The sequence below is a fragment of the Rousettus aegyptiacus genome, unplaced genomic scaffold (genome assembly GCF_014176215.1).
Source record: "Rousettus aegyptiacus isolate mRouAeg1 unplaced genomic scaffold, mRouAeg1.p scaffold_m13_p_5, whole genome shotgun sequence".
In the NCBI taxonomy this organism is placed as follows: Eukaryota; Metazoa; Chordata; class Mammalia; order Chiroptera; family Pteropodidae; genus Rousettus; species Rousettus aegyptiacus.
Window position 1 is genome coordinate 105,682,522 of NW_023416308.1, and position 72,089 is coordinate 105,754,610.

At 39.6% G+C, this 72,089-nt stretch overlaps 1 pseudogene; it reads left to right on the top strand.

Annotated features, from left to right (window-relative positions):
• The first annotated feature begins 10,646 nt into the window (after positions 1–10,646).
• Positions 10,647–10,765, top strand: LOC118603663 (annotated as a pseudogene).
• The last annotated feature ends 61,324 nt before the right edge of the window (positions 10,766–72,089 follow it).

Below are 72,089 nucleotides of genomic sequence, written 5' to 3' on the forward strand. Positions count from 1 at the left end.
AAATGAAAAGAACAAACTAATCAAAAACAGACTCACAAATATAGAGGACAATCTGGTGACAGCCAGAGGGGAGGGGGGTTGGAGGTCTGCGAGGATGGAGTGAAGGTTAAAGAAATGCAAATTAGTTGTTGATAGATGGTCATGGGATAGAGAGCATGGCATAGGGAATACAGTTAGCATTTATGTAATGGCTAGGTGGAGAGCCAGAGGAGAGAAGGTTCAATTGGGGGGATCATTTTATAAACTATATAAATGTCTAATGTACTGTATACTTAAAACTAATAATGAAATAAAATAAAATATTATTTAGCCAAAACACTAAGCTTGAAGCATTCACATTTTCTAAAATGCTCCAACTTTGCTTTTTGCATTTTTCATAAATCTAAATCCTAAATGTTTATTCAATAACTAGAAAATACAAAAACTGTACTGGCAAAAAGTGAAAAGATATTAAGTTTATCCAGAATACTCCCAAGGAAAACTGGATGAAAAACAGGTGGTACAGGAAGAAGGTATAGTTCACTGGAAGATGTAGAAGCCTGAAGAATCTGGAGAAATTCTCTGTCACAGGATATTTCCAAATACACGCTGGAGGACCATTTATTCAGCTGGAAATGTTCAGCAGATAGCTGCATAGATTGATCCAACACATAGAAGAGAAAGGTCTTAGCTCTTAACTACACATAGCATTTTGGAGCCATTTACCAATATCTATCCAAGGACAGGTCGCTCAAGAAAAGTACATAAAGTTAGGCAAAAAGATATTGGATCAAATACTATAAATGCCAATATTTAAGGACAAAGTGAAAAAAAATAGACAATGAAAGAGACAGAAAGAAAATGTTTCAGTGGAAAGGAGTAAGGGCTACTCAGTATTCACTGGCCACAACATTAGATCATTCATTCATTCATTCAATATTTATATCGTGCTTACTATAAAAGCCAGGCATTATGCTAGGTAGGGATATGGTAAACAAGACAACTCAGATCTACCAGCATGGAGCTTACTATCTAGGAAATAATTCAGATATAAACAAGTAGTTGAATAAGGCCACTAAAAGACCTTTCAAAGAATTAGTGGGGATAAAAACCAGATTTAAAGGTATAAGAAAAAACTGAAGGCAGTAGAAGTACTCTTTTAATAAGCTTACCTTTAAGAAGAGAGGGGATACAGGGTCCAGGCTGTGAAAAGATTTCAAGCATCACATGGAGATAAGGGACTTCTAAACTTAAGGTTTAATTATTTTCTCATCAATTCCTAGACTTCTCAAAATCCAAATAATAGCACAAGTCATGTCTACACTGACTATGACAGAAGCAGCTGTGTGAGCAGATTGATTGTCCTTTTGTGTCTTCAGAGACTATCAGCCCAGGCTTTCTCCCCACGGTCCCCACACAGCATATGTTCTCCTCTGCAGCATGAGGATATCTGCATTAGCCAAAGTACATACGGCAGGCCCTTTAATTAATGTTCAATACACTTCACACATTAGCAAATATCACTGTGCCCCCTATGGAACTCTAAGGCATCTGGTAGACTTGTCTCCCTCAAGGTCCTACTTTTTTCTCTTATAGTTAAAAGGCACAAGTCACACACTCTTAACTTTGCCCCCAAATCATGGCAAACCCTATCTCCAAACACTCTTTGGTCTTCAACCTCTCTCTTCGTTGACTGATTTAACTCAAAGGTGTTAAACCATAAAATTCATGATTCTCAGCCCTAGGGGCTTCATGACTTTCATGACCAAATATACTAGGATTTGGGGGAGCACACTCAAAGGGATTAAAATGTAAATGCTAGCTTTTAAAACGTATATATCCAAAAATCAAATAAAAATGTATTTTCACTACTCTATTTAGTTGGTTAGCCCTTAGGCATTGCATTATGACTTAAACATTTCTTTACACTAATCTTCATATACCTACCCCCTCTAGGGCAAGATCCTCCCCTGTGTCAGTACACAAGCAGTGTACCCTACTCTGCAATCTTTCTTCTCAGTAATTCATCTCCCAGGTATCACTGTAACAATATATTCCAACTGGGTAAGCCACCTGTAAAAGTTTGTTGGAACTCCAGTCTACCATGATGCACAGCTTAAATTTGCAAACTATTTCTATTGCTCTGTTTCAAGCAAAAAAAAAAAAAAAAATTGAAGGCTTGAAACTAAGAAAGAATTTTCCAAATAATGAGTTTATTGTATATATTTTAGATGAAAGGCAGAGGCAAATGACTGAGAAAAATTTCTTAGCTTTCCATAGAACATACGTATCTATGGATGCCAATACAACTTCCAAGCATGTAGAGGGACCCCTTCAGTTACTCAAAGGAAGTTGACCACATAGTATGATAGCTGACATGTTAGTTTCCCCAGGACGATGTCAGTTTATGCCTATTGTCCAGCCATCTCAGTGTTCCAAAGATAGCATCTCTTTTCATTCTTATGTGTCCTAATTTGAATAATAAATGATTTGGTCATCTCAGGCATAGAACATCACAAATCTTCCAACCAGCTAAATGCATAATTCTCTTCCAATTTTTTTAGTCAGCTTTAAAATCACATAACTATGGTTGCAAAGAAACAATTCTCTAAAACATGAGTTAACAAATGTCAGCACCTTTGAGAAAGAAATGTAAAATTTTCTAGTATAATAGTGCATCTGGGAACAAACAAGTAAAAAGAAGTCAACTGTCATTTGATGCTGAGACTGGGAAGCATTATAAATAAGAGCTGAAAGAAGTATTCAGATCTTTAGGTCCACATTGCCAAAGTAAATCAAGGCTGCAAAGATTTTTATGAAATTCTAAAGAACACATTAAGCTCTAGTGAATTAAACTCTAGCATTTTTTAAAAAATCATTACTATTGGTTTCGATTTTTTAGAAAAAGTCCTGAAATTACCAGAGGCACTGGAACATATTTTATGAGTGAGATGAAACAAATGCATCTGACTTTAACCATTTTGTAGGTTCTGATCTGCCTAAACCAGACTGTAATAGTCACACTTATACTTCTCGTTGAATAGATACTCCATTAAACTAAATGCAAACCAGAGTGGCAAATGCTGAATCCTGGCATTCAGTAAAATCTTAAGTCAGTTAGGATTGTCATTTTGTGCATTTGAATGAACGGCTATCTACTTTTATGAAGTCTTACTGGCATCCTTTCTGTTCCACTTCAGTCTTTGTTCATGCTTGCAGCTATGAACTTTTAAAGAGCCGTTATCCCATGCCTTTATTTATGTCTTTACTTCCATTCATTCTTCCAAACATTCACAGAACAGTGCATAGGACCTTTTCTACCCTCTCTCAAATTCTACTCAGTGGTTTCTGGATACTGCCCTAATCCAGAATCCCTACTATTTCTCATATACTTTGATAACAGCCTCCTAAATGATTTTTTGAAACAATGGGATTCTGTTTTTAGCCAAGCTGATTTTATTCAAATTTGCAAGTAAAATTTCATGGGAGGCTATAATAAAATGCTTTCTTAATTGCCAAATATACATTTTAGGCTCTACAGTAATTTCATGCCCTTCTTTCAGTACTAGAGAATTTATTTTTCCAAGTCTTTGTAAAATATTTTCTCTTATCTTTTCACCTCTCTCTGTTTTCTGATTATAATAGATCATGCCATTTGATATGACCACAAAGCTGTGCTCTGCTTTTCTATTTAAAGAATTCAAACGAAAGTGACCAGAATGTTATAAAAATCATCTTGAGGTCAACTGAAGGAGATAGAAACTCTTGGCCTGTCCAAAAAGTGCTTAAGTAAAAATATCTGCCTACAGGTATCTGAAGGATTATCAAATTGTAGCATTCAGAAGAAGAACCAGGGCCAAGAAATAAGAATTATATTGGCGGAATATGCCTTAACAGATTTCATTCATTATTTCAGCAAACAGTTATTGACAGCCTTCTAAATATGAAGCATTATTTTGGACCTGTAAAGGATGCAAAGAAGCATTAATTAAAGTCCCTGCTCTCAGTCTTTTACAACCTATTATGGTCACATAATGCATGAGAATAATTTCAATTCTGGGATGGACTGAGCCTTAGAGTAAGGAACAGTTGTTCCCTCGGGAGATATAGGTTAAATCTGAATGACCACCTGTCAGGTATATTGTAGAAAAAATTCCTTTATTGAGTAGGTATTTACTTACTTATTCTCTGACTTCTTTCAGAAAGGCCTCCAAATCTTTTTTTTTTCCCCTGCTCCTAAGCTATTTCTTGAGTATCAGAGATATTAGTTTAGAGTCTTCCCTTATCATGTTCCAGCATCTCCTCCAGTATCAATTTGCCATCGAGGAATTAGGCAAAGAGGTAAAAGGAAAATATAAAATAGATGTCTTTGTCCAACAGAAGGAAGAGGAAAAATAATCTTCATTGGTCCTGTGGCATCTGGGAAGAGATAAGGTTGAAATGTGAAGAAGTCACATGCACAGGTCTTCAAATTCCCCTCACTGGAATGGAACCATAGGAACAAAGGCTAGGTCTATTGCAGTACTTGTGGGAGATTCTCAGTACTGAAGGGTCAATGGCAAGATTTATCAGTTCAGCTTGGGGGAGGCTGTAAGTCTCTAGGAAAAGTCCCAGCGATGTCCAGTATGCTGCAAGATATAGTTTATCAGAATCAGACATATTATACTTGGTATATGAGTTCAAGGCAGCACCCTTGGAGAAATCCAGCTTGTGCATAAAATGCAGTTGAGTCAGAAATGGCTATGTATCTCATTGCGGGAACACACAAGTGCTGAACAGGCAGGAAAAATACAAAAGCCTATGGCTGGAACAAAAAGTCCACAGTGAGCAGTCATTATAAATGGAGGCAAATGGCCACAACCATGGACTCCATTCGTAAGTACCACCACAATATCTAAAGGGATCAGACAGTATCAGAACAACCACTATACCAAGATTGCTAAGAATCCAGATATCTATCTGATCACTTTTTCCTCTAATACCTTAGAATAATATAAGCCTCCTTTTAATTTCCAGATATCAACTTAGAGAAAGCAGAGAAAGACAAAGGAAATCTGAAACAGTGAATGTAGCCAACATAATCAGAAATCAAAAAAGGATTGTTTCAAGTGGAAGAGACTGAAATACTATCACTAATTGGTAGATTCAGATTCCAAGCCCCTTCAACTATCTAATAAATATACAGCCCTCTAAACTCCTACACACAAACATATATATGTACCCTGCTACCCAGTGAAATAGTATTCATAAGAAATATTTTACTCATTTTAGAAAAGCAAGAAAATTAAATGTTCTCTTAAATCTAAACAGTAATGCATACAGATTCTCAATCCCAACACAAAGTCACAAGCATACATTTGAAGGCAAACAGTTAATTCATCAAGAAAAGCTTTCTAGAAGAGAAAGAGAGGTTCTCTTTTAGTGGGGACATCAAAAGGCCCTCTCATAGGTTTACATTGTTTATTTCTGTCTTTCATAATGATTACTTTCTCAAACAGCATTATTAGACTATTTTAATGCTGTATTTTAATCTCCTTCGTGTTCTGAGTTTTAATGTTTTCTCCATACTCTGCATTGTTATTAATTTGCATTCTTGAAGAAGTCTATTACACTTATATTGCTATACTCATCGAACCCAAGAAACTATTTTACATAAATGTGAATTGCAGCAACACAATCACTGAAAGAAAATTTGCCTCCTCTTTCCACCGAATACCTTCCTCCCTGTCCTGATAGTATGTACTTCTTTCCAAACCACAATGCAGGTTTCCCTTCATTTTAAAATATTCTTGTGATTTGCTGCAGAAATCAGAAACTACAGCCTCCTGTACCATGTATATCAGCTTGATGTTCCTGGGATACCATATGGAATTATCACCTACAAAGAATGTTGCTAAACATATATTGTAGGTTCATATATTACTCAATATATATGTAGCTATATGGATTTGTCCAATCAGGTGTATTAGAACAAACCATGAAATCTCAATATCTATATTGAATAGGTAAGGGCATATAAAAGACTTTCACCAAAATCTGTCCTAGGTGATGTTTTATTTCCCAAGAAAAAGAAAAACTTAGCTAGGTTCTCTCGATTTATCATTTGGCATTTCCAGTGATTAAGATTGGGGAGAAATGTAGACAGAGCCATTAAAAAGGAAAACTATCATATCCATGAGGGCTGGAGAGATGGCCAATTATTAATGTGACCTAAATCGAGAACCCTGGAACTGGGCAAGAGATGAAATTACGGCACCGAGATGGTGGTTCTGTCTTAATTTTCCACACTGTGATTTCCAATTCTTCTGAAATTCCCAGCTTTCTCCAAATATCAAAATTCAGAGAGAAATGTAACAATGGTCACAATGGGCTATAGACAGAAACAAAAACAAAACAAAAAGGCAAAAAAAAAAAAAAACAATTAAACAGCCATCCCCCTTTATCTTTAATAGGGCAGGAAGCCGGTAACATGTTAGTTTGATTTTCAACGGTAGATCATGGCATTTTCATTACAAATGTGAAAATGATAAGCGAGACAGAAGGTTTCATATGCCTTTGAGTCCAGCCAACACACACAGTCAATTCTGTCCATGTTCTTTTTATTACACCGGTTACTGAAAAGGTATAAGGTCTTGGCAAAGCTATATCAAATACTAAACAAAATCCTGAAAGATACAAAATTGAAGGGAACACTGAAAACAGCCAGTCAATGTTTGAAGCCCAAAGTTTTTATCTGTACTGTTGCTTTTTTCCCCATCATCTCTCAGTTCATAAGTTCTTTATGGGCTGTGAAAGGAGTCAGGAAGATAGCCTGCTTCAAAAGTTGGCCAAAGTCTAGGACATCAGAGTGCTTACTCTTACTCAAACCTATTTAGGGGAGTTTTTAAAACACACACCCCTACACACACACACACACACACACACACACACACACACACACACACACACACACACACACACACACCCCTAATACACAATTATTCACAGAGATCTAAAACAATGTCTGAAAGATGTCTTCTCTCCAGGTCAAAGTGAAAATTAAAAAAAATAAAAATTCATATTTTTCTTCTATCTTCTCCAATCTGCCATAAAAGGATCATACTGAAGGCCTTATTTTTGACTGTTTAACTTTTGCTTAAAAACAACTTGATAAATGCAATATTGCTTTTCCATTATCAGAGGGAAAAAAAGGGGTAGAGATAATTTTAAGTTTCAGAAAATGCTACAGTCATTATTGTTTGGCCTGGGAATGTATTATGTTATCATTAAGATTACAGCTAACCAGGACTTGTTTTCTGATATAACTCTGGTCCATAGGATTCAATAAGAAACAAAATGAATCTATTTGTCAAATGTTAAGAGAATGTATTGACTTCATGATATCCACTATGCCATGGGTGTTAAATGATATGTTGAACCAAGAGTGACTTAGAAAGACTTTCAAAAGATTTTCTGAGTGAAATAACTTCTAAAATAACTTATCGCCAATTTTACTTTCCTCCCAATTCAAGAGCACTACTCTATCTACACTCATAATGGAGGAGGGGCACATTCTAGTCTGAGAAAAACCTTATTGAAATTGACAGCAATCTTTAATATTTATCTTGGAAAGCTGTTTTACTTTCCAAGTAAAATTTCTCAATAGATCCCTTGGTGTCCCAAGAAACTTAAAAAATCTTCAATTTCCATATCAAATAGAAGGAAGAATAAATTTTATTCAAGAATAATATTTTAATTCAATCAGCCAATATTAAAAAAAGAGAAAGCTTTATGCCATTCAAATCAATAAAAATTAAGGAAGAGATTGAGAGAAAAGCATCAGATCTGAAGGTTTCTAACTTCTTAGATCTCTTCATAATTAATATCAGGTTTCTGCATACTAGAGTTCAACACAAGTTTTTATTACAATAAATTTGGATTTGCTCAATGAAATCTAATTAGAATAGACTTCTACTTCCATTCATGAAGGAATAACAGGAACGGATTTATCTTCCTACATAAACAATTTAAAAAACATAGACAAAATATATGAAACAACAGTTTTCACACATTGGACAACAGGTAAGGTGGCCAATAATCCCAAAAATAAGGAAAATAAATAAGGTAAACTCAACTGTATTAGTTAGTAGGGGCTGTCATAACAAAAATAAAATCACAGATTGAGTAGGTTAAACAATAGAAATTTATTCTTCACAATTCTGGAGGCTGGAAGTCCAAGATCAGGATGCCAGCATAGTCAAGTTCTATTAAGAATCCTCTTCCTAACTTTTAGATAGTCACCTTTTTGTGTGCCCCCATGAGCAAAGGATGGGGGAGCCAGGAGGGAGGGAAAGAGGGAAAGAGCATGCAAGAGTGAGAACAAGCCCTCTCTGGTCTTTATTTTTTTACTTATAAAGACATTAATTCCAGCAAGAGAGTCTCACCTTTGTGACCTCATCAAAGACCCCATCTCCAAATACTGTCACATTAGAGGTTAGAACTTCAACATATGAATTTTGGGGGAACACAAATTGTCCCAGTTAACTAAATGGCATTAATAAAGGCTGGCAAGCTTCTGAGTTGAGGAGACAGGGATAATTTAAAAGGTATATAATAATTAGAATTTACAGGATAATCAGGAGAGAGATGAAAGAGAGATGAGAGGTGGGGAGGGAGAGGAAAAGAGGGAGAGAGAGAGATAAAGAGAAGGGAGAGAGATAGATACCTAAAGAGAACTCCAGGGATATGCAAAGGGTACCTAATGAGTCTTCATCCAAATATCAATCAGCAACTACATGTGATAGAACTATGCAAGGTATGGGAATCATCAGAAAGATGAGATGATACAGTTTTTGGAGATCACATAGGACCAAAAATAGTTTGTAATTCCCACTTCTTAACGCATGGAGTATCAAGTAGAGCCCTCATGAGAGTACTACCTTAAGAAGGGGCCAAATGATGCATGGAGGAACTGCCTAACAGCTTAAAAGCAAGTCCCAAAAGAATCACATTATTTCCAAGTAACTTAACTGCCGCATTCTACAACAAACCTCCCAAAATACTTAATATAAAAACTCCATTAACCTACAAAGTAAAATTCACAATGCCTGGCATCTAATCAAAAATTACCAAGCATGCAATGAAGTAGGAAAACATAAATCATAATGAGAAGAAAAATCAATCAATAAAAACAGACCCAGAAATGGCATAGATGGTAGAATTAGTAGACAATGACAACAAAGTAGCTCTTATAAATATATCTCGAATGGTCAAAAAGGTTCATATGGCATATATAAAAAATCCAGCTTTTAGAGATGAAAATGGAAATATCTTAGATGATAAATTCACTTGATGTGATTAATAACATTGAAACGATGTAGAAGGATTAGTGCTCTTGCAGACATAGCAAGTGAAACTCTATGAACTAAAACACAGAGGAGAAAAGACCACAAATAAATGAACACAGTGTCAGTGAGCTGTGGGAAAACAGAAACAGACTAAAATGCACGTAATCAGAATCTAGAGGAAAAGGAAAAATGTAAAATAAAGATTCAAAGAAAAAAAGCTGAAAATTATCACAATTCAATGAAAATGACCAACCCACAGGTGCGAAAAATTCAATGAACCTCAAGCCCAAGAAACATAAAGAAATTTACACCCAACATCTAGAATATCATTTAGTCCTGCTTCTTTAGCATGACCTTTCCAGGTTCTCTACTGAGTGTCTAGCAAGATCTTTTTCTCTGGATAGAATGTGAATGTCTCCCCGTACTGTATAAGCTCACACCTCCCCAACAGTCATTCTTTCTCCAGTAGTTGTTCTTTGCTGGGCCATATGGAATCTTCCTTCCCTATATAACTCTCATTTCCCCAGTTCTCTTTCTACCCCACAAATTTCAATTTTCTCATGAGGCTCAAAATCCGAACTCCAAATGCTCAGCTCAGTGATACCACTAGGCTCTGTTTGGGCTCCTTCTGCACTGCAGTCTAGAGAGTGGTTCCAGGCAAAAACTCACTGCCTTGTAGTAGTACAGATGACCCATTTATGGCATTTAGAGTGCTTCTAGAATATTATTCACTCTAGGGCTAAATTAGTCCTACTTCTGGAGCATGACCTTTTTAGGTTCTCTACTGAATGTGGCTGCCACATTCTTTGTGATTTTAGATAAAATTTCTAAGACCAGCCTAACATAACTCATTTGCCTTTCCAAGTGCTACTGAAAAAGGTCTAGACAGATGTTCTTTATCAAATTGTCTCGCAAGCACTTTATATTGTAGAAAAGGCCATTTTATCTTTTAACATTTAGAATTCTCACTATGTTCTTCAGACTGCAGTTGGCTTGGGGATAAGAAGATGAGCTGGAGACAAGCCTCCAGTAGATACTTAATCATCGTAATCAGCACTTATAGCCATTCACAGAAGGCAAGGATGTCAAGTGGAGAAGAAGTGACTTCACTATGTTTTCAGGGTTATTACAAATCCTGCTAAGGTTCCACTCATTAAAAGTGCTATTAACTTTTCTTCCTCCATCAGGATAGTTAATTAATTCTTCTTCATATTTTAAGATTAAGACAACTGAAAGGGTAGGGGAAAATAAGAGTTCACACATCCATACACGGGGCAAACTGATTCCTTTAGAAAATTGTTAGAAGAGCTTTTAAAAAAGGCATATAAAAATGAGAATTTTGTCTATGGCCATGCCACCCTGAACAAGCTTGATCCCATCTGATCTCAGAAGCTAAGCCGGGTCGAGCGGGCTGAGTACTTGGATGGGAGACCACCTAGGAAGACCAGGTACTGTAGGCGTAAAAAATAAAAAATAAAAAAATAAGGAGTTGTAAGGTGACAAGGTCCTTGCAATCTGTGAGGTCAACCAAGGGTTGCCTTGCCTAAAAAAATTAAAATAAAAATAAAATAAACAATAAGTGGGAATTTTGTTAAGTTACTCTGAACCTCAGCTCAAAAAGCAAAAGTCAGTAATCAATGATAATTTTATATATCTATCTCACCAATTTGGACTGAATTCCCCTTCTGTTTTATCTTCCTGAATAGTGTTTTTCATTTTGATTTAGTAGATCCAGGTATTACAAATCCTAAAATTTACATAATTTAAGACAAACTCTTTAAGAAGAAGAATGAAAAATTATAAATGTAAAATTGCTGTGACCTTCTTAGGACCTAGCTAGGGGTCAGTGAATGTGGAAAATCTGCTCTTGTTGATATCCTTTAGCAAACTGCATTTTTTAAGTCTTCTTTTAGGCATACAATGACATTTTGAACTTCATTTTATCTTCGGTGATTTTATTTTATCTGTGATTAGTTTATTCTTTATTCTCCCCATACTTTTCTATAACATCTGTATAACCCTCGTGAATGCCTAATCTTTGAGAGTAAAATAGTCGATATTCTAAAAGCATTTACAATGCACTGAAAAATTTTATAAATTACTCATGTATGTTAACTCATTTAATCCTGCAAACACTTTAGGAAGTAGATACATTCTTATTTTCTTACATGTGAGAGATTAGAACACTAAGGTACAGAGAAGCACACAGCTCATTGAAACGACAGAACTTACCTCCACACCCAGGACCAGGCTCCAGGACCTGAGCTCTTAAACACCATGTTCTTCTGCTTCTCTTTGATGTATGGATACTGAGTGTTGGAAGGATATACATATGATTTTGAGCAGTATCCTCGGTACCAAGATATCAGGAGCATCTGGGTCCAAGTACACTTACTCAAATGTTGATTGGCAGATGCTATACATTAGGAACCCATGAGATTGAAGATGAGACTCCAGAGGACAAAACTGAATATTATGCCTTTCCCTTTTCAGGTCAGGCTTCATCCTACTGCTATTATCAGATATGAGTTTGTATGGTGATGGGAAGGGGCAGAACTAGAATGAACAGTTTAAGATGTTGCACTGAGGCTGCTTTGCTGAGCTGTTGTGAATATTTACTTTTGTGAACCTCATTTGAGATGTCCCATTATTTACTTCCAGGACCCATCTAAAAATAAAAGCACGAAGAAAGACTGAAAAGAAACATATCGATCAAATATTAGCCAAAATTAAGCCAGTATGGTTTTATTATTATACAAACCATACTCTTAAGTCAAAAACATCCTAAGGAATTCTATGTGAGCCTCATAGTATAATTTCAAAATACTTAAAGTAAAAGGTACATGAATCATAAGAAATTTACAAATCTACCATTAATATGAGAAAACTTCAAACTACTTCTCTCAATAATTTTTGAAGGAAACATAAATCAATGGAGAGAGAGAGAATAATGTATCCAATTATAAAATGCACATTTTTATAAAGAACACTTAAAGACTTTTTTAGATCACTATGTATTAGGCCACAAAGCAAGACCAAACTACTACCAAAAGACGGACAGAACCTAGACTAAATTTTATAAATTTATTTTAATTAAGTGAAAAGTTAATGTCAAAATGATAAATTCATAAAATAGAGTAAAATTATTAAATATAAAATAATACGCGAGAAATAACAGGGTCAAAAATGAAAATTAGAACATATTTAGAATGAAATAATAATGAAAATACTCTCTATCAGAACCTGAAGAATACTGTTACATGCATTTAGAGAGAGATTCATAGCTTTTCATCCTTGTATTAGAAAAAAACCCACTAAAATTAATGAACTTAAAATATTAGAAAAAGGGAACAGAACTTATACATTAAGAAAATTGAAAACAGGAAACAATAAAAATGGGTATCAACTAATTAAATGAAAAACAAATATATAAAAGAAAAATCAAGAAAAAAGGCTTAAGTGAGATACATTGTGAATTAAAAACGGATTTAATTATTATAATTATGATATGGCTAAAAAAATTTAAAAGAAACTATTATGAAAAATATTATGCCAGCAAATTTGAAAATGTAGAAAAATGGTCTAAAACTGATTCAAAAGAAATTAAAAACATGTATTAATGATTGCATTAAATATATGAAAGTAGTATCTATACACAAACACACACTCACACACACACACACACACATGCACACACACTTGACCAATGTGCATTTAGGGGTAAATTCTATCAGAATTCAAGGAACAGATAAGTTTGATCTATATGAACTTTTCTAGAGAATAAAGAAAAAAGGAGAATATTCCTCAACTTATTTTCTGAGCTTGGTATATAAAATATTGATACCAAAGTCTGATAAGGTCAATATGAAAAGGGAAAAATGTGAGTAAGAAAAAAATCTTACTTATGATGTAATTTTAAACATTATTAGCAAATCAAATCAGCATTGCGTTTTTAAAACTCATGTCTAAGCTGAATTTAAACCAGGATGCTAAGAAATAGAACATCTACTAACTTAATGCTGTAGATTTACAAATATTAAAGATGAAAATTCATATAATAGTGTTAATAGATGCAGCAAGGGCATTTGCCAAAAACCAACCCTCACTCATGATTATTCAAAAACTGAAATAAATAAAATTTCTTCTCAAATTTGGAATAGAAGGCAATTTCTCCTGTCCGATAAAAGACATTTTCCAAAACACACAGGAAAGATCATAATGGTAAAATTTTAGGAGATTTCTTTTTAACATGAAGAAGCAACAAGGATGCCTACTGTCGCTGCTTCTATTATTCACTGCACTCGATGTCCTCGCCAGTACAATATAAAAAGAAATGTATCTCACTTCAGTTACTGACTCACTTTTCTGCTCAGCTTTATAGCAAAACTCATTAAAAGAATTGTCTGTATTCTTATATTTTTTTTCTACATGGAAATAAACAAAATCCACCCAAATGAGAACAAGCAAAGGCTATTTATTCATAACCTGCTATAACAAAGGAGTCAACCACTATCATTTACGTTCCGTAGAGACTCAAAGGCAGGCAGAGAAAGGTAAAAGTTTTACAGAAAAAAAATGAAAGGCTTCAGGTATGCCACGATTAGAGGCTAATTCCATGTGGAAGCTGCAGGCAGGCTATTAGAAGCAGGACATTCTGTATGACCGGTCAGGGGTCTATATCTGTCTTTCTGTTTGGTCCTAAGTTGGAAGCAGGGACAAAAATTAGGGAAGCTATCAAGACCAAGCTATTGGGGCCAACTGTTCGCAGGTGTTTAGTTTCTTGGATTGTCTGCTAGAGATAGTGTGATCTGACTTTCTACACCTGTGACTTGTAGATAGTAGGCTGACTTCCTGGCCTAGTTAGTGTAGATGATGGCTTGGTTTCCTGAACTGGTTGCTGCAGATTGTGGGTCAGAAATCTATGTGTATATATTTTCTGGCAAATGTCTATTTATATATTTAGTCTCTCACCTAGAATTATTCCAATCATACCTTCATTCTCATCAGTTTCCTGAAATGGCTCTTGTCAAGGCTATTAATAACTAACTTTATTAAATGCAGTGGTCAGATCCTACCCTCATTTCGTCTAAATCTATCACCTACATTTGGCAGTTGATTCCCCCGTTCCTGGAAGCATTTTCTTCACTTGGCTTCCAGAACATCTCACCTTCAGTTTTCCTCCTACCTTACTACCTATTTTGTTCACATCTGCATCCCTCGTTCCTTGAACAATTTAAGCTTATAAGAGGTGCTCAATACATATTTGCTTGATTTTTTTTTTAATTTATTGAGAATCTTAGAGAACCCTCCAGCTAGTCCTCAATTCAGTGTTTGGAAATGAGGAATATAAATCCTAAAGAGTACACTCTCTTGCTTTAATTAATATAATGGCTTAATAAAAGAAAAAGAATGTAACCCAGGTCTCCTGACTTCCAAAATTCAATGTTTTTTCTATAACAGACTATATCGGATGTTTTGACTTCAATTATTCTCATTTTAGGATCTGTTGAAATATACCTTACTAAGGCGGTAACTTTAAAAAATAATATGAGTAACCTTGCAAATCAATCCTTCATTGTAGAAAAATAAATGCATTATCAATAACAAAAAGATAACACCTGGGTTTCTGAGTCTAAGCATCTTATTAATCAGCATTTCACAGCTGGGAAATACATATCTCAGTTCGTCATGCTCATTTAAATTCATCTGTGTAAATATATAAATTCTTTAAGAGACTGATTTACTCATCCTTGTATTCTTAGCACATAAACCTATACCTGGAACATAGTAGGTGCATGATAAATTTCTGATAAGTGAATAACGACATAATGAATGAGTGATCTCTGTTAGATTGAAAGCTATTGTAAAAATTAAATTTGCCTAATTAGAATTTAAAGTTTAACAGTGGGAACCAACTATTTCTAAATTTAGGAAATGAGAAGTTAAGAATCGGGTCTATTCACTTGGTCTGCTTCCTCAGGCAACTTTACACAAACCCTTGTCCTGCTCCTGATCTTTGCTTTTACATTTAGAATACTGGTCAAATGTGCTTCTCAGGCATCATAATTCTATTCAAGTAGTATTTTTCAAATCCTTGCAAATCCTTAAGTGAGAGGGGACGCGGTCACCAAGAATTATTATTTTATAATGGCAAAGAAGAGAAGAATTCTTCAAATCAGTTTGCAAAAACAGCCACTTCAGCGGCTTCCTATCGCTGCCCCAGTTTTCTAAATCAGCCAATAATAATTATTCCCTATAAATCAGACCTCCCTGAAGTCTTTTTCTTCTTTACAGTTGCAGCAAGCTGGCTGCTTTCCCACATTACATTTTATGTCTTTGTTTTCTCTGCAGAGCCCCCTTTTTTCCTACCATTGTAATTCTCACTATGTCACCAGATGTTAATTTATGGGTGGAAAATGTTGGTTTCTAGCAGCTCTTAATAAAAAATGTACCCTAATTAACAAAAAAAAAAAAAAAAGAAGAAGAAGAAGAAGAAGAAGAAGAAGAAGAAGAAGAAGAAGAATTAAAAATAAAAACACTCCACTCTTTGCAAGGACTGATCTACTTGCACATTCTGACAAACAACCTGTGTAGTGGCAAATTACCCTGAAGGAAACCCATTTCCCTCCCACTCAGAGATCTACATGCAGAAATGCTCAGTATGAGAACCTTCTCTATATGAGAGAGAGTTATTTGATAGATATGGTTAGCACCCACTAGGAAAAAAAATAAACATGATAGAGAAAGCAAAGCCAAGCCCAGCTTCTCCAATATGAATGATCTCTCTAGACCCAAGCCCTAAGATACAGCCCTCTAACCTTAAGAGAAAGACTTAGGAGTCAAAGGAAGAAAACTAGCAACTGATCACCCAAATGCATTATTCAAGTAGAGGGACAGCTATATAAATAGTTCTCTAAGGGGTTAAATATCAATGGGCTCCACCCAACTGGCAGATTAGAACATGCTTGGAAGATATTTAATGGGTTGTATTTGACCTTACTAAAAAGATCATATTTGGGGTTCTGAAACCATTAACATCTAATATATGATATTGTATTTTGTAATGTTTATTTAACATAACTAAACAGATTATTTTTAAGTGCTTTTACTGAACTTCCATGAAATCTGAAAAGGATAATCTGAGACTAAAATGACAGTATATTAATACCAAACAACTGTTTGAAGTGACTAAAATTATATTATAGAGAAAGACTCACTAGCGAAAGTTCCCTTAATAATGAACAAAGATATGGAACTGACCAGCAATAACTAAATTATTAAATTCCAGGACCATCTGCTTCAATTTCACATGTCAAAAATCAAAATTGCATAAACTGGTGAATAGTCAATCTTCACGAACACCAGAGTCAAATTAAGGAAATTACCAACACACCAAATGCAGCTCAGCACATCATCAAACCATTAAAACAGTAATCTTATACCAAAAAAATAACCATATGCATCAGAATTTTGTGCAAATGGAATAATAATAATAACCAGATGGAACAATATAAACTCGGATGGTAGGCAGCGTGATCCTTGGAGCAGTGAATATATGTCATGTGGAAAGTCAATAGGGGTTCATCATAGAATCATCCAAATGAGGCTCAGGAAATTCATCCTGAACAAAGAGAAGAAGAAAGGCCTTAGCTTTTAAGAAGTCAAGATGACCAGACGATATGGGTATAATAGAAACAGCAGGGATACTAAAGTGGGACAAAGTCAGATATTAACAATAAATCTACCATCTAGTTGTGGCATTAAATTGTTAGCTCTTTCGTTTCTTCTAGAAAGTGAGAGTCATAGCACCCACATCATAGAGTTGCCAGGATTAAATATTAGCTTCTAATCCTAGGCAATCAGAGCACACTTTCCCAGACATCCAAGCTATAAAACATTGTTGGTGGGTTGAGAAAACACAGCGAGAACCCCCGAATAGTGTCTGTCACATCACAAGTTTTCAGTTAACATTGTTACTACAAAACCATTAGATTCCTGTCTTCTAAGTTGTGTAATGTTCTGGATTTCAAAGTGGCTGCCTGTGACAGCGATGATGCTAACATGTTCAAATCATTCTTCCTGGACACACAGGTGGAGCTTTCCAGGTCTCAGGAACAAGACTGAGGTCATGGGCCTGGACCCTGGCCAATTAGGCGCCAGCAGAAAGGGTCCGCCACTTCTGGGCCTGCTCTTCAAATTCCTTGTGGAAATGGTTTTATATCTTTCAGTCACTGATTTTTCCATCCTATGTTAAATACTTTTTCTACCCCTTACCAATTTTTTTTTCATATTTTATGATTTTCTGATTATTTTTGATTGTTAAAATATAGTCTAATCATGTTTAAATTTTCAGCATTCAAAACATTCCCCACTCTGTTCCCCAGCACAAGCTACAGTGGCTCTGGCTTCTCAGAGTGAAGAAAGATTGTGGGAATGGCCTGCACGTACCCCAACCTCTCCTCACTCTTCTGCATAGAGACCCTGATGTTGGGGTCAGGGAGGAAAGGTAGGGATATGGGGTCTTCTTCAATGACTGTCTATCTGTCACTTATACAATGAGTCCCTGGCCTCAGTCTGATTCATTTCCATTTTGTCTGATGTTCGTAGCCTCCTTGGATGTGTCGGTCTTCACATCAGCACAATATTTTCTTGGCAATAGCACTTATCTTCTCTTTGGCTCTCCTCACCTGTTCAATGGAGCAACTAGTTCTCTCATAAATCCTGCCTGCTAGACAAGCCCCCTTTCTCTTCTTTAGGCGAGGTGTCTCCTGGCTAGGCCTAGTGGCCACCTGGGCAGTCAATCCTCAGATGCTGGTCTTTTCTAGCATCTGAAGCATCTGGGGAGTCCCAGGGACTGTTAGGCTGACCGCTCTGAGGGCAAAAATTAATGGAATGTGGTAAAGGTTGCCCCATATTCTTCTCAACAGACCTCACTGTAGTCCTCTGAAGCCCATGGATCTGTGCTATACCAATGGTCTCACCTTCAGACCTCCACAGCAAAATCAGATATCAGTCCTTACCTTTACTGACACCCATACCCACACTCCTGACAACTCACCCAGTGTTTTTGAATCTGCACCAGAAGAAGCCAGCTGAATTTTCAAATTCGACAGCTCTCTTTTTAAGGACTCCTGATTCTTATGGAAATTGCTTCATTTGGTCCTTTGCACTCCAAAAGAATAGGGAAAAAAGCTTCTAGGAACACAAGTCTCACCACAAAGCCAACCACTCAGTGGCTTTAGCCTTCACTCCAATCCCTTTCTCATTCAGATTCAAGTAGAGGTGTGGGGAGGCAGTGGAATTAAAAAACAAACAAACAAACAAACAAACAAAAAACAAAAAACAAAAAACACACTTCCTCCAATTTTCAAAAAACATTCAGGGAGGTGTCTGGTCCTGTAACAGACAGTTCTCTATGGCTCTCCTTAGAAGGTGGGGTACTTGAACTCTTGCTCTCAGCTTTGGCCTTTATCTAATTCTGGTACAACGAGAAACTGACTAAAGATCCCATTAGTTTGGGGACTCGGCACTAAGTCCTATGCAGCATTCTTTAAGTCAAATTTTCAAGACAAGAACATTTTATCTCAACGATTTCACCATAAAGATCTTTTCTCCTAATTGTGGAGTGCTTTATCTGATCTCATGGCTGTCTCTCTAAATTAGACTGTAAGTTATTTAAAGGCAGGAATCAAGTTTTACCCATCATTATGTCCTCAGAAACTAGAAATGCCCAACACTCAGGATCCACTCAATAAACCCTGAATGAATGAGTGAATGAACAAATGAACTTCCTGATTTTTTTTTTCTGCTTCAGTCCGAGTCATCTACAAAAGCAGAACATGAGACATGGACTAAAGAGCCAGTACTTGACCAGAGACGTCTAAGACCAGAATGGTACAGATCAGGAAACGGGGGGCGGCGGGGGGGGGGCGAGGCAAGAAAGGATGTATCACAGTGAGAAGCAGCGTGCTGTGTCCTGCCATGCCGGCCACTCTTCCCAGTGAACCAGAAAGGGACCCAGCACGTCTCTCTGCAGGAATGTTCCCTCGGCATACAGACCTTCTCCAGAAGGCTGGAAAGGAGAAACTGTACCTCGAAATAGTCCGCCTCAGAGGGGACTTCACTGAGGAGCTGACTTCCTTCCATCAGCCAGAGACAAATGAGAAAATCACCCAGGCTCTACATGTTTTCAATATTACTCTTTCTCCTATCCAGACCAGCTTTGGTTTATGTATCCTGCTGCCTTCCCCCTGAACATGGTGCAGAAGACACCTGGTATCACTCAGACCTTGGATGATATGTGAAACGTGGACAAGAGGACCTCCTCAAAGGACTCGGCAGATTGCGGGGTAATGAAAAAAGCGGGGTACTTTATCTTCCCAGCTGCCATTCCCACTGGGGAAAGTTTTCTCTATGGAAGCTGGCTCTCCCACACTTCTTTGTTCTGTCATCTGAGCCTTGACAGGCGCCCAGGCAGTCTGGCTCTGTGCTCCGTGTGAGGCATTTATTTGTCCAGATGTGAAGGGGTGACTCAGTGTATATCTTAGAGGCTCAGGACTTCTGGTCATATTGCCACCTGCATAAGGTATTTAGCAAGGATGCTAGGAGAGGCAGGAGCTGCAACATCGCCTGGGAGGCAGTCGGCAGCTTCAGAAAGAATATCAGCAAAAAGTACAAGGTTTACATTCAACACATGTACTTATTACTCTTCTCTTTGAATCCACTGAAAGAAAACAAGTGATATATTCGGTGACTTAGAGATATTAAGAGATTATACTTCCCTGCAATTTGAAGATGGACAACTTTGAATTTGACTTAGGGCCACATAACTGTATATACCATTTCATGTTGCCTCTGAAATAAGCATACATTTCACCTTCTCCCAGCATGAAATTAAACTCTGCTAGTTGCCCATTCTGATTCTTGGAAGATGTTCTATTCACTCCATGCTCAGAAATGGGAATGGAATTGCTTTTGATAAATTAAAGCAGCATGAACTTCTGCCTGTCCCCGAAAGCAGCAAGCCTGTCATTCTTTGATTACTGCAGAGATTCGCAATCTGCTGAGTCCTTTGAGGAGGTCCTCTTGTCCACGTTTCACATATCATCCAAGGTCTGGGTGATACCAGGTGCCTTCTGCACCATAGTTCAGGGGGAAGGCAGCAGAATACATAAACCAAAGCTGGTCTGGATAGGAGAGAGGGTAATATTGAAAACATGTAGAGCTTGGATGATTTTCTCATTTGTCTTTGGCTGATGGAAGGAGGTCTGCTCCTCAGTGAAGGATGCCTCCACACTAATGAAGCTGTCTGCAGCAACGAGAGCTGCTTGGCCATGGCACATAGCTCAGAATTACTGCAACTGCCTGTGTGTCAGAAGCCATCAATTGTCCCAGACTCACCTGCCGAGCTCAGAGCCATGGACCATGGGGCTAAAACATCATCATTCTCCCAGACGAGACCCACACTTACCTCTTCATCACTGGTTTCCCTTCCTCCCTCCCAAAACATCCCCATTGATCAAGTCCCGTTATTTCTCCAAGTACAGAGTCATGGAACATAGAGTAGCATCATCATTCTTACTCACAGTTCACAGCCACCAAGGAGTTATTTCCTTCTTCTTCACATGAATTACTGTCCGACAGCCCAGATCTTGGCCCTTATGTGGTCTGAATACAAAGTGAGGGGTAAAGGAAATCCAAGAAGGTCTATTCTAAGCTATTCAGCTCTCTCCATCATTTCTGCCACTTGGTCAAAAGGTCCTTCCTGTCCATCAACAACCACAGAGTACTGTCCAACTAAGCAATGAAGAATACATGGAAAAAGCACCCTGTCTTTGAATCAGAGACCACCTCAGAGCTCTGAATTCAATCATCTATGCATATCAGGGATTACGTGTGATGACAGCCATCCTGTTCTCAGGTTAAACTCTTCCAGTGAGGTGGGCAAAGACTATCCCAAAGCTGTCACTTCATCGATGGAAATACCTAATTGCTACAAATTTCCTATGAATAGTGACCCAGCATCTGTTTCCTTATAACTTTCATTCTTTGGGCTACGTAACAGAAGCTGAATTATCCTTTAATACAACCAGCATTCAAGTGCTAGAAAGTCCAACCGTTGTTTACCTTGTGAGGACGTTTATTCTGTGGTCTAGTCCCAATCTCTTCTCAATCCTCATAAAAAATGTAGTTTCCACACACATTTTCTTCTCCAGCATTATCATTTTAAAATATTATCTGGGTAACTGTACTCAATATTTCAGCCACAATCTCTTCAGTGAGGCACACAGTATGCATATACTTTGTACATATTTTTCTTTTATTTCTAAAAATAATACCCCACAATTGCATTAAATATAAAATGGAATAAAAGACGCATCATACTTTGGTATAAAATAAGTTTATCAATTAAAGCTCTGGTAAGAAATTTAACATATTTTTTTACAGTAGAAAAGCTTTATTGAGAAAGAAAGTACACTTCCAGATGTGGAGGTGGGCCTAAGCAAGAGAAGTGTGGCTCAAAAGACCACAAATACTTTAAGATATATCTCCCCTAGTTTGTGATGCAGTTGATTTTTAAAAACCTAATTACAGTATTTTATATTTATATTATTACATTTGGTTGATCATTATTCATCTCTCTTTGTGAATTCTGACTCTCAAACAGTGTACTGATTTTCTCTTCTAGCTTACTTTCACTCCAAAATGTAATCAATGAGTTATGTCCTCATTCTAATCACTAGTGGAAAGAGAAAAGTAGAAGTCTGAGCCTAGAATTATCTCATAGACAGTTCAAAGTTAACACAAACACACCAGCTGATATTCTTTGAGTATGCATTTAATTACTTATGAACCCAGGTAATTCTACACATTTAATCTTCAATTTAACCCACTGAATACTTGATTACTCTTTACTGTATGCCAGAAAATACAAACAGAATCTGTCATCTGCCCTCAAGAGACTCACAGACCACTGGGGAAATAATCGTGCACTCAACACAGCCATTCCCTATGACGGGTGCTGGCATATAAGTGGACTTGGAATCAAAGAGAAGTTCAGGGAGGAGCACCAGACTCCACCAGCGGTTGTTGAGAAAACTTTAAAAAAAAAAAAAAAAAAAAAAAGGTGTGATTTTTTTTTCCTATCCCCTCCCTTTTTTTTAAGTTTCGCAGATGTGAAAAGGTGAAGCCTTTTACTATAGTCCTAACAGCAAGAATGGTGTACAGAGAAAAGGTTGATTGGACTATTTAATAGAGACACTATTTTACAAACATTACACTATTAAATTTCAAATTTTCTCCTTAAAACATGGACCCCTTGCAGCCTTCAATCTTCAAGACCAGGCCATGCAGGAGGTTCCCCTAGGAGAAGGTGAGTATGTAAGATCTTTAAAAATAACAGGATTGAAAGCCAGGTTTGGTAGACTGGTCACTAAAGAGTGTTTCATGAAAGGAAGGTCCAGACAGGATGAGAGAGTGGACTAAGGAATTGTGGAAAGAAAAGAGCCAGAGGGGCCACCTTAACTAATAGAAGTGTGCAGACAATTGGATTCTCATTCATTCTCATTCTCTCTCTCTCTCTCTCTCTCTCTCTCTCTCTCTCTCTCTCTCTCTCTCTCTCTCTCTCACACACACACACACACACACACACACACACACACACAACCATCAGGGATAATTTTGTCTTAATGCTCTATTAGGAAGTAAGTATATGGAGGAAAACATTGAGAAAGCAGCTAGATCCCCACATGCGATTTCTGGGGGTATGGCATAAGTTTCCTGAAAAAGACTGAAGAGTTCTGGAACATATAGCTTTTTTTTTTTTTTTTTTTTAAGGTTCAGGACTAAATTCATAAGCCAAATAAACATTTAACTGAAAATACTCAGCCATGTCAGAAGCACGACAACTTTCTAGTACTGAGACAAGCCAGCGTTGGGGTAGGGCTTCACCGTATTTGGCAGGGAAATAGCACTTCCATTTGAAGAGCCTCTAAATATTTCATCGGCCTTGCTTTCAACCTGCATCTTGACATTTCTTTTTATCAACATTTTAACAGCTTTATTTCGAAACATCATCTTTAATTAGAAAAAGCCGTGCATGAAGAACTTGATAAATTTATTACCTTTCTCTTTCTGCTTTGATACTTCAGTTCATAGGATAAATTTTTAAGTGGAAATGTGATTCCTGATAAAAGCGGTACAGTACCCATGAGGAAATGCAAACGACTTGGAATGGTATGTGACTTGCACGGAAGAAGGTATGGTGGAGGGGTGGGCAAGAGAGTGAAGAAATTGAGTTCCATCTGGAATATCAAATACACTGATACTTAGAACCCCATGTTTATCTTGAATTATACAGTATTAGGAGAGTTTATAATTCCTCAATTTTCCCATCAGCCAAGAAGATATGAACAGAATGACTAATACAAAGATAATCTAATATAGAAATAGCGTCCCCTTCATAAACTGGCCCCCAGGCTACTCACCTAGTATTAGCTCCTACCAATATCCTACGCTAGTTACTAACAAAATACCCAAATATGCCATGCTCTCTCACACCTCTGTATCTTCACACAGGCTACTCCTCCCTGGATACATTTCTCCCCCTTTTTACCTGGAAAAATCCAACTCACCTTTTAAGACCAGGCTCAACTATTTTTCCTCTATTACCAAACTCTTTTTTTTGTACTTCCATTGGTCTCTGTATGTACATCTCTTATAGCATTCACCATATAACATTAGATGGGCTTAACCATTCATGGCAGGCTTCTGGATTCAATAGCTACAATCAGATGGCACACAGACAGACATAATCAAGGATAATTCTGTCTGGATACTTGGCTTGAAAACCTCACAGATAAAGGCATTGAAAAAAAACAGAAGACTTCTAGGAATTTAGCATCTTTTATAGAAACTCTGTGCATCCTGTCTCCAGAAGAGAAGAAAATTGACACTTGTTCATCTGTTAGACATGCTCAAGTAAGAAGACAAGGTCGTATTCATTTTGTACACTCAGCACTGAACATGATGCTGTGTATATACAAGGTGTTCAATGAATGTATTCAGGCTGGATGAACACGGGAGATGAAGTTAAGAGTCATGGTGTTCCTATGAACTGTACTCTCTCAGTCTTCCCAAATAGGCAAACATGAAGTAAATTGACAAATGACAAGTAAACTGACAATCGACATGCCTTGCGCCATTGTTTAGTAACTGGAAATATGGTGCTAAAGTTTTATAAGATGGAATACCATTCAGAAATCACACGCCAGTTCCCAGAAGCAAACTGGTACTCACTGAGCAGTGAACTTCTTAGTCTCACTTTTGTAGGTAAGTCTCCCTAGTTCTCAAAAGTAATAAGTCCTTGTTCTCCTAACTTTTAAAATAGAATTTGATCTATTAAAGCTGACCCAAGAGCTGTTGGTTTTGGAGTAAGTAGATATATGTAATTTCCAGCAATGTCATTATATTGTTCCTTAAAGTAGATGACCAAGACGGAGCTTGAGTTATTACGCAAGCCGCAGGACATAGTGAAACTGACAAATTTCTTTCTCTTCAGTGATAATAATAATGAACATCATTGTGTCCCGGATTCCATCTCACAGAATGGCAAATGGATTTCCAGGGTCCTCTCTAAAGAATTAGAGGTTGAAGCAGAAAAATAAAACATGATGCTATCTAAACGATAGTTGGAAAAATATTACTTAGGATTGGTAAAGAGAGCAATTTCATAGGCTCTTGTTTTTCTCTTGCTGGTTGATCCCGCTTTCTGTTCTCAGGAAATCTTCAAGTTTTATTTATGAGAATTTATGCTTTAATATCCTCAGTCTTTAAGTTACTTCATGATCTGCCTCACCCTCACTTGGGAGGAAGAGGAGAAACGAATCAGCCCTGTGCCCGGATCTGGTGAATGTGTCCACTCAAAGGAGCAGTTCACCTTGTTCACTGTGGTCTCCCTTCAGAGCACAGACTCGTGGTTTCCAAACCCTTAACTACGACTAGAATAACACTATACACTAAAAATTTTAATTGTCTTTCCGAGAAGGAGGCTATGGTGCCAGTGCTGACTTTCTTTTACCTCCATGTCTTCTCTACAACTTATCCTCATTCCCAATTTACTCCCCAGATCTATAAAAAAAAAAAAAAAAAGACCTAAATCAGTTGTCGAGTAGCCCCAGTTCTAGTCCAGTGCTACTAACTAGCTAGTGAACCATTTAATATTTTAACAGCACTTTCGACTTACAAAGCCACCGCCGAATTTCATTTTTGTAACGGCCTTTGCCGTGATGGATGTGATTGCCAACTGGAAGATGAAGACTTGTCAGCTGTGAGACGTCACACATGTGGAAAAGGCTTAACACTCTGGGGACTGCAGTGTAATGGGAGTGAGCGACAGTCACTGTCCACCTTTCAAGGCAGAGGTCTGTGGGCAGCACCGGCCTAGCGTCCCTTCTGTCTTTGCTCCCCGTCACACTGTCATCACTCTAACGGATTTCAGTTCTTTCACATTAAACTTCAATTTTTATAGTGTTCGTTAGATAATCTAATCTAGCTTTTTTTTTTTTTTTTTTTTTTTTGGACCATCCCTACATTTGTTACGTAGGCCTATCTATTGGTGCTAGGTATGAGGAGAGCACTTGTTTTAAAGCCAAGAATCCAGATGGCAGCTTTCAAATGTTAATTGACCCATGTATATCAACATCCAAGAATGAGAACATCAAGAGAAACACTTTCAGATCAGGAACAAAAACTGAATTTGCCAAGCTCTCATTAGAACTGTGTGTGAGTTGTTTCGGGGATCAGAGAGTCTGAACGGCTAAGGATGTAGCAATGTGCAGAGGGGATTTAATCTACATCTATATTTACATTGCAAATGCCAGCAAATATCAGGAATTCTGCCTAATTCCTGAAAGTCATATGTGGCCTTGAGTTTTCCACATTACTCCAGAAGCCTCAGAAGGTCAGGTCACAGGGTAAGGGTACTGGTATCAAAACTAAGTCGCAAAGATCATCACTGTCACAGCTGGTACCTGAACTCAGTTCTTCTGACTCCAGTTTTTTTTTCTGTTCCATTTTTCTGCAGCTTAGCTTCTCTGAGTCTGTTTCCACATCTGCTAAATGAGAGGTTGGCGTGGATGCTACGTAAGATTGTTAACCCCTCAAATTGTTTGATTTATTTTCCTTTGAGTAGCATCCTAGCCCAGATCCCTCCTTTAATACTGCAAACACTAACGTTCTTTTTTTTTTCCCCCCACATCACTCTCACTCACCTCTAATCAAAGACAATAGATTAAAAGGAAACCAAATTTTCCTACTCAGGACTTGACAGCTTAAACTGAAAGTCTCAGTGAGAAATCTCATGTACCAATCTTACTGCGGACGAAAGATCATTATGTATGTTTACTTGGGGCTAGACAAGCTTCTCTTTAAAGTTTAATTACCATGAAATCAGACAACTCCTTCTATATATTGAATGCTTGAGTTAACATGGCATTTGTTTTGCCACCATTCAGACTCAATTTATTTTCTTCTCTTCTCTCTCTCTTTTCAGTGCCACTCTGGTGACTTATTTGAGAAATCCATATATTTCTCAAGCAAGGTCAGAAAGCTGGTTGGAGACTCCTGGTCACCAGTGGGTCGAGTATGTATTGCTTCGGAGAATCATTAATGGCATTTGAAAAAAAAGAAAAAAGAATAGGAAATAACTTGGCCATCAACTTCAGGAAAAAGAAAAGACAAAAAGAAAGTCAAACCAGAGTTATCAGGCACTAACAGCGGATCTCGAGTAGACAGCAACTGTAAGAAACATTTGCAACAGGGCGAGTTTACCTGGACCTGGCACTGTGCTCTAGGATGGGTGATAGCTCCTAGGTAGAGGTAAAGGGCATGCCATTCATCCTTACCCACAACCCGGGCTAGTTTGCATCCTTCCACGGGCTCAGTCCAGCTGTAAGACTCTAATGCTAACCCCAACCGTAGCCCTCTTCCCATTTGCTTTGTTCCTCGGCACTTAAACACCCTACTAGTGCTGCTTTAACACTTCCAGGTGATCCCAGGTGTCTCTATTCCCTTGTTCCCACAGCATGTGTGTCTGTGTCCCTTTACCATTTGGGGCCCTAAGTGTCCATCATAGAAGTTTCCAACCCACTCACGTCACTCACAGTTTGCATTTGCTGATTTGAGTTCATAGTCAGGATCTCCACACTCCAGAATTCCAAACCATATACAAAAAAAAAAAAAGAAAGAAAGAAACCTAATTAATTAATAAAAGTTAATGGCATGAATTTTGTCTTGGTAATTAATGATGTTCCTTGAGATGGGTATCAATAGGAACAAAATCACTCCACAGTTCATTTCTGAGAAGCTCATTAAATTAATTTGGAGAAGGAGCAGGGGCCCAGTGGGTGGCATTCTCAACATAAAAATATCCACAGAAGCTGGCAACGGCGATGCTTGCCAAGGACGAGGTACAGCAGCCATGGAGACGCACCTCTCGGCTCTCCAAGAAAGAACTGGCTGTGAGGAGTGCAGTTAGCTGACAGCCTCAACTACAGTGCCTTTGCAATTCTGGGGCATGCAGGCCCAAGCCGTGCTCTCCCTGAACACCGTACGCCTTCTAGAACCTGGCAATGTTTGCCCAGTACTGGATTTCTCTAATGAATGAATAAGTATTGGGCTAAATTAGACTTTCCCGACATTTCGCTGAAGTCTGAGGATCTTCCAATCTAACCCTTCTTCCTCTCCATTCACGCGTCGGACCGCCATCATAATCTGAAGACAATCTCTGCCTACTCCTGTTCTCTCTCCTCTTCTGTCCTTTGTGGGTTTGACCTCCAAAAAATAGCTTTTGCATTTTTAATTTTCTCTCCGTATATGCCTCCTGTAGGTCCCAAAATAACAAGGTGATGGTGACCCTCACAGGGTGAGGAGAGAACTAAAAGGGCCGTAAGGGGACTGACTCGTTTACCATTCTACCCTCAGTGCCCAGTGGAACGAAGTTGACATTCGTGGGCCACAGGCTCCACTCTGGCACTCGCTGAGACGCAGGTTCCAATCAAGCCATTCAGGTCACCAAGTCATCCATGTAGTGACTCTGAGTCCTTTCCAGATCCACCAGTTATTTCCAAGCCCCTTTTAAAAAGGTCTTAAAAATTGTTGGATATTTTCTCATTATACTCTGGGGCCATAGAAAAGCTAATGTGGCAGTTTCAGGCCCTGTCTAGACACACTGTGTCACTGTTTATTATCCTCAACTGACGCCCAGATTTCTGGGCATGGAGGCTTTCTAGAAGATTTGCCTCCACTCTAGGCTTTATATATTTTTAAAAATCAATCAATAAACAAACGAAAATCCTTGCATCATGCTTATCTGCTATCAAATTCCCAAACCTGTCCGATACGCATGTGGCTGACTCCTTGTTATCATTCCAGTTTCGGCTCAACTGGGACCTTCTCAGAGAGATCTTTCATTGATATCTAACTTAATATTGTACCTCTCTATCTCATTGCCCTCGTGTAATTTCTTCATAGAAATTACTACTACCTGAAATTTTCTTCATGCCTGTTTACTATTTCTTTCTTACTCTAGAAAGTACACTTCAGGAGAGACAAGATGTTAACTGTCTTGTTCTCTCCTGTATCCTTGGCTCCTAAAACCATGCCAAGAAATGGCCCGTTTCCATGGAGCCAATAACTGATCAAAACTCAAGCAAGTGAAGAATCATTCACAATCTCATTTGAGGAATTCAAGCCCCAACTCAGAGAGCTATACTTTTCCAGTAGCCTCCTTGTCCTTCATTCACTTTTCTCTTGTCTAAGGAAGAGTCCCTGTGTAAACAACTATGCCACTTTTGCCCCGCAAGGAAATTGCTTTTGATGCTAATCTAAACCAGTAGCCTAAAAAAATTTTTTAGTTACTTATTTTTATCAGTAATCAATTTTTTAACAACCTTCCTAATGTTTGTTTATAGTAGTCCCACCTTATCCATAGAGGGTATGTTCCAAGACCCTCAGTGGATACCTGAAAACATGAATAGTACTGAAACCTCATATATACTATTTTTTTCCTATTCAGACATACTTATATAAAATTTAATTTTACATTAAGGACAATAAGAGATTAACAATAACTACTAATAGAACAATTATACCAATACAGCATAATAAAAGTTATATAAATGCAATCTCTCTCGAAATATCTTATTGTGATGATGTGAGGTGGTACCACACCTACGTGTTGAGATGAAGTGCGGTAGATATGCTAGACAAAGGGGTGGAAAGAGACAGCGCGAGATTTCATCACGCTACTCAGAACGGCATGCAATTTTAAACTTATGAATTGTTTATTTCTGAACATTTTTATTTACTATTGTCAGACTTCAGTTGACCACAGAGAAATGAAACCATGAAAAGCAAAACTGTGGATAAGAAGGAAACTACTGTATTTGTAAATCATATATGTGTACCACAAGTGCTAATATGTGCATTTTAAAACATAAACAAAAATTGAAATATGAATAGATGAGATTAAAAAATAGTAATATAAATTCTGTTACTTTCTTTCTTCCCCTTTCTGTCATCTTGTGAATCCCCTAGAATATATATAGCATATTCTGAAAACAACTAAATAAAGCAATTTTTACCTGGAGATAAGAGGTTTCCAGGGCGAGAAGTAGGAGAGGAAATAAGTATAAAGGGACATCACAAGAGCATTACTTGGGGGTGCTGGAGTTGTTTATATCCTATCTTCAGTAGTGGTAATGAGAATCTGATACCGAAGTGTTAAAATCCATAGAACCGCATACACCAAAAACAGTGGATACTACTAGATGTAATTTTTTCTAAAACTTTTAAGAAATCAACCAAAAAAAAAAAAGAGTCTAGAGAGTAGTTAGACACTGGGCATTTTATTTTTCTGACCAGGTGAAATATCCTGTAAAAACCCACATTTCCATCCTTGCTCAGCTTTTCCCTCCAGAGATCTGAATCACATGAAAGCAAAGAAAATAATGTACCTTTATAGCCACCTCATTGATCCTTGAACCCTGTAGCTGACTGTGGCAGATGGCTCCGACAATATCTCCCACTCCACATGCTCTTCTATAATGTGACCCTGCCACCTCTCATCAAGAGGTGGAGTTCTCCTCCCCTTGTATCTGATCTGACCTTAATGAATTACTTATAACTGGTAACATTCATGAACTTGAAGTCTAGGTCAGAAAAGGCCAAACAGCTTCTGCCCTAGTCTCTTAGAGCAGTTTCTCTCAGAACCCAGTCCTCATACTGAGAAAAGCCCAGGGCACACAGAGAGCCACACAGGCTGGTTTTCTCTCTAGTTGACAGTCCCAGTTGGGGCCATCTTTGAGTCATCCCATCCCACAAAGGCTAATTTTATGTGTCAACTTGACTGGATCTCAGGGTACCCAGATAGCTGAATAAACATTTCTTAGTGGTTCCAGAAGAAATTAGCCTTTGAAATGGTGAACTGAGCAAAGCAGCTGGCCCTCCCAACGTGGCCTGGTACCATCCAACCAACCGAGGGCCTGAGTAGAACAAAATGGTGGACAAAGGTTGAATTTGCTCCCTGCCTGACTGTGTGGGCTGGGGCATTGACCACCTCCTGTCCTCAGCACCCCTGGTTCTCCAGCCTTCGGATTCATTTCTTTGAACCATACCACTGGCTTTCCTGGGTCACCATCTTGCACATGACAGATCATGGAACGTCTCAGCTTCCATAATCATACAAACCAATTCCTTATAATAAATCTTGTTATATAGATAGATATAATGATAAAACCTTTATCTTACCAAAGATAAAATCTCCATCTCTATGTATCTCTCTATCCTACTGGCCTGTTTCCCTGGAGAACCCTAACCAATACACATCACAAGGATGAATTCCTGAAAGTTCCAGCAGGTATTTGGAGTCACCCCCAGGTATTTGAGTCTTTTCAGCTGAGGCTCTAGATAGTACAGAGCCAAACCAGACCCATTGAGCCCTGTCTGAATCCCAGAAACACAGATTCTAGAAGTATCATTAAAGAGTTATAGTATGCTACCAAATTTTGGGGTGGTTTGATAGATCATACTTATGTCCTACCCATTATCCATTTTGCACATTTTTCTTAACAAGAGAATATTGATTTGAAAGCTCCGCTAAAAATATTAACTCTCCTGGGTTCCTTTGCTGCAAAGTATGGCCAAGTAATATAATCATGGCCAATGAGAGATAAGCTGAAGTTGCTAACTGGAACTTCCAAAAATAAAAAATAAAATGGCAAGTTATTTTAGATGAAAAATGAAATAGCTGGGGTTTTTTTTCTTTTGTCTTTTCTTGTTTTTTGTTTTTACTTTCTTCATTCTTCCTTTCTACCATACAGTTTTGATTCTTAGAAGGGCAGGAGCCACCAAGAGGTTAAAAGCCATAGTCTAGAAAGGGTGTTGCAAAGTGATACAAATACACTGATTTCATGATGATCTTGTGGAGGCTAAATTGACCACCTCATACTTATTGTTACATAAGAGAAATAAACTCCTCTATGATTAGCAATTTCTAGTTTTCTGCTACACAGAGCCAAACACACTTGGTACCAAAAAAAAGATGATGCAGGAAGTAAGAGAATCTAAAATTTGGTTTCGTTTAATTTAGGAGGCGGACTGCCTTCAAGAGGGCCCAGAAGAGCCCAATTCGTGGTTTAACGCTCTGCCATCCTTTTCTTGAAACTTTTAATAATTTTTTTTTTGAACTTGTGTCTTGTAAGTAAAGTCTGATGAGACGATGGAGCGTGTATGTTAACAGAAAAGACAGACACAGCAGGCATGTTGTTCCTTGCCAACCATTTGCATATAGCAATGCCCATGAGCACAGGATTCCAGTCGGCCCACAGCACACACACGTTCAAAGAGACAGATAAAATGTACAAGATAAATGTGTTTTATTTAAGTCTGTATAAGTAGGTTGAGGGGGAGGTGCTGACAGCTCCAAAAGGCCACTCTATTTAAATCAGCATTTTTTTAATGTAGAAAGAAGGCAATGGCATTCTAAGAAAAAAAAAATAGATGACCAAAGAACCCTATCATATCTTTTCTCACTTATGTTACTTCTTGGAATTATCTCATCACTTATGCTGGAAATGGAAACAATGCCATGGACTGAATCGTGTGTCCTCCAAATTCATACGTTGAATCCTTAACCCCCAATGTGATCGTATCTGGAGATAGGGTCTTCAGGAGGTAATTATGGCTAAATGAGGTCATAAGGGTGGGGTCCTAATTTAATACAATTGTGGCCTTCTAAGAAAAAGAAAGAGAAAGGAATCTTTCTTTCTCTGCCATGTGAGAACACAGCAAGAAGATAGCCATGCACAAGCAAGAAAAGAGCCCTCACCCAAATGTCAAACATGCTGGCACTGTGATCTCAGACTTCCAGCCCCCAGAACTGTGAGGAAAGCAATTTCTGCCAAGCCATCCAGTGTATGGCATTTTGTTATGGCAAACCAAGCAGACATGGAATGAAAAGGAAATACAGGATAACCCATAGCTCCTTTTCCTTTTAGTCCTTCCTTACTCATCAGTAAGACAAAAGGGCAGAATATTGGTAGAATATAGACGTATTAGGAAGTAAAATAAAAGTAAAAACACTTGAGTTACCATTAGTCTGTACTTCCACTGTTCTGGTAAGAAAAAAATTATAGATATATTATATGTATGTATGTATATAATATATACTTTATATATATATATATAAATTTTTTTCTTACCAGAGCAGTGGAAATATAAAATAATGTATATGTAATATGTAATATACATTATAATATAGAATACATATGTAACATATATTCTATATTAGCAAATATGATACATATAAAACATACATAAATACAGAATAACATCTATATTTGTTATATATAAATATATATTATATATAACAAAAACATGTATACACACACATATACACATAACCATGCACCAAATAATGACATTTCAGTCAACAAAAGACCGCCTATATAAAAGTGATCCTATAAGATTATAATAGAGCTAGAAAATTCCTATTTTCCACTTCAAAGTCCTCGCAACATTGTAGTGAAATGCGTTACTCGTGTGTTTCTGGTGATGCTAGTATAAACGAACCTTTATTTACCATTGTGTTACAACTGCCTACAGCATTTAGTGCAGTAAGATGCTGTACGGGCTTGCAGCCTGAGAGCAGCGGGCTCCACCACACAGCCTAGGTGTGCGTAGGCTCCGTCTAGGTTTGTGTAAGTGCACTCTAAGATGTTCGCACGTTACGAAATCGTCTAATAACACACCAAAAGAGGGAGTGTGTGCAAGGTCCTTCTTGCCGCACTCGGCAACATTAGAAAGAGAAAGATAAAATTAATCTGGAGTTAGTAAGAGTACATGGAGGGAAAGCAGGGAAGAGGCAAGAGAACTAAAATGTCAAATCAAGCTGTTACATTCAGAGACTGCACTATGCTGATCGGCTCTGCAGTCAGGCCAGGAGGACGCCTGCAGAACAAAGGAGGATTTCTGCTAGGATTGCTAGCAATCCACTTCTCCACACCATGTAGGGGAAACAGGAAAAAAACAGTCTTTAAGTGGCTGCCCTACACAAATAAAATCATCCATTCCCTATAGGTAAAACTATAGGGAAACCTATGGATTAAAGGCTGGGACCTGCCAGCAGGCCTGTCATGCTAACTATTCCTACCTTTACAGCTTCTCACTCTTCCCCTTCCCCTTCCTCACTGTATGTCCCTATCAAATGAAATGGGTAAATAAAGTCTTTAAACAGTGACTCACAGGAACTGAAGAACGATATATAAACAGAAAACCAGGCGTTGTCTCACTGCCTTTACTCTCAGAGTCTTTACTCTGTCTCTCTCACTGTCCTCGTCTCTATTGTCTCCGTCCCTCTGAGTCTCTCTCAGGCTCTCTCAGTCTCTGCCTCTGAGAGGAGACCACGCTCTGTCTGTGGAGTGTTATCCCTCTTCTAATAAACTTTCCTTTCGACTCTAACTTTGGCCTGTGTGTTGAATTCTTTCTATCTTCTCTGCTAAGACCTTCTTCTTCTCTCAGCGCAGGGCTTGGTCTCCCCACCACTCAGAGAAATTTACCCTGTTCTGCATTAGAGTGAGGGAAGTAAATAACAATTTGCTAAGGAACAGACTCTCTGCCGGCAGCTTGCAATTTAAGTTAAGTTGGAGTTCCACAATTTGAAATCTTGCAGTTGGAAAAAAGTCAGGCTCTTCGATGACCCTAAAACAAAAATGATAAAAGGGGCAGGCACAAAACTGCAAGCCTTCCCACAAATGCCTTGTATTAATAGATCTCTGCAAGGGAGAAGAGGCCGACCTGCTGGTGTTTGGGGGGGTTAAGAACCTGTTCTGCCATTTACGCCTACTGTTCTCAATTGCCTCAGAACAGAAACCATTAAGCTAAGAGGCAGTTTGGCGGTCAGACCACAAAGGTAACAGAGAAGAATCTTCAGGCTTAAAAACATCTAAACAAGATGTGCACTATTATTAATATTGAAGGTAATGAATAGGCTAGACACCTGCCAAGAACTTTGAGGGAACTTTTTGCCAAAGAAACTCCAGATATGGCCACCTATGGTCTGTGACTATTTATCCTGTAAAATAATCCCCAGGTCCTTAGCTTCTATGAACAAGAATTAGGCCACAGAAACAGTGAAGTCACACAAATGATGTCCTTTCCAAAACTCTCCTCAATTTTGGCCTTGGAGGATAATGGACAAGGACTATGGTCCAGCAAGCAGAGCCAGGGGCCACAATCCACTTAGGCCATAAGTGCAGTAGAACAAGAAGCCAGACCTGATGATTATTTTTGACTGGTGTGTCCTTGATTCTCCTCTTTTCTGAACTGTAGTTTTACTATTGTTATCGCCCTCTTCCTTCTCCACAACTGAGAATTCACAGGTATAGGATGCAGAAAAATACATTTATTCCTTATGGGAACTCAAGAACCTGAAAATACTCTGAACTTTGAGTTGAAAGTTATAAGTGAATGAAATGCCAGGGGGTGGTGACGTATGCCTGAAAAGAAGGGTAAGTATGGATGTTGCTGACCAGGGCAGACTACGGCAAGGACTATGCAGCATCCTCTCTCTGTTCTCCCTCAGTTACAGAACTCTGCTTCATGTGAAGCAGCAGTGTGCCGGATTGTATGGCAAACTCAGGTGGTCCTGTGTCACTCTTCTTAGCATTGCGATACTAAGTTTTTGAAAGGAGAAGACACAGCTATTTGGATTGCTTGGATTGCTTTTTGTTTTCCTTCTTTCCCATCCCCTCTTTCCTGGCTAGAATGCAAATGCGATGCTAGGATAAAGAGCTATCTTGAGGATGAAAACCAAACCAAAGTATGGCAAAGTGAAGACAGAAAGGGGTCTGAGTCCTTGACCACTTCAAGGAATAAGGAAACTGACTCAGGTATTTTTGATTCGCAGGGGACATAAACCCCAATGTGATGAAACTACTATTTGCACATGTGGTCCAAAGCAAATCCTAATCAGTGGCAGACCACAAAATGAAAAAGCCTAATGAGCCAATAAGAAAGCTTTCCCAAGAGCTGAAAACTGTGAAATGTCACAAAACCTGGAAATTCGGAAATAAGAGTATCAAGCCAATTCTCCAAAATAACTTAGAAGCCTCCAAGCTGGTAGCTACATGGACTCCACCCCTTGCCACATTGTTACTCTGTGCATTTGAGCGCCTGAAATGGGCATCATATCAATATTCGATGTGTGCCCAAGAATCCTGAATACAAAAAGTACCTTGCCACACATAAACACATCACATTTCATACAAACACAGTGTCTCTGTTGTGTCAGATTTGGTTTAAAAATAAACTAAATAAATAAATAAATATGCTATCAGAGATATCAATATTTGAGTATTGGCAACATCGCTTACAATCTATAATCTCATGATGATGTTTAAATGAAATAATTTCACAGCATTAAAAAAAAAATCTTGGGTATCCTCAAGACACCACTGTATAAGAGAAGCTGTCCCCAAAAGGAATATAGAAAGTATTTTTGTATTTTTTTCATTTATAAGTTAGCTTTCTTTTTTTTTTAATTCATTCAATCGGACTTCATTAATCACTACCCTGTGCAAGGCACTGGGAACACAAAGATGTAAAAAGGCACAGAGATTGCCTTTGAGGAGTTAGCTCACCTTCTAACGAAACTGAAAAGATAATAGATCAAAAAGACCCAAGAGATGAAGTTAATGACAATAATAAGTCAGCATCAGGTAAGGTACCATACAGGAAACCCAGGGGCAAACGTTGCCAGAAATGTCATATCTTAAAGCCAGACATGGTCCAGGACACCTCTCATAGCTGGAGAACAGCACAGAATTGACTTCAATTCCCAGATTACTCCAGGCTGAAAAGGAAACACTATTATTTTTATTGCAGCATAATTGCCATACACTATCTTATTAGTTTCAGGTGTACATCATAGTGATTTGATATTTATGCATGTTATGAAATGATTACCATGTTAAGTCTAGTCACCGAAGTTATTATAATATTATTGACTATATTACCTATGTCGTACATTATATCCCTATGACTCAATTTATCTTAGAATTGAAAGTTTATACCTCTTAATCCCTTTTACTTATTTTGCCCACTCCCAACCCTTCTCCATTCTGTTGACTACTAAGTTGCTTCCCATATCCTGAGTTTCTGTTTCGTTTTGTTTATTCGTTTTGTTTTTTAGATTCCACATATAAGTGAAATCATATGGTATTTGTTTTTCTATGTCTGACTTATTTCACTTAGTATAATACCCTCTGGATCCAACCATGTTGTCATAAAAGGCAAGATTTCATTCATTTTAAGGCTGAGTAATATTCTATTATACTATATATCTACTGCATCCTGCATCTTCCTTATCCATTCATCTATCAATGGACACTTAGATTGCTTCCATAACTTGACTACTATAAACAGTGCTACAATAAACATAGGGGTGTATATATCTCTTCGAATTAGTGTTTTCATTTTCTCCAGATAAATTCCCAGAAGTAGAACTGCTGGATCAGTAGTGCTATTTTTAACTTGTGAGGAACCTCCATATTGTTCTCCATAGTGGCTGCCCCAATTTACAGTCTCATCAACAATGTACAAGGGTTCCCTGTTCTCCACATCCTTGCCAACACCTGTTATCTTTTGTCTTTTTGATAACAGCCGTGCTGACAGGTGTGAAATGATATCTCATTACAGTTCTGACTTGAATGCAAGACCTTATATTGTAAAACTCCCAGAAGAAGACATAGGTAAAAAGCTTTTGACATTGATCTTAGCAATATTTTCTTGGACCAGTCTCCTCAGACAAGGGCAACAAAAACAAAAAGAAATAAATTGAATTAGATCAAATTAAAAAGCTTTTGCACAGCAAAGGAAACCATCAACAAAATGAAAAGGCAACCTACTAAATGGGAGAAGATATTTACAAATCATACATCTGATAAGGGGTTAATATCCAACATTTATAAAGAACTGACAAAACGTATTTTAAAAATCCAATTAAAAAATGGGCAGAGGATTTAAATAGACATTTTGCCAGAGAAGACAGAGATGGCCAACAGGCATATGAAAAGATGCTCAATAGCACTAATCACCAGGAAATGCCATTTCTGATATGCAATGAACAGGAGGATGATTTTCTAATTTTTTACTGCTGGACATTTACTGATTTCTCTCCAGAGCAATCTGTTTACCATAGACTGTTCACTGTGGCTACAGCTAGGTTGGGAATAGGGTACAAGAACAGAAGAGTGTGAGATTAAAAACCTGAGAACCTTCTATTCCAACCCATTAATCAGTGATCTCAGGGTAGGCTAGTCTGACCAGAGGATATCTTTCATATAAACTGTTCTCCCAAACTGTAGCATAAATGCTGCTTAATAACAGAAAAGAAATCATCATTCTGACTGGCCACCATATGTCACCTTTTCCTGTAAGAGTATAGTATCAGAATCCTAGATGGTCAACTACAAATTAACCACCAAACAGGCCTATTTTAAAAATATAGCATGCAGTCCATTCTACACAGGCCTCTTCAGTCTTCGGATTCTGGGAATGAGAAAAGAGACAAATTAGAACCAAGTTCCTCTCCTTTGGAAACTGACAGAAGCATCATCGTGACTTCTCTTCCCAGTTGAATCCTTGGTGATATTGCAGTGATCGAGTCTGGCTGCCTTCAGGCCTCTAAAAGAGGAAATCAAGGTCCTGACACCATGTGGTCATTAATGAGCTCATGGTGCTGGCAATCAGCTAAGAGGGTTACTTACTGACCTGACTTCAGGGGCATACTGCCATTCTGTCTTCCCAAGAGAGTACTTATGCCATTTCAATGATATAAATTACTCTTGATTTTCTAGACTAGACTATCCCAAAATGGAAGGCAATGAAAGTCCAAACAATCAGCAGGCGAGAGAGTGATAAGCGTCACTAATATTGATCAAAAGCATAAACGACCATAAAAGCAGAATAGACAAATTAAAATCCTTTGAGGAAGAAAATATGAGAAATGTCTGAGTAAGTACATTATCGTGTGTCCAATGTCTGAGTTCCTGGACAGTGGTGTCATTTCTTGATAAGGGATAGAGGAGGTATGAGTCAATATTCCTATTTTGCCCATATTTTTGTGGTAATTATTAGATGCCCAAGTGGAGACTTCAGGACAGTTGCCAGATACATCAGTATGAAATCCCACCCACAAAACAACACCTGAGCTTTAAGGGTCACCAGCAGATGGATGGTATTCAGTGTCATAAGCCAAGGTAAAGATGTCAATAAAGAAGAGAAGAGCTTCTCCCATGTCTCCAGTAATACAAGCTGATAAGGAGTGATGGTCAAGTGAGAGAACGAGATTAATCTTGTATTACAATAGCCTGGAGAAGACAGTGTCCAGTCAAAGCAAAGCAACTCAAGAAGAGGAAAGTCTCATCTTCAACTCTTTAGTCCTCTATTCCTACTCCTGGTATGTAGTAGTGGTTCTATTAGTGCCCTTCGAATTGGTCTTATAGAAGCTTGAAGTCTATAAATGTCATAAGATCTATTGGAAGAACAGGCTCTGGAAAACAATGACAGTCATTAAAGAGTTCCAGGTTCTTAACTCACTTGTTCAATCATCATCATAGCTAACGCTTTCTATTCAACACTTTCTCCTCATGAGGCGCTGTAAGTAAAGAATTCATTACTAACCCTTTCAGGAACACTGCAAGCTAAACAGTAACAGCTCTATTTTGAAGATGAAGAAACTGAAGCTTGAAGAGATTATCTGACTTGCTACTGTAAATTGCAAATACTTGTGATAAAAACCCAGTTTTGTGTCATTGCAAAGCCTATATTCTTTTCATCTCTCCACACTGACTACATCTATTACAAGTCCCCAGGAAAAGCAACTCTGTGCTTAGGGCCAACTTCATGGGCATGTCACCTACTCACAGGAGGACCCTGTTTGGTTTAATGCTCCACCATCACTGTGTTTGAAATCCTTCATAATTTGTAAACAAGAGGACTTGCATTTTCATGTTGCTATAGGCTCCACAAATTATGTAGTTGGTCCTGTCTCCACTCACAGGTAAAGCATTTTGGCAGGATGCACTTAACCTTTCATAAAACTGGGTTTCTGGTTCACAAACATGGGGGCTGCTGTATACACATGCAGAAAGGGTGCACGGTGTGAGTTTTTCAACTTAAAAACCTACCCGCCAATATTTTCCCTCAAAATATTGCCTCGAGATGTTCATTCCTTTAAATTAACAAAAGACTGGCCCCCTGCCCTATAACAAATAGTTTTATACAACCCAGGGTCTCGCTTCGCTCACCTCAAACATCCTTTTTCTCTCCCCCACCCTAATAGCCTCCAAAAAACACTCTTGTAATTCCTCTTAAGACTGCTAGAAGGACACCCATTAATAAAAACTCTAAATCTATACTTGTAAGGAGATAAATTATTGGGTGATTATTTACAGCACAAAGGATTACTCACCATGGATTCTTTTAAATGTACACCGAGAGCTCATTCCTTGTTTCCGAGCCATTAACTACTCAAATATTATGGTGCAGAAAAACAAACTAGAGGATTGGCTACTCCAAGGCCGAAGAGAGGGAGGTGTGGGGCCTAAGCCACTGCTGTGGGACAGCAGACAGCAGGGAAAGGGGGTTGGAGTGAGGACACCAGCGAGGAGAGAATCCATCACATCTGCGTAACTTGCAGCATAATCTTAAAGGTGGATTTGGGGCCGAATTAACAATAAACGCTAAGGCTTAAAAAGGCATGAAAGTAGAGTGTTATTCCCCAGAAGGAAATATTTAGACTATGTCGTAGATTATCTAGTGATGTGAAACTTCAGCTTAAATGACTAAACAATGAAAACTTTAGCCTAAAATAACAATAACATGAACAACCTGATCTCTTCATAACTCTACCCACGTCTTCCTGGCTTGCCCCTGCTCAGGCGAGATTCAACATCTTCCGGTGACAGGCTGGTGGTGCACCCCAATGATGATAGAAGATTCAAATTCTAAGCAACAGCCTCTGTCTTCAGTGGCTTTTGGGGGCTGGCCAAAATACCATGATACACGGCGTAGTGTTATTTTCTTAAACCCAGTGTCCTGATACAGGAAACATAAAGTTCAGTACCTATGCCAGACACAACGGCTCTAAGAGAAAAATGACCTAGAGTACAAAAGCCCCCAGTACCCACACAGAAACTAAACTAGAATGTTCCCCACCTCCAAGCCTTGCTAAAGTGAGGGGGAACAAAGGTAGCATCTACTTGTTGCGAGTTCTATAGTACCTGCTTAAACTCTTCCCGTTGCACTTAGAATAAAATCCGCCCTCATTATATGCCCTGTCTTACCTGGCGTAGCCTCTCCAGTCTCGCCTTTTCCCATTCTTCCGCGTATCCACTCCAGCCACACAAATCTTGCTGTTTTTTTAATAGATCAAGCCTGTACCCACCATGTGGCATTTGCTCTTGCTATTCTAGCTTCCGGATCTCCTCAGATCCCGGACGTTTGCATGAATTACTATATCTTGTCATTTGTTGCTTAAATCAATTGCATCTCTTAAAGGGTGGTGTTCTTCGAAAAGATATTGCTAATTTGTTTGCATGTTCGTTTACTGTCTGTCATACCCCCTCATAAATCTAAGCTCCATGAGAACAGAAGCCTTGCCTTTCTGTTTTGTTGCTAAATCTCCATTTCCTAGAATCTGCCCTGGCGCATAGGCTACAACTAATAAACTATCTCTTGAATGAATAAACACATAAGTATACTATCGATATTTACTTGCAACCTATAGTCCAGATGCTGGAAATTGCTGGACAAAGCAGGGGCATGACATTGATAAAGCTGAGTTGAAGTGAAATAGAATAAAGAGAAAAGAAGGATGCAGAGAAACAGAAGAAGAAAGCCATTTCTTGCAAGGACAAAATGAAAAAATCCCTGATCACCCAGGGCACTGTAGGGAAACCCTAAACTAGGAGGGTTTATTCCTAAAAGTCCCATTAGAATTTGATGGGTTCTCACCACTGAGCCCAATGCAGAAATTAAAAGGATTGAAGTTGATGCACAGACAGCCACATGCATGGATGTTACAACACAGTGCAGACTGAATTTTTCAAAAAGGCAGGAACAACACATCTTAATACATAAATTAATAATCCAAAAATATAAAGCAAGAAAGCACATTTTACAAGATCACATACAAAAGTACATACATTAAAAACATTAGAATGGTTTTCCGTGAGGAGGGAAAGAAATGAGAATGGGAAAAAGAGACAAAAAATAAATAAATAGATTAAATACAAATGAAAGAGACCTCATGTGGACCAACGGCAACGGTGTTCCATGAATTGAGGGTCGTGTTTAACTCAACCTTCTGTGCCTGAAGTACAAGAGAAAAGGGAACTTCATCTTCGGATTCAAGTCACTTTACACAGAGAGCTAAATTTCTGGCAGAGAAGTTTAAACTTGTTGAGGTACCTAGGTCTCTCTCAAGTTTTCCTGATTAAGAGCTACTTTTGACTTCTCTAGAGTCTCTACCTAAAGATGGCCTGAACATTCAAGCTACTGATTTGGTGGGTGGGAGAAAGGGGATCCAAGAGGGCCTTCAGTGGCTGAGAGGGTCATGGCCTATTCCCATAAAGAATCCTAATAATGCCAGGAAAGAGAATGGGGAAAGGAGGGATGTTGGAAAATTGGGGGCCCATCATAGTCAAAATGGAGTCATAACCCATGATGAAGTTCATGGGGATGGGAGGAGTAATATGTATTAAAAATGCTGTTATTTGTCCAGCTCAGGCCTGGTGTTAGATCTATTAATATTCATTCATTTATTCATTCATTCATTCAATTAATATTTATTGAACACATTTAAGTGCCAGGTTTTCTTCAAGTCACTGGGGATACAGAAGTGAACAGAACAGCTACCTCATTTTCATGACTACATAAATAACAAGATGCAAACCAAGTTAAATAAAAATGTATGTCAGAGATAATTGCTATGTAAAGAGTTTACACCGGGTGATGTGAGAGATGGCTTCTTAAGTTTGAGTGGCTAGAAAGGCACAATGATTAAACAGTAGGCTTTAGTATTTGTTTACATTCATTCGTATCCCACTTTTGTCACTTCTTAGTTGTGTGACCTTGGGGCAAGTTACTGAACCTACCTGTGCTTTAGTTTCCTCATTTTTTAAAATAGGGATAATACTTTAACCCACTTTTAAGGTTGAGATGAAGATTAAATAAGTTAGCACATGTCATGCTAAAGAATAGCTCTGAGCCCAATAAGTACCTAATAAATGTCAATAATGATGGTGGTGGTGGTGGTGGTGGTGAATTAAGCTGAGAAAGAAAGTAGCATGCAAAAATTTGTGGCAAGAGCACTCCAGGTAGAGGGAAGACCATGTGTAAAGACTTGATAAACTGAAAGAAGTATGGCTTGTTGAAAGAAGCGGGGGTGTGGGCGGTGGGGGGGAAGGTTAGGAAATTCAGATCCTGATGGGCAAAGGGAGAGTAGTAGATAATGATGTCACAAAGGTAAGCGGTGGCCAGATAACAGGATAAGGATTAATCCAGGAGAGGAGCTGGGATTTTATTCTAAACTCAGTGAGAAACCACTGGAGAGTTATCAGCAAGGAAGTAACACGACTCTTAAAATAACCAGCCTGGTAACAGAGGCTCAGTGTGGCTATTGACTGGTGGAGCCAAAATTTGAACCCAAGTCTACTGGGCTCTAGTCCTCCGCCCCACCAAGGATCATACTTTACACCTAGAGGATTTCTGAGTGCCCTTCCTGCTACAACTGGTTTCCAATTAATGAAAACAACACTCTGCAAACATTTTGGCTAAAATCAGCATGTTAGGCACTTAGCTTTCTATGCTTTGCTCTCCTCGAGCGTCTAGAAAAGAAAACCAGACTCATCAGGCCAGGCAGGCATTCAGGCATATGAATGAGATAACACATCAAACTGGCCTTCTCTGAGGCTGCCAGGCTTTCAGCAATATCACAGGTGCCTTGATATAACTGGTGCTTACAAACTGCCACCCGGCTCCTGGGACCTGGCAGTCTTTCCTTTCTAATTGGCATGTTTGATTACTTGGGGGAGGATATCGCCACTTGTTTTCTTCAGCCAGCTTCAAGGAGGAAGAGAGAGAGAAAAGGAACAAGAAACAGAGCAGGAGAGAAAATGTTATCATAGTAATTAACTGAGCCTGTTCTTGGTCCCCAGGCTATACCAGGCATTCAGAATACATTGTTCTGTTTTGATGTTTTGTTTTATTTTTTTGCTGTAGTGCTATGAATAACTGTTACCACAGGCTCCAACGCAAAGGCTGAGGACTGGTACCAGCTCTTGCCGATCTGCGGTGTTACTGAGCAACAGTACTTTTATATTCTTTCCACTCTTCAGTAGATCTGCAAATCCATTTCAACTTTCCAGCAATAAAGGACTATAATTAAATTCATGAAACACTTATTAATAATAAGAGCAAGCATTTTTACGTGCTGGGCACTGTGCTGAGAGCTTGGCATGCATTATCTCACTTAATACAGCATTTTATAGGGTGCAAGGAAATAGAAAGTGCTGAGGGGACATGTGTGGGGCCACGGAGCATCTGCTGGATGCTGAGTCCTGACCTATCTGACCTCGACATGCATATGCCCACCCGCTCATGACACCGAGGAACTCTGCTCCCTCTCCCTGTGTTAGGTGCCACGGGGCATTCAAAGATGAATTTGAGTCTTTCCCTACAGAGAATCTCAGTCATAGAGTTATAGACTATTAAAGCTGAAAGAGATCCAGGTGATCTAAGAAAAAGTGGAGTAATGTAGAAACAGTAAACACATGTCCCTCCTCTGTACCTCTCTCTGGGCAGATATCACTAATTAATCACAAGCCTATTCTTGGCATTAGAACCCTTTTCAACACAGCCCAGGAGTCAACCACTACCACTGCTTCAATAATTCATTTCTCAAAAATATTTATCTAATATATATTATGGTCTAGGTGCTAGGGATACAGAGATGAGGAGGACATTGGTTTCTGGATTTCTTCCAAATCACATTTTTATTGAGAATTGTCTATGATTCTCCTCATACTACTCTCACTATAGTGTTATATCTCACTGGACAAGTGCCTTTTAACAAAAACCAGTTTCATGAATTGCTTGTTTTTTTTTCTCTGTAGAGTATTAGATGGTTGCATCCACCTTACAGATTGAAGCTATGACCTCACCAAGCATTCTACTATAATTTATCCAAAAAGGCTCTCTGTTTTGGCCAGAAATCTGTGTAATGCCTCCAACTGTGGTTAGAGCAGACAACCCTATTTTATTGATGGTGTGGTTGACCATACTACTTGCTTTATCCAATGGAACATAATGGGGGAACAGCTGCTTTAAATGTCTTGTCTGTTTTGCCTCGCCGTAGAGTGCGCCTATGATTTGTCATGAGAAACACCTGCCTGGGAGAGCTGCAAGTCCAAGGAGAATGAAGAAACAAGTGGAGCTGACCTGAACCCAACTCACAACTGGACACAAGCCCAGTCAATTCTCATCTTAGCCTAGCACAGTTCAGCCAACCTGCAGACCTGTGAACGAGAAAATGTTTGTTGTCGTAAGCTACTCGGGTTTTAAGGCTGTGTGTTGTAGAGTCAAAACTAAACAATCCGTAATTCTCATTACCTTAGACCTCTTTATATTCTTTTCACTTCCACTTTTCGGCAGGAGCTATTGCCTTTCAAGAAATAAAGCTTCATCTTTTTATAAGAACTGTTGTGCATGAGACCACCATCATTTTACTTCCCAGAAAAAGCCAGTCTAAGATATGAACAGTGACCTGTCTACTAGGTGCATTCGCTAGCTGGTAATATACACATTTTCCAAAATAAACAATTCAAACCAAAAGTTGAAAATCACATGCCACAAAGTTTAAGGTGAGGTAGTCAACAGTCAACTTATTTTACTAATCAGAGTTAATCAGGCAAAGAATAATCACTGCTAGTATAGAGAGTAGAAAAAGCTTTACTATAGAAAAAGAGAGATTTGCATAACCATTGGAAGGCTGCAGGAAGAAAGCACAGGAAGGCTGCTATCAGGAAATCCAGAAGTGCAGAGATTTTAGGGAAGCTGCCCCTAGTAGTCTCAGCAACCCACAGTCCCAAAGCAGGTGATTCTCAAGATCCTCAAAAGTCATGGACAAAACATTGCCTCTGCCATTTCCAATGCCCAAAAGCCTGCCCAGCAGAGAAAAACTGGCTTCTCTTCTACTGTACCCTCTAAATCTCATGTGAGGGCATCGCACTGATGTAATCTATTTGTAGAGTCCTACGGGTAAAGAAGCCCAGTTTCTAGGCTTATGCCCTCTGATACAGGGGAGAACTTAGAAGGGCTGGGACGAGACTTGGCATCAACAGTCTCTCTCTCTGCTGTATCAAGGTCTAGATACTCAGGGTTAAACAAAACAGATATAAGCCCCTACCTTCCTGGAGCACGCGGCCCAAAGGCAATTTTCCTCAAAAGCGATTAAAATATGGTGAATATCAAGGGTAATTACGATATGACGCAATATGTACAAAGCATCAAGAAACAGAGAGGGCGTGATTCCTACTCATTTAAGGGGATGAGCAAATCATTTCCTTCTCAGTCACACACACACACACACACACTTGGAAAAACACTGCACACCTGACATACAGAAAACATCATGTAGCCCTAAGGACAGGATGCAGAATGAGAAAAGTAAATGGAGTTCTAAAGCATTTGAGATCTGTTACCACAATAGCCCTTATTAGAATTAGCTGCCCTTAACCCAAAATTTATTCTTGAGAGAAACATCAAGGCCTCGATTTATATTTTTTTTTGCAATCGCAAGCTCCCGTGGTGTACTGCAGGAGTCCGCGAATAAGCCAACTTCTGAGATTTCCATTTAAAGACACCTGCTTTCTGAAATATATTAAGGCAACCTGGGTGTTCCATGCTAACCCACTATGTGGGGACTTTAAATTAAGCTTCTTTTTTTTTTTTTTTTTTTGGTATGGAGGGTTTCCCCTCATTCTTTTTCTCATGAATTACTTTTAAGTCCTCATATCGTCAAGAAGTCCTGAGGTGCAATATGTTAATAAAAGCTTTTCCGAATGGACGGTGGGTGGATAGGCAGTGAATTAATTGAAAACTGAACAGTATACTGTGCTTTAAGAAAATTCCCGTCGTTTCCACATTTACAATTTCCCTGCCAAACAGTATTATGTTCGAAGTTTAAAAAGCAGATATTACAGAGCCACAAGACTCCAGTTTTACTTAACAACCTCTTTTCCAACTAACGCCCAGAAGCACAGTGGCTGCCCACCCCCCTTGCTGAAATGGAAGACAAGGCTTGCATTTGCCTGGCAGTTTGCATAAGGATGTGGTTTAAAAGTCCATGCCTGCTTCGAATCAACTTACTTGAACTCTCAACATGAACAAAGAACAGCAACCTTAACATTTTACTGTGACAAAAACCCAGCTCAGTTCGGCTTAAGCAAAAGAGGAAATTTACAGTCTCCTGTTACAAAGAAACCCAGAGATTTCTAGCTTCAGGCTTGTCTGGATCTAGGACTCACACAATGCCAGCAGGAATTCAGTCTCTCAGCTCTGCTTCCTCCAGTGTTGGTTCTAATATAAAGCAGACTCTTCTTAAGCAAGGGCAAGCCAGCAGCTGCAGACTTTTATTCTACCAGGTTAAAAACACCCAGTGGAAAAAAGAGTGTCTCCTTTCCAACAATCCCAGATAAAGTCCTATAGCTGGTACAGGGTAGACTAACGTGGGTCCCTAACTCAATGCCATGTCTAAGGAACTGGAGTACAACACTGTAGGCAACTGATTATTGAGTCTGAAATTCAATCAAGAGGTTGGAGCTACAGATATAAATCTGACAACTGTCAGCATAGGGATGCTGTTTAAAGCCATGGAGGCACAATTACCTAAAGAGCAGAGGTTGATGGTATATAATCCTCTAGCGGCAAATGTTGTCCATATAGACATATTTTATGTGATGAGTGACACCTGCACTGCGTCGTAATCTAAATCATAGGCTTTGCCTCTGGCAGCCACCCCTCGTACAGCAGTGAACGGCGATCTCATGCAGCAGTGAACACCCGACCCATGCAAGTCATAGAACTTGTCTAGCAGTTGAGTGAGAGATTTACTAGGTTTTATCACAATTACTCCTTTTGAAAGAAAAATAAGAAAAACAAATGTCATGCAGCAATGAACACCTAACCCATGCAAGTCATATAACTTGTCTAGCAGTTGAGTGAGAGATTTACTAGGTTTTATCACAATTACTCCTTTTGAAAGAAAAATAAGAAAAACAGATATAGTACCAGAATGAGGGGCTATATAGAGCAACGTGCCCAAAAAATTCCAATTTCTTCAACACTTTGAAAAGGATTTATTTAAGACCCTTCCCAGAAACCAGAAAAAAGTGAGAGAGAAATCTGTGAAGCTTCGTGAGGCCTAGGAACGCCTGCATATTTGATCCCCAGCCATCTCCTCTTTAGTTCTAAGTGTCTGGAGCATCTGCTCTCACTGCCAAGATGTGAAATGTCCAGCGTGCCACTCTAATCGGGGATGGGGGGATGGGGAAGATACCTGCTAGCAGAGAGACCAAGGCAGGTCGCTGGAATCCTGAACCAGCTTTTCCCGACATCTGGAGTTGGTAATTAAACCTCTCCCAAGTGGACAGTTGTTTACATCGGTCTAATGATCAGAAGTCTATCTCTGGAAAAAAACATCATGCATTTCCAAAAAGCATTATAAATATCATATGGCACCTCCGAACACATCATTTCAGGGTAATGACACTGACTTTCATTCTCCCATCGAAATGGGTGCAGATGGGAGGGAAGGTGAAGACGGTGTGAAATAAAAAGAAACTGCACTGGGAGGTCGAGCATCCTAGGTTCTAGTCTCCAGCCTGCCAGGACTTACCATGGACGTTGGCAAGTTACATGGAACATCTTCATAACTGAATCGCACTGAAGATTAAGAGGGAGAGAAGAGGCATTTGCAAGCTACCCGCTTCCGCTTTCTCAATTGAGATACAGAAAGCAAGGCACAGACCGTTCTGGGTTCTCTTCAGGAAATCAGCATCTTGCCAGAAACATGTATTCTAGTCTGTGCTCTTTCATGAAATATTTTTTTAAAAGATTGTCCCTGCACAAGTGCACTGGCTGGGTAGATAAATCTCTTGTATTGTGAAGTGAGGCATTTACAAGCTCATGTGCCTGAAGATCTAAAAGTACATGCCTAACACAGTAGTTTATCAAAATAAAGGTATTGTTTATCTGACTCACTTAGATCCACACTCGGTGACAAAAAGAATGACATTTATTCCTCCAAACCCTAACAATTGTTGAGGCATGATAAACTGAACATTCTCGTTAAAATGCAAACATTTTACTTGGAAGAACTGATATTAACACATTAATACCCACATACTCATTAGTGCCAGGGAATGACAGAGCAGAGCTACTCCGGGAGAAAAACAGGGCCCTAGAAGAAGGGATGCAAGCCAGGCTAAGCTTAATGGATAGGTAAGAAAGATCTGGGACAAAAAAGCTAACAGCAGATTCGGGATGCCACCTATACTGGGGACCTGGGAAGCTAGTATATCTTCAAAATCACACCCAACGGAACATTTTGTCTAGAAAGACTTTCTCCTCTGGAAATTCACGAAAACTTGTTTGTGAGCTGGGTGTTCCCTGCCCTGCCATTCACTAGCTGTATCAGCTCCGGCGCTTTATTGCCCCTTCCTGAGCTTGTGTTTCCTTCTCTGTAATAATAGAGCAGCACCTACCACTTATTCATCTCCCACTGGTGCCCGGCATCGCACTAATAAAAATAATTATGACTCCACATTATTTAAGATTTCCCAAGTCATTTAAGGGTCTCCTACTCCTATGTGAACAAGTGTGTCACATGAATTAAGTCCCTTAAACTTCACGAAAGCCCTATGAGGTAGGTGTTATGTTCCCCATTCCGCAGATAAGGAAACTGAGGAACAGAGAGGTTAAATAACTTGCTCAAAGTCACACAGCTAATAAGAGAGAATTTAGATCCAATCATTGTGATTTGAGAACTTTCCTTTTAACTACACCATGGTGTTTCACTTCATTAAATTTTAAAGAGGTCAAAATGCAATGAAAGCATATTTGGAAAAGAGACAGAAGGACACCGCTTTTTAACTACTATGCTAGGCTGCCAATCCAGGGCCAGGTAAATTTCAGAGTGAGGCGTTTAACCCCAAGTGTGAACTGAGTAATTAATTAAACCTTATTTATTAGCTTCACAGATTCGCACAAAGAACCTTTCGAACTGTAGAGTATCTTAGAGTCAGCGGCCACTAATACACATGCACACAGCAAAGAACTTGTAACACAGGCAAGTAAGACACAAACTCTCTTGGAAGTAGGGAAATACGAGTAAGATCTTATCGGACATTGACAAAGGCAGTGTATTCGTTTCCTGTGGTTTGAAACAAACTGCCACATACTGGGTGGCTTAAGACAGAAAATGACTGTCTCTGGAGTCTGCAATCAAGGTGTCCCCAGGGCCACATCCCCTCTGGAAGCGCTGGAGGAGAATCTGTTCTTTCTTCCAGCTTCTGGTGGATCTCGGTATTCTCTGACTTGAGGCCACATCACTTCAGTTTCTGCCTTGTGGTCACATTGCCACCTCCCTCCTCTTCTCCCCACTTTCTCCCGTAAAAACACTGGGATGGCATTTAGGGCCTAACTGATCATCCAGGATGACACCTTCATCCCATAATTCTTAACTTAATTACATCTGCAAAGACTCTTTTTTTCAAGTAAAGTAACATTCACAGGTTTTGGGAGTTTGACAGCATATCTTTGGCAGGGGCTGGGGTGGCAGTGAAACAGTTTGGGGTCTACACAGGCAGTAATGGCTGCAGGTGGACCCCACTTTAAGAAGGGTAACAGATTACTCATGCAAAAAGATGTGTGCTAGATGAAATCATTAGTGCCAGGTTCTACTAAGAAAAAAGCGCTTTCCTGCCACTGAGACAGTCCAAATTTCCAAAACTCTTTTTCAGACAATTCCCAATTTGATGACTAAGATTCCTTATTATATAGACCCAAAGGCTCACACACTTTGTTGTGAGCAGCCCGCTCCTCTGCTGGGCTAAGCCCAGACATCAGGAGGGACACCCTTCTGAACAGACTGAGGCTTTGACACATGAGCTGCCACCATGTAAGCCGACTTCCAAGAATGCTTAAGGGGACTGAGCATGATGCTAATTTGTCATTTCTCAAATGTGCTGCTGATCTCTGCTTGCCTTTGATCAGGAGAAGTGGCAGCATTTTGTCAGAGTTCCAAAGCCAGTCCACCCTGACCCTTCTTAAAATCAAGTCTACTGTGAACTCTATAAAAAGAGTAAGACTCTGACCAAATGCAGAACGCAAATCCAAAAGGCAGTGGCAGCCATTTGAGCAAAGAGCAGAGGCAATACACCTGCCCAAAGGCACCCTCCAGACAGCAGCCCATTGACAAGCCCAACTCCAAATAGAAATTGGAAGAACGAGATGGAAATGGCATCTTCTCTTGAGAGGAAAGCATACCAAGTACAAGAGCAGATGCAACATGGCCTTACACTAATCCAGGTTCCATAATTAAATTCCGGAACCACGACAGCAAAGGAAGATGGTTTTCAAAAATAGCAGGTGCCTCCTGGAGACTTTTGCTAGAGATGTTTTTATAATCCATTGGATTATAGCCTAGAGGATGAAAACACTGGTGAAACTAAGTATCCAACTAGCTCTACAGAGGAGACCAGAATAAGCTGGTGCTCCTTTTATATGCCATAGGGAAGTACTGGCTGCTAAATAGATTTAATTGCCTCTGGGGTCCTTCAGCTATGCATGGACTTTGTTGATTCGGGGATAGTCACAGATATGGAGCAGTTCTGGCACCAAAAATAATTGCCCACCTGCCTCAATCAATACACCTCCTAGCTATTGTGCATCTCAAAGCTGCACCAGAGAGATGACTTCAAAGACAGTGCCCGTTAATGTGGTCCAGCCAATTTTCCAGTATCATATACAGTAACGGCATGATGCACTGATTTGACAACTTGACTCTAGTGTCAGGTGGACCTGGATGGTTGTCCAGCTCTACAACTTACTAGAAGGGAAGTGACTTACCAGTCAGGGAAGTGACTGAGCCTCACGAAGCTATGGGGCTTTTATTTTTTTCATCTGTGAATAAAGAATATAATATGTCTCCCAGAAGAGCTGTATAGTGAAGAATAAGCGATACGGTGACAAAGCAAGTAGCTCATAGTATGGCACATGGTAAAAGTGTTTAATCACGTTAGTCGCTTTTAAAATGATTAAATGGATAGAATAATATATGTGGCTACCAGGCACAAACGCAGAAGCCCATCATGCATAGAAACTCACAAAAAAGGAAGGAGGAGGCAGCAGCACTCAGAGCTCTGTTGCATGAGTTTTATTTTGCTGCCTCAAGTCTGAGGGATGCTCGCTCCTTTCATCCGGTCTTGGCAAGCAAGGAGTAGACAAAGACCACATAACTGCTACACAGTGCGGGCTGGAACTCTCACACAGGAACTCAGCAGCAGGAAGGTGCACATGGTCCCCCATTCTCTCAGCATCCCACAGATATGCTGGCTCAGGCACAGCTGGACACATCACCGTTTGTACTCTAGAAAATGAACCCCTTTCCCTGCTGTTTTCTCTTTTTACAAGGTTTTCAAGGAAGCAGACTTCCAAGTCTAAAAAAAAAAAAGAATGCGTTTAGGCACCAGCTGCTCAGGGGAGTTGCACGACAGTGCTGAAAACCCCAGCGGACAGCAACCTGGAGAACTTGCATGAAGCAGAGGCACAGCCGCTCCCTCCAAAGGCAGCGGGACCACCTCTCCCTCCCAGCTGCCTCATTTCCAGGCAACCTTGTGAGAACCATCTGGCTCATCCAGTTAACAATCCTGCCTGTATCCCCATAGTCCTTCTTTAGGTAATTAAACACGGATTTATCAAACACCTACTCTGGTCTGCGTAGGCATGCAGCCCATCCTCACGGTTAGAACTTTGTTGAACTTCAGAATTCAATAGTCACGGATTCAAACTATAGCTTCACCACTAATGAGCTATGTGGCCTTGGGCAAATCAGATAGCCTCGCCATGATTCAGTTTCTATATCTGCGAAAGGAGTATAAAAATTGTACCTACAGTCATAGAATTGTTTAGAGGATTAAATGAGATAATGTGCGAGAAGCACTTAACGGAGGGCCTGGCCTATGCTAGCACGAATACACCCTGACTAAACTTAGCTGGATTCTACGCTAAATTTAAAAAGTGCCAAACCAGGTCTCTTCAAATCAAGTTGATACTTAGGGTACTACGACATATCAATGTGGAAAAAATATCTCCTCCTCATTTCCTTCCGACTATTTACAGTTGAAATTGATAAAAATTCACCTCAACTTCCACCTCAAAACATTGGTCAGAGCTTATAACTGCTGTGAAGATGACTTCCCACTACGCGATTACTGTCATTTCTCTGGTTCCCATTCAATATTCTGTCCTAATGGAATTCTAGCCAATATCCCCTTACTCTAGTTCTGATCTTCCTGTTTTTCCAGTACCTCTCACTAACACTGTCTCTGGAGGTAATTTTATTCAGTCATTCATTCTTTTAACAAATATTGACCCACCCAACTCTTACAGACCTATTCCAAGATAAACCTGGAGATGCAATAACCAGAAGGCACTTAAACTAGTAAAACCAGGACACCTGGAAGAAAAACAGTAGCTCAAAGCAGATGCAAAAGACCTGGTCTTGAGCAAGTGGATAATGTTGTTGAAATCTCTGCATTTCTCCAGCACTAAAGCCTTTCCATCACGACCTCGATTTATTCAGAGAAAGAGGGAGAAAGAAAAATGGGTTACTTTCGGAAAAGCTCGAAAGCTCTCCTCTTGTGAACTGTGGAGGACACTTGTTGATCAGAATGCCAGAGAAAGATGACAGAAACACAAGGCCACCTTCCTTCCTCCCTCTCAAGACAGGAGTCCAGCATTGCCTCAGACCCAAATAGAGAATGACCCAGCTGACAAGGTCAGGCCATTTCTTTGCCTGTCAGAAAAAATGGACTTTCTCAGTTTCCGCTGTGAATGAAAATGTAATATTTCTGTTTGCAATTTCAATTTCACAGCTGACTGGCATCTGCAGAGACAGAGAATTCTAATAAAATTGCAGAAGCATTTAATACAATGACTGGCAGAAGGGAAAAGGGTTTGTAGCAACTCCATTTTTCTGATTATGTTAACAAAACATGGCATGTGCTTTTCTAATACACCAACTCTGTTTCATTTACAATTTAAATCTGATGACTAAAAACAGTGATTAGGACTTTTGGGGGGCAATGCTGTTTACCACCTGAATGGCTTAATAATATATAGATCCATTTTTTTCCCCCTTTTCCAACCAGACAAATTAGCAATCCGAGTTCTGCTCTTAATAAAGTTACACAGGGCAATTTTAAAATATTGTCTAAGCACAACACTGCGTCCATAAATTACTTATGCACACTTGATTTGGAAATTAAGCAACAACTGCGTATTCTTTAACCATAATAAAAAGCACTTTAAATAAAAAGTAGGCCCAGTGGAACATTATGAAACTAAAAGACGTTACTGATAGAACAGGATGAGGCCTTTGAGTACCAATGCAGGAAATGCTGCTACTCAGCTTGTTAAAAAGAAACATGTCAGCACCTTCTCGCTTAAAACTCAGCCAGTTTGTCAACGCTTCCTAAGTGGTCAATGTGAAGCAAAGTTTAAAGACCATCAAAAAGCTGGTCTTGGAGGCAATTTGCTTACAGTCTTGCTCTGTGATGGACCAAGTTTTTTGGGCCTAAGTTTCAACATTCATAAACTAAAAAGTGTTCGACTGGTTCCCAAGTACTGGTCCTTGGACTACAGGCCCATTGACTGCATAAGAGATTTGTTTTTGCTCCTTTTAATACAGATTCTTGGGATTTGTGGGCCCCGCCCACCAGAGTCAGAGTCTGGAACTGAGGTAGGGTCTAGGAATCCATCCGCTTTTGGTTTGGGAGCCATTGGCCTAGATCACCTCCAGGTCTAAAAGGATCATCCAAACATACAACGGAAAACCCAAGGCACAGACTTGCATCTGACTAAAAACAGCAAATGCATAAGAAAGAGTGTGTGTGTGTGCGCGCGCGCGCGCGCTCTTTTTTTTTTTTTTTTTTTTTTTTTTACTAACTGACTTTGTAACTATATCTAGATGCTCTGAGACTAGATGTGGGTCCAAGCATTTGTTAAGGTCCATTTACCTAAATTGAGTTTGGTAATCCCTTTTGTCTTCAGACTCAGTTGTATAGCTAAGTGGAGCCTGTGTGAGCCAAGGGCAGGCTAAGCTGAGTAAAGAGAAGAGATCAAATTAAAAGCCAAGAGCTACTGGAGCAAGAGAGCAAGGATAGAGAGCAGTTCGCCTGAAACAGGCTGTTTTTCTCAGGGCCAAGATAAAAACTGGAAGCCACAGCAGGCTCTGAAGATGAACATAATGTTCTCTGAGGTAAATGGTTCTTTCTCCTGAACCAAAACATAGGCTTCTCTGGATGTTAGGCCACTCATCAGGAGGTCCTCAAACTGTGCTCTGCTAGTTAAATATTATTTGGTCTTTAAGTAACTGTAAAATACAAATACTTCTAAAGGTAAGAAATAACATCTTAAGATATGTAATTTTTCATCTCAACTCCTCATAGAGATAACCAGATAAAAAGAGAAGGACTCTGAAAGAAAGAACTTCAGGATGAGAGAAGTTGAGGGAGGGAGAGAGAGAGGGAGAGAGAGGAGGAGAGAGGGGGAGACAGGGGGGTGGAGAGAGAGAGAAACGAACCATGGAGGGCTGAATGGCAAGAGAAGCGCCTCACAGTATTTCCTGTCAACAACCTTCCCAATCCAAAAAAATAAGAAAAATGTCATGCTGTGCCTTCCCACTTCTCGGAAGGCTTGCAAGGTTACAGTTGATGTTGTCATAATACATCCCGGTACTATGAAGAAATTAGCTGCACAGATCCACTGTGCTCACCTCTCGCCTAGGGCAACTGGAATGTCAAGTTCAGCTGATGATTGGCGGGAGAGCATTTAAAGAATATCATTTCTGTCATTTTGTTTCCTGACCCACCACCTGTTGTCTTCCCAGCCTATTCCAAGTCATCAGTTGCCATGGATGCATCTCCTTATCTAAATGACATTTTTGTTAAGATCTGCCCTATCACCACCCCTAGAGTGGTGTGTGAGTTTTCCAAGGAGAACTCTGGGAACATGTCAGCGTGTTTCTTTATTATTATTGTTGTTGTTGTTATTGTTGTCATCATTATCATTATTATTTCATTATTTAGTTTTCGGCTCATATGAAGACTACCTCTCCTGTTGAAGATTCCTATAAATAAGATCGAAGAGTTACTTAAATTGTATCTGGGGAAAATTTCCAATTTGACACTCCTAACTTATACACATAACATTCAGAGCACAAGTATGTGGCCAGCTCCTCAAAACGATGGCTGCTCTGTAGGTCTCACTAGTCCCGCAGGACAACAAAGATAAATGGCATACCTGCTCACTTCAGGCACTGTGCTAGACCCATTATAGCCACCACAGGTAAGCCTCTAGCCCGATGGGAGGCTAGGTTATCCCTGTCACACGGGTGAGGAAATGGAGGTTTGGAGTGGTTAAGTACAATAGAAACTACCACAGACATAAGCCCTTAATATGAGCCAGGCCTGGTCTAGAAGCTTTACATGCATCAACTCATTTAATCCCCTTAAGAACGTATAAAGTATGTTTAATTGTCCCCATGCTAGGATGAGCATACTGAGGCACAGAGAGCTTAAACAGTTTGCAGTTTCACACAGCTAGTCAGCATCACAGCCAGGAATCAAATGCAGGCAATTTGGCTCCAGAGTCTGTGTATTTAACCACTACTTGGTTTCACTTGTGAATGGCCTGAAGTCATGGAGATAGTCCTTAATGGAGATGGATTCTAACTCAGCCAGACTCCGAGTACATATTTCCACACATTTCACCTGAAGGCACCTGCTTTCAATTCAGATCACAATCTAAATTCTTTCATGGCATAGACCTAGACCCCAGGAATCATCTAAGCTAAGTCTTTAAATTGCGGATGCTCATTAATAATTGACAAGTGAGTTAAGGCTTCATAGTCCTTTCTAACCCATATATTTAAGAAGATACATGCATTATAAAGCCTCAGTCCTGTACACCTGAAGATGTCTAGGCAGAGATTCTTAGGACTTCAATGAAGGACCAGAGTTAGCAAGCAGGAGGGTACCACAGGAAAGAAGAATAGAAGAAAAGGAAAGGAACAGGAAGGAAAGAGCAAAGGAGAAGAGGGAGAAAAAGACATTTATTGAGTACATACTCTGTTCCAGGAATTCTTCTATATAGTCTATCTATGTTACTGCAATCTACCCTCATAACGACATATGAGGTATGTAATAATATCCCCAAGATTATCTTGCTAGCATGCAGAACAAATCAAAATTAAACTAGTGTCTATCCAACTTCAAAGTCCAATCTCTTTCCATTACTCTCTTGCTGCCTCCTCTAAATAAACTCTTCAATTTCCATTCCACTGAGCAAAAATATATTTGCCCGATCTCTCTTGTCTCCATTTCTCCATCTGTAAAGTAGGGATAACAGTAGTTTTTTTCATTAGAGTTACTCCGAAGATTCAATGAGATAGTATTTGCAAAGCACTTAAAACTGGGCTTGGGCTCACAGGGAACACCCAGTTGATTGATGATGTAGCCATAATGAAGAGAAGGCACACCAGGCACTGTGCTGGGTGTGGTGTCATGATATTACACGAGCCTGAGCAAACATACCTAGTCCACTACGGCCCATAACCCTCCCTGAGCATCTCGAAGAACCACAGGAGACGTCCCAGAGCAGTGCTCCTCAAACTGTAATGTGCACACAAATCACATGGGATCCTGTTAAAATACAGATTCTGATTCAGCAGATGTGGGTGAGGACATGGGATTCTACACTTCTAACAAACTCCCAGGTGATGTTCTAGCCTAGACACCATGCTCTGAGTTGCCAGGACCTAGAGAACGGTTTTCCCATTTTCTGCTCTCTAAATTTCCCTCTCAAGCGCCTGAGATAATAAAAACAAGCCAGGGAAAATAAATCATCTTCAACAACCAAATGTCAAATAAATTAAAGTCTCAAGCACTGAGACTATAAAAGCTATTGAAAGCAGCTTCCCAGGGCTCCTGGGACTGAAAATCTTTTCTGCACATTCTCCTGGCAGCCAGATAATCACAGAGAGGAGTGAATGCCTCCATTTTCTTCCTCCTTCTGAATCAAAAGGAATAAGGACAAATCTAGGTCCTTCCACAATCCATCTGAATTCCCATATCTATCCAAAGAAGGGGAAAGACTAGTTAACTTATATTTGTTAGAATATTTTTAGTCTTTCTCCTCTCATTGTGTTCTTTCTCACTGACTTCCTCTAGCTGGATTTTCCCCACCAGTGGCATTCCAAATTAATCTGTGCTACTATGAAGACAGATGCTACAAAGTTCATTTGTTATTAAGTGACCACAGGAAATGGCAGGGATCATGATAAGTAATTGAAATTATAGCACATAACGGCCAGACAGACCCTCCTCACTTGCACCCCTCAGGATCCTGGGTAACATCAATTAAGACAAATTAAGACAAAGAAAGTTGAGTTGGAAGAAATGTTATTTCTCCCAAGAAATATTACTGGCCTCATAGTGAGGTTCAGGCCACAGGAGTCAAGAAATGTTTCGAGGCTGACTCTGAGGAAAGCTTTCATAAATATTTTATGAGCTCTAAAATTACAATAACTCACCAAGTGGTTCTTTCTTCTTCTCTGTCTTCCCAAACACAACACCGAGACCATCCACATTCAAACGAGAGGGGTATGGGGCGAAGAAAGCGTACGCACTGAGCTTGTTCCTTTCACTCTTGGACCTAGGCGGTCACAAATCCCACCTTGTCTTGATACTGTTAGGACTTTATGATCCTTGTCCACCCATGTACAATGAAAAGAAGCCAAGTTCTACCAGAAACTAAAAGCTAGATTTTGCCCACTTTTCACACATGTAGCTTCTTTTGCAGGAAGTGCTCTAAATGGTCTCATTCCGAGCATAGGTCAAGAACACAGACTCTGCAATCAGATTTGGGCTCTGACACTATCAATGTCATCTTAGAAATGTCATAACTTCTCTTAACCTCACTTTATTTATTTATGAACTGTGGTTAATAAAAGCACCAACCTCTAGGTTACTATGACACTGAAATAAGGTGATGCATATAAAGTGCTTAGCACAATGCCTGGCACATGTGAAAACCATTACTATCCTGCCTTGCAGAGCTCCCCGGTTGTAAATGAAATAGGAAGCAAAATTTGCAAGTTTTTGTCCCCTGTAACTATCCTGCTGGTTCTATTTTAATATTAAGTCATTGCATGATGAATTATATAATTCAATACCTAAAGATAACTTTTCCTTCACTCCGGGCTTCAGGATCCTAATCTGCAAAACGAGGTGATTATATTAAATTGCTTATGGAAGCCTCGGTTCCAACAGGAACCATCTAGATACTTATGAGCAATGCTCCAGGATGCAAGAAAATCCCCAAAGACCCCCTCCTTAACCCTGAGGTTGGGGCTAAGCCCATGCTGGGGCTGCACAAACAGTAACTACCCCACACTACTTTACCTGGTATTGCCTGTGTGTCTTTTCCTTCATCTAGTGAGAACGTTATTACTATGTGCTGGACACAAACTCAGGTGCCAAAGTGGCAGGATGCTTAGAAGAGTGAGATGTGGCCCCTAGAACCAAGAGACTCACAAACCAGTAACAGAATCAAGTCAGATAACTAATAAGTGTGAAGACGAGAGGTGTTAGGCAGTGGGAATAATTGTTTGGCTGCCAATGCCACAAAAAAAAAGTCATTGATGCCCTTCGGGATATCTCCCACAGACCCCAATACTTAAGTAAGGAACAGCAACCACTACAACTTCTATGATTAGAGCTGCTTCTACTGTTATCAGTACTTCGGTCTCTACTCTGTACCAAGCCTATACCAGCTATGATGAACCCTCCATAACAATCCCCTGAATTTGGCATTTTTATCCTCAATGGACTACAAACATCGGCCATCTTCCTGCTATGGCATTTTCCAATAGCAACCAGCTCTTTCAGTTTTTCAGCCTAATAGGCTACACTTAACCCATATGAACCCCCATCCTGATTACAGCTGTTTAGATCACAGACAAGAACTTGATCTAGGGCAGTCACCATTCATGGACTAGCTGAAAAATGTCAACTTGGCCAATTAAATTCTCTAGGCTTTCTCCGGCCAGGCTGAATCACATGGTGACTTTTTTAAACATTCAGGTCCCAGGCTCCACCACGGACCAATTAAATCAGTCTGGGTGACTGCATATACATATTTGCAAAGCTCTCTTGTTGATTCTGATATAAAGCCAAAAGTATCACAGCTTTAGAACAGTGGTTCTCCAAGTGTGGTCCCCAAAGTAGTGGTATTTGCATCTCTTGGAAACTTGTTAGAAATACAGATTATCAGGCTCTGCTTCACACTATTGGATTAGAAACTCTACTGGTGGTATTCAGAAATCTGCATCTGGACAAGCCCTCCGGACGATTCAGGTGCACCCCGAAGTCTGAGCCTCATGGCTCTAAAGCCTTGCTACTCAAAGCATGGTTCACCAACCAGCAGCAGGGACGTCCCCTGGAAACTTGCCAGAAACACAATATTCTGCCAACCTAGAAGCCATGAATCAGAATCAGCATTTTAACAACATCGCCAAATGATTGGTATGCACATACTAAAGTCTGAGTTTCAAAGGAAGGAGGTAAAAATAGCCAAAGTTGAAAGTAACAATTCTCAACCACGGAGGTGTGCTCTACCTAAAGGGAATTCATCAGAACAAACTGAGGGGCTTTCTCAAGCTATTGGTACAGATACCCAGAGATTTCGGTATGTAAGAATCGCTGCTACTGATGAGAACATGTCATATTTGTCAGTGTGTGGGATGGAAACTAGAATTATAAAGCAGAAATTGAGAGAGGCTGGTAGAAAAGGCATGATGAGCATGGCAAGATGAAGATACGGAAAAGCAAAGGAAGATAATTGTATGAAAAGATCTACACAAACAAACAGAAAGAGGCAGACATGGGATGGGGGTAGATAGAGAAAGAAACAGAGAGAAAAAGAAACAGAATAAAAAAGTAGCTGAGCTTAAGAGTTGCCTTAGCTCTCCTACCTTCCCAGTTTCGGTTCAAGTTTAGCAGTTTCCTCATAATAATCGGCCCTTCTTGAGAGGATTTGGAAGGGTCTCTATCCCTATAGCTATAAGCATTCATTCTGTGTCATGGCCGCCCTAGAGTGCTCACGGGTGGGGCATTAGGGAGATGACAAGGAGGCTTCACTAGCATCTGCAATTCCATTCCAGGTCTCAGCTGCTAAATAAAAATCTTTCTGGAATCACACTTGCCCTCCTGAGATCCACTGTGTACCCCCAAACCAAACAAATGCCTGAGAGATAGAAAGATCAATAGCAAGCATTGACCAGATGGTGGAAAATGCACAATTTTCCTCTCACACAAAAATCAGGAAAGGTCTCAGCAGCTAGGCCTGCATGTGCCCACATACCTCACCTCACCGCACCTGGCAAAACACCTGCTCCATTCACACCTCGTGTTTTGCCAAGAGTAGATGAGGAAGGTTTGAGGCATGAGAGGAAAGGGCACAAAAAGAAAAGAATGCCACTTAAATAAAATATAGTCACTAAAACTGCAACCTTCATATTCAAGAAGGGGGATGTGCCAAAATTACGGAAAATTATATACTTGATAAGAAAACAGACCTGCCTCATCTTTAGTGAAAATAAAGATCTCTATGAATAGCTAAATAGATGATTCATACTGTTCTAGTGGAGAATATCCATCACTGAAAGTTCAAGCTACAAAATACTAATAAGATACCTTATGAGCAGTGTATCTACATGTTCCAAGACCCATGGGCACTGGACCAATATAATCCAAGTACTCAATCCATGTTCTCGTATTCAAACCATGAAATAAAAAATTACCACATGAAGAAGTCTGCCTGTGTTTACTCAGGCTTCAGTAAAGACTTTACCTTACTATAGGAAAAGCCCTGTGTTCCCTACAATGGCCAATTGTCAACCTGTCTTCCATTCAACCTCTTTCACCGGTGGCTCAAACCTATAAGACTATGTCCTTGCACGATTCTCCATGAACAAGTGGATATTGTCCCTTTTTTCTCTTTAACCCATAAACTACAATGCAACATAAAGGAAGAATGATATTGTAGATAACCTTGAGTATATTCAGAATTCTTTTTAAGTAAGTTATTTACAACTTTGGCACTTTATTGCAAATAACATACTTTTTATTCATTCATTCAACAAACATATGTGGTGCACCCACTATGTACCAGAGAACATGTCAGAGGCTGAAATAGAAACAATGTACAGGTTCTCTGTTCTCTGTTTGGGAGACAGAACATAATACAAGCATTTAGAGAGAGAGAAAAAAAAGGTAGATTGAAGAATAATAGATGTAACAGTTTCATTTAGGAAAAAAAAAATATACAAACCAAAACATCAACATGTATGAGTACATAAAATAACCATAAAAGTTCTGGTAACATATCCTCTAAATCAGTGATGAACATTTTTTTGTAAAGGACAAGATAGTAAATATTTTCAGCTTTGTGGGCCATACAGTTGCTATCGCAACTACTCAACCCTGTGACTATAACGTGAAGGCAACCCTAGAGCTTACATACTTAAACAATGGATGGCTGTGTTTCAATAAAACTTTATTTACAAAAGCAGGTGGCAGGACATATTTGGTCCTCCGGTTGCAGTATGCTGACCTCTGCTCTAAATTATTAAAAGTAGGTTTCTTCAGATGAATGAGATGGAGGGAGATGTAAAAGATTTCAAAAGAACTTTCACTTCTACCCCACACACTTCCATTCTGTTTAAATATTTTGTCCACCACTGAATCTTCAGTCTCTCGCACAGTGCCTGGCACATGGCAGTCACAAATTAGGACTTGTTTAATAAATCAATAAGTGAACGAGTTCATTTTTTACAGAATAAAATTTTAACTTAGAAAACACACATTAAGTATCATAAATATAGGGACAGAGGAAGTACAGGGCTATCTGGGGGCGCACGAAACAGGCACCAACCCCAGAATATGTCAAAAACTGGTTCCCAAGAAACTGGGATAGATCCAAGTCCATTAAGACTCACCACTGCATACAGCAATATCAAGATGGGGAACAGTTATACCTCAAAGTGCACAGCAGCCAGACCACTTAACCAGTAGTTGAGCAGCAATCAATCAGCTCAAGTGGGAGGCTCAGAAGTGTTTGGGCTCCAGCTGTGTCCCAGCAAGGCAGCTCCTCCGCTCAGCAAACCATCCTCCCCGACCCCAAGCTTGGCCATACTGGGACAAATGGCAGAGGAAGGGTCTGGCTCCCCCACTGAGTGTAATGCCATCCAGATTCAATCATAGAAGGGGCAGAATGGAGAGACCCTCAGCTTTCCCGCTGAATCGGGGTTTTGAGAACAGCAAGAAATTACAGGTGTGAGTTCTTCCCTACCAACTGATGTCTGTGAACGATTTCTCCTCCATAGCAAAGAAAGTGTCAGTCACTTCTCTTAAGTGAACAAAGAGAAGACAAAACTGCCACTCTTTCCCAGAAGCCCACACCACACACTGCTTGTGAATGGCTGTCATTCAAACAAACCCCTATGGAGAGAGATTAAATGCTACCTCTATAACTTTCAACTCCCTTCAAAAGAAATTACAAATGAAACCCAGCTTTGCCTTTGAAGTTTATTTTTAAAAGACCAAAACGAGTTAGTTTATTAATGAAAAATAAACAACAACATTTCGAGTATACCATATTCTTTGTATTAAACAGATACAGAGTTAACCAAAATCTGCATATTCACATGAAAAAATCCTCTATAACCCTTTGTTAATTCCCATTATCTGGCCTGGCTCTGGAAATTTTTAAAAAATATATCACTCTTCTTCAAGATCTTGTATGTGGATCTTTGGCTCCACTAGCTGGTAGCAATTTAAACATGAATGAAAGGGAAGTGGCGGGGAGTGGCAGGGAATGTAGCTAAGGACAGAGGCATGGAGAAGACTTCTGCAGAACTACAGAACAACCTCTCTCTTTCGGAAGGTTGAATCCACACACTGGAGAGAAATTGTGTGTATTCAGAGTTTATAGGTCTCCAGCCCTAACCCCTAGTGAGCCTAAGAGCCCAACACCCTCCAATGTTGGAGAGAAGGGTTCCCTCTCACCAACAGAATGTTGGCTCTCTATGACCCTAGCTTTCTTCAATGCCCTCTCCTATATCCTACAATATGTTAAGTCCTTCCATGTCATCAAACAGCCTCTAGAACCTTCTGCCATCCATTAGCTTATTTGTCTCTTGGCATCACATTCAGAGAATAGCTCCTGGCAGTCAGGGTCCATTCTGAGCCCTCCAGTGACAGCTAAACTGATCCATAGCTATTTCCCTTAAGGATTTTTTTTTTTTTTTGGAAGCCTTAAGAGCTGCATCTGGGAAGAAAGACTGTGGAACACTGGTGTCAAACTCTGAGGTGTCCTCCTTGATCCTGAGACAGGTTGGGGGTGGTGGGGTGGGAGCAGGAACAGAGCCAAAGAGAAAATGACAAGACACAGCTTCTGTCTCTCTGAGAGCACCACGCCCAGGAGAGACAGAGCCAACATTCTCTCAGTTCAAAATGAGTCTTATTCTAGGTCTTAAATTTTTCAAGTTTTGCCTCCCTGGGCACAGGGCAATTAATATAAATTGAGTCCTGAAAAATTATTTTATTTTATTTTATTTTATTTTATTTTTCCCCTTCTTTAATCCCCACTCCCCCACTTCCACTCCTGACCTATGGATGTTGTTGTTTCCCCTTAGGAACTGGATCTCTGAAGGTGGGGCATTTCACACCTGGGGGGCCTGGTGCACCTGGGGCCTGGTCCATGGCTCCACCTGGGGTGCGAACCCAGGACCTTCTGGGTGTAAAGCAGATGTGCTAATCACTACACTAAAGAGCCACCCCTGGAAATTATTTTATTTATTCAAACCCCCAATACAGATTTTTCTGCATGTCCAGGGAAAATTCACGTAGATTGGAGGGTATTACCATCTTGCATTAACGAATTTCTTCCTTTGAGGTTGTTAACACATGCTTGCCTTGAAGACAGAAACAATAACACTGATCTCTCTCTTCTCCCAGCTGGTGACGGGACCCATAATATATACTTTTTGAATGTTTGATGGATGGATGAATGAATGAATGAATATGTGAGTGATATCTGCAGTAATTCAACATTAGACTACCCAGGAGTAATTTCAAACTCAATCCATCTCTTGGTGATGGCCTCTTTCATACTTTATGTATTGCTCTCTCCATATAATTATAGAGCACGTATTTCTCATACATCCTTTATAACAATATATTACTAAATTTCAGACTTATTGTTGACTTTTCACAGAAAAGCCATACTCTATGGATGGGAGTATCCACACAGGATTCCGACAGTGTACCTCACTTTAGCCTATCACTCCCCTGGGATACACTCAGGAGATGACACACATGTTATATATTGAGAACCACCCACTCCTACCATGCTCCCTTGGGTTCTTATTCAGGAGAGCTATTCCAGCCAGACGGGCTTTCTTCTAGACAAAAATTTTGACTGCCTTACTCTGCCTATCATTAGCTCTTTTCCCTTCTCAAATCACTTGGACTTTTAAGAAATTTTAGAACTTTCTTATAATGCTAGACCTTCCCTGTTATGGGTTGAACTGTGTTCCCCCAAAATTTATATGTTAAAGTTTTAACCCCCAGTACCTCAGAATGAGACCTTATTTGAAGAGTGGGCTTTGACAGAGGTAATCAAGTAAAACTATGGTCATCAGAATGCACCCTACTCCAATATGAATGGGGTCCTTCTGAAGAAGGGGAATTTAGAGACAAACACACATACAGGAAGAACACCATGCGAACATACAGAAAGCCAAGAAAAGAGGTTTGGGACAGATCCTTCCCTCGCAGCCCTCAGAAGGAACCAACTCTGCCAACGACTTGATTTTGGATTTCTTGGCTCTAGAACTGAGACAATAAATTTGTTGCTTAAGCCAGTAGTCCCCAACCTTTTTGGCATTAGGGACCGGTGCTCCTATGAGAACCTAATCCCTGATGATCTGAGGTGGAGCTGAGGCGGTGACGCTAGCACTAGGGAGCGGCTGCAAATGCAGATGAAGCTTTGCTCGCTTGCCCGCAGTTCACCTCCTGCTGTGCAGTACCATGGCCTGTTACACCGTTTGTAGTACTTTGTTATAGTAGCCATAGGAAACTAATACATGCCCCCTACTGCCCCTCTTCAGGCCACGTCTACAGGGTCCATGAGCATACTGACTTCTCAGCCAAGAGGTAACATGGTGGGTGAGGACAGAGCCAAGAGTCAAACTGCCAGGGCTCACTTGCCAGATGTGTGACTTGAGTTATGGTATTTATCCAACCTGTACCTCAGTTTTTGTATCTCTAAAAAGAGACTGTACCTGAATAATACCTCAAAGTCCAGTTGTGAGTATTAAACAAGATGATGCAGCCCAGCGCCTTACACGGAGTAAACGCTTAATCAATGTTAGCTGTTGTTTCGGGTGGTAGTGGTAGTTCATGGTGGTAGTAACTGTTAACAGGTATTATGATATATATTAGAAGGAAAACAGAGCTTCGATACAAACAGACCCAGATTCAAGCTCCAGTTCCACTTCTTAGCAGCTTCATGACTTTGGACAACTCATTTTTACCCCTTTAAACCTTAATAAATTGGAGATAATCCAAAAATTGGAGATAATCATATATCTGTCATAGAACCGCTATGTAGATTAAATGAGAAAATTAATACAAAGCATTTAGCACTGTCTCAGGCTCAGAGCGAGGCCCTAATAAATGGCCACTTTTAAATACAGATGATCTGATATCTCGCCTCATTCCCACTTCACTTAGTTTTTTTCAACCACATCCTTTCCCCAAGCCATAAAAAGATACATCATTTTGCAAAACAAAAAGACTAGAAACAGTTAAGCGACAGCTGTTTATCAACTAACTGTAGTGTGGGCAATACCATTAAAACACATTGGTGCCCCTTTAATAAAAGGCAGGCTCAACCCAAGAGGGCAGTTCATTTCTAAGCCCACATGTTCTCCAACCAAAATGAGCCACTCATCCCTCGAAGGTACTTTGAACAGTATTTCAAGGTCACTTCCTCGGATAGAAAGTTGTCCCTCAGCAGTCACATAGCTGACATTTCCTTTCTTTTACCTTCAAGGCCCTATAAGTCTTCTGAGTGAAATCTTTTTGCCTTCAAAGATTGTGCTGCAGGTAGACGTTACTGACTGCGGCACACCTGGGGCTCTCTATTCCAAATAATTCATAAAACATCCCTGTTTTTTACACATGTACATTAAAAAACTGAGAAGGTTTTATACGGACAAAAATTCATTTTGCCTCTTTCAAACCATTTGAAAAACTTGAAAATCTCAAATATTTCATCAATGATGTGGAGCATTTACCATTATTTTCCACATAAGTGCAAATGCTAGCCCCCAAACAAATCCACGGTAAATGTACAAAGAAGAATAGTTAATTATTAGTTTCATAATCCTGTAACCCTAATAGCTGCAAACTACTTTTTCAGCAGTGACTAAGTATTCCTGTAAATCACGCTTAAAAACTACCATTATAACTACTGTTCCCAAAACTTAGGAAGGGTGTTTTTCTTTACCTGAAGGAACGGGGAAACCAAAGTTTAATGTCTAGTTTATAGTTTATATGATGCTCTCTAAGTACTTTCTCCACTGCCATTCAATTCTTCTCCCCACAAATTTCCTAAACACTTCACTGTCACCCCTGAAACTTTCCTCAGTTTTTATGGATTCAATTTACTAGGAGTACTTAGAGAGCCACTCCAGCAGCAAAATATTCCCCTCCAAAACCTATATTTGAAGAGATAATATTGGAGAAAAGAAGTTATTTCTTAATGTCAAGATGAAATCAAGTAGGCATGAGATTGGGGAACAAATTCTAGCATAAATTAGGCTCTGAGGACACAAATTCCACCTAGGGCCACCCAGTAAGCTCCATGAAGACGAGGGTTATCTCTAGCTCATTTAGTATTACACCAGGTGCCTGGCATGGTATTGACCCAGATGTCCATAGTATTTGGTAAATGTCGAATATATACTGAGACTCTTTGATATAAGGCATACTACTTTATTCAGTTTTGTATCTCACGCATACCTACTATGGTTTTTTTTTGTATAATATTTTTTTTACCTGCCTGGTCAACAGTATTGTTAAATACTTGTATTCCATGCTTTGAATTAGACACTGGACTATGCGTTGTCTTATTTAATATTCACAATAATCTTATTGGACAAAGTATTATACCCAATTTACAAAAAGAGAAACAGAACTCAGAAAAGTTAAAGCAGTTGCTCTAGGTCACATAGCAGTGGGTAGCAAGAATTAAATTTGAACCCAAGTATGTCTGACTCCAATGTCCATAATATTTCTTCTACCACATACTTCCCAAAGAGTATTAGTAGCACTCACAAAAGCACACATGCGCGCACGCACACACACACACACACACAGGGGTTGCATAGTCAAATTAGGGCAAGATGGTTATTAAGTTTTCTCTACTACACATCTCAGAGCCTTTTCCATGCTAATATTAAGTGTACATCTCCAAGGAGACTCTAAGATTAAGTGGATTTCCCCAAATTAATTTTACAAAATCCTTTGTTCATGGAGCATCCAATGGAACAATTGTCCCATAAAGAAGATTTTAATAAACAGTGTGCTATATCACTCCATATTTTAATAAACACCTGCTGAAGTGAAATTATTTGGTCTTAGGTCTCGGAGAAGAACACCAGTTATCTGGGAGAGGGCACGGCACGTGGGACATCTCGCTCTCTACCAAGTCATTAAGCCCCCAAATCCTTTCCCTCTTCACACGAATTCAAAAACAACAATTTCATTCGGTGGAAACTAGTGAAATTCAAGTTATCTTCATAGAAAAAAATGAACCTTCAGCTTCCCTAGGTATTAATATGCTCAGTAGCAACTAAATCCTAAAGCTCCAGAAATACACTAGAGTATAAGTGTAGAAGAGAGGGCTATTTCACTAAATGGAATATTTTAAAATTGTTTCTCCCTTCTCCTATTCCAAATATGTCCCTTTGAGATCCCTTGATGTTCCATATTCTTTCTTTCTCCCTTAGTCAAAAATTTGATATTTAATCAGATCCCCAAGGAAATCGAATAGGAATAATGGCCTCCGTATTTAATAGAAATTGGAGACTGGAGTAAGTCTAAGCTGAGAGTCTTCTAAAATCGACATTCCAGATTTCCAATCCAAGAAATTACCACATTTACTTTCCCATATCCCTTTCAGTCTTATTTTTGTTTCTGTAATTTTAACGTGACGCAAGACAAGCCTCGGACGAACTTTATATGTCTCTTTGAATGTCTCTTCCGGTTTCCTTTCTTGCCCACCAAGATCAGCTTTTCTCTCTCAGAGGCTATGCCTAAGGATCTAGTGTGTCTGCAGGACAACCTCGGCTCATTCGTTCATTCATTCACTCACGCAGTAAATAGCCCTTGGCACATAACAAAATGCAGAAAACGCAAAAGGGAAAAGACATTGTGCCTGTCATTGTTTACAACATAGCTGCATACTAGTTCAAAGGTAGAGGCTGCACTGGAAGTAAAACAATGATATTTAGTTCAGCCTAAAGGGACATGAAAGCGTTCCCAGAATAAGGGTATGGGATCTTAAGGTAGACTTGTTCATTCATTCTGCAAATAATATTGCGTACCTGCCATGTGCTGAAGACTATTCTACACATTAAATAAGGCAAACCATATCTCTTTTTTCGTGGGTTTTACATTCCAACAGAAGGACAGAAATCAAAAGTAAATTTTTTTAAAAAAAAAAGAAAATGCCAGGTAATAATATATGCTTTGTTGAAAATAAAGAGGATTTGGTTTCTGGTCAAGATGGCAGGGTAGGTAAACACTGTGCTCACCTCCTCTCACGGCCACATCAAAATTACAAGGAAATCACAGAACCATCATCACTGGGAGTCACCTGAAGTCTAGTGAAGCAGAAGTCCTACAAATGGGAACACACAGAAGAGGCTACCACAAGACTAGCAGGAGGAGGAGAGATGCAGAACAATCTGGTCTCATACTCGCATGTGGCAGTTGAGAATAAGTGGCAGGCATGTCTCAGCTACAGAGGTCCCCTGGAGAAGCAAGAGGTCCCAGCACCCACACTGGGCTCCCAAGCCCAGGGCTCCAGTGCTGGAAGGAGAAGTCCTCACTACTTCTGGCTGTGAAAATCAGTGAAGTTTGAGCTGAGTGAGATGGAAGGTGGCTCGAGTAGTGGACATTCTTCTTAACAGGCCCACACACAGGCTTACTCACTATCAGACTCACTGAGCTCTAGCACTGTGGCACCTGACAGAAGTGCTAGCAGAGGACATTATTCTTTTGTTGAGCCCTCCCCTACTCCCAGCATGCAGACACAGACAGCCACCATAATTGAGTCTCCATCAACCTGGCTAAAACTGGTTACCCCACCCTGGCGATTCCAAGACCCCACTCCTCCCATTTTGTGGGCCCACCCAAGCCACTTCCAGTGGATTTTCCATACAAATTGCCTATCTCGGCTCATGCTATAGACTTTCCTAAAATCTCTCAAAGGTTCACTAAACCTAAATAAGCAGCATCTGGCCTTAGCATGCCCAGTCTCTCTTGCTGAGCCGCCTCAAGGCCAGAACTAGCAGCAGTCAACCTTGGTTTGCAGCTTGGCCTCTCGAGGCACCTCCAGGCCCAATGTGGGTGGCAGCCATCTGTGGATTGCTTGGTGTCTCATGCCAGGTAGCCCTGGTAAGGGCACAGGCTATGGCAAAACTTGGCCTGCAGAGGGATTTCCCCTCCCAAGAGGTCCCAGCCTGCATACCTGGTAGCTTGCTGTGCTGTGAGCTGGAACACAAACTGGAGTCATAACCAAGTACGATACACACAAAGGGTAGACTGGGCAGGCACCAGAGCCCTGCTAAAGTGAATCCTGCTCCATAGAGTCAGCCACTGCACAATGTCTCCTCCACTGTAGTCATGGCTAGTCCTCACAAATAATCAGTCCAAGAGTCAATTCTTCCTATTGATGTGCAAACAGCAACCAAGGGGTCAACTACAATACGAGGGCACATACAACCCATACAAGGGACACACTTGGAGCACCTGGCTCAGGTGACCCGGGAGACTGTGCCACTGGGCCCCACAGGACACTACTACATAAGACCAAGCTACTAAGACAGAAAGATACAGCAGCCCTACCTAATACATGGAAACAAACAAAGAGAGGCAGCCAAAATGGGGAGACAAAGAAACATGCCCCAAATGAAAGAAAAGAACAAAGCTCCAGAAAAATAACTAAATAAAATGGAGACAAGCAATCTACCACATGCAGAGTTCAAAACACTGGTTATAAGGATGCTCAATGAACTTAGGGATAGAGTAGATGAACTCAATGAGAATTTCAACAGAGATAGGAAACATAAAAAAGAACCAGTCAAAAATAAATAATGTAATAACTGAAATGAAGAATGCCTTAAGAAGAGTCAACAGTAGAGGACTAAATCAGCGATTTAGAATATAAGGAAACAGAAAACACCCAATCAGAACAGCAACAAGAAAAAAGAATCCTAAAGAAAGGATAGTTTAAGGGGCCTCTGGGACATCAAGTGTACCAATATTCTCTTCTCCAGAAGGAGAAGAGAGACAGCAAGGAATTGAAAACCTATTTCAAGAAATAATGGCAGAAAGCTTGCCTAACCTGGCAAAGGAAATAGACATACAAGCCCAGGAAGAGCAGAGAGTAAGTACAAAACAAGATGAGCCCAAAGAGGCCCACACCAAGACATATCATAATTAAAATGCCAAAGGTTAAAAACAG